The sequence below is a fragment of the Oncorhynchus kisutch genome, linkage group LG27 (genome assembly GCF_002021735.2).
Source record: "Oncorhynchus kisutch isolate 150728-3 linkage group LG27, Okis_V2, whole genome shotgun sequence".
NCBI classification, from domain to species: Eukaryota; Metazoa; Chordata; class Actinopteri; order Salmoniformes; family Salmonidae; genus Oncorhynchus; species Oncorhynchus kisutch.
Window position 1 is genome coordinate 33,455,543 of NC_034200.2, and position 60,948 is coordinate 33,516,490.

At 44.4% G+C, this 60,948-nt stretch overlaps 2 protein-coding genes across 3 annotated transcripts; one reads left to right on the forward strand and one right to left on the reverse strand.

Annotated features, from left to right (window-relative positions):
* Positions 1–26,563: 26,563 nt before the first annotated feature.
* Positions 26,564–34,411, reverse strand: LOC109872367 (sorting nexin-16). 2 transcript variants are annotated; one of them, XM_020463574.2, is made up of 8 exons: positions 33,868–34,411; positions 33,436–33,775; positions 32,135–32,221; positions 28,604–28,752; positions 28,331–28,400; positions 27,801–27,937; positions 27,367–27,555; positions 26,564–27,097 (listed from the first exon to the last, which is right to left on the reverse strand). In XM_020463574.2, exons 2-8 carry the CDS (start codon positions 33,760–33,762, stop codon positions 26,998–27,000), a joined length of 1,059 nt encoding a protein of 352 aa, XP_020319163.1. In that variant the 5' UTR covers positions 33,763–33,775; positions 33,868–34,411; the 3' UTR covers positions 26,564–26,997. The 2 variants fall into 2 exon arrangements, with proteins under 2 accessions (XP_020319163.1, XP_020319162.1); XM_020463573.2 differs by having other exon boundaries at positions 33,436–33,778; positions 33,868–34,408.
* Positions 34,412–36,359: 1,948 nt separating this feature from the next.
* Positions 36,360–60,488, forward strand: LOC109872027 (receptor-interacting serine/threonine-protein kinase 2). The gene is made up of 11 exons (XM_020463107.2): positions 36,360–37,120; positions 37,943–38,096; positions 40,697–40,852; positions 41,424–41,581; positions 46,789–46,838; positions 47,156–47,317; positions 47,762–47,847; positions 48,525–48,632; positions 50,451–50,547; positions 50,809–51,024; positions 56,046–60,488. Exons 1-11 carry the CDS (start codon positions 36,924–36,926, stop codon positions 56,429–56,431), a joined length of 1,770 nt encoding a protein of 589 aa, XP_020318696.1. The 5' UTR covers positions 36,360–36,923; the 3' UTR covers positions 56,432–60,488.
* Positions 60,489–60,948: the final 460 nt, after the last annotated feature.

Sequence of the window (60,948 nt, forward strand, 5' to 3'; positions counted from 1 at the left end):
ACCATACTAAAACAAAGACATAATGAAAGAACTAAGGTCAGAACGTCTGCTAAATTACTGCTAAATTACTAAAATGTAAAGGTTCTTATCATATAAATTCTTATTTATTTTTTTCTACCCAATTTCATGGTATCCAATTGTTTTAGTAGCTACTGTCTTGTCTCATCGCTACAACTCCCATACGGGCTCGGGAGAGACGAAGGTTGAAAGTCACGCGTCCTCCGATTCACAACCCAACCAAGCCGCACTGCTTCTGCTGCTATCCAACCCAGAAGCCAGCCACACCAATGTGTCGGAGGAAACACTGTGCACCTGGCAACCTTGGTTAGCACGCACTGCGCCCGGCCCGACACAGGAGTCGTTGGTGCGCGATGAGACAAGGATTTCCCTACCGGCCAAACCCTCCCTAACACGGATGACACTAGGCCAATTGTGCGTCGCCCCACAGACCTCCCGGTCGGTTACGACAGAGCCTGGGCGCGAACCCAGTCTCTGGTGGCACAGATGGCGCTGCAGTGCAGCACCCTTAACCACTGCGCCACCCAGGAGGCACAATAATTTATAATTATTATATATATTTATACCTACAAATTGTTTATAAAATGTCCATCTCTAATAATATGCCTTTAATCCGTTACATTCACTGATAAAAATTGACTCAGAATTTGACCACCAAGATATTTTATCTAAAAACATTCTGAGATGTTTTTAGATAAACAACATTGTTGTTCCTTAAGGGCTTTTAACAGGGATTTGGCAGTCCCTGATAGAAAAGGTTAAAGACAACTGCTTTCAAGCTCAGAAACAGCAGTAGGATCGTCAAGCGTTTGCCTGCCATCAGTACTTCGCACCTCTGAACAGTGTCAGCAGCCAATCTCTTTTGTGTTCACACAGCAAACACCTTGGAAGTCGTCAGACACTCAGCCTTGTTGAAATACTCCAAACCAGAAGGTGGCAGTAGCGTTGTTTGATAATGCATATCCGTGTGTTTTGCTTATGATCTAGACTCTGTACCGGTACCCCCTGTATATAACCTCCACATTGACTCTGTACCGGTACCCCCTGTATATAGCCTCCACATTGACTCTGTACTGGTACCCCCTGTATATAGCCTCCACATTGACTCTGTACCGGTACCCCCTGTATACAGCCTCCACATTGACTCTGTACCGGTACCCCCTGTATATAGCCTCCACATTGACTCTGTACCGGTACCCCCTGTATATAGCCTCCACATTGACTCTGTACCGGTACCCCCTGTATATAGCCCCACTATTGTTATTTACTGCATCTCTTTAATTATTTGTTATTCTTATCTTTAACTTTTTGTTGGCATTTTCTTAAAACTGCATTGATGGTTAAGGGCTTGTAAGTAAGCATTTCACTGTAAAGTCTACTACACCTGTTGTATTCAGCATTTCACTGTAAGGTCTACTACACCAGTTGTATTCAGCATTTCACTGTAAGGTCTACTACACCTGTTGTATTCAGCGCATGTGACAAATACAATTTGATTTGATTTGATTCCGAGCTATCTATGCTAATGTTGCTATTTTGTAGAAAACCCTTGTAAATACTAGCCAGATGGGCACAGCTAGATATTTACATCTTAGAAAAAAGGGTTCCATCACAGTTGTTTTTGCGGAGGGATAGGGTTATACCCCCCCAAAAATTTGATCAGAATAACCCTTTTTGGAAGACAGGGGTTCTTTGTAAGGCAAAGGGTTCAACCTTAAACCTTTAATATCCTAAGAACCGTTTTTTTGAAGAAAGGGTTCTTTGATGATTCTTTGGAAGGCAAAAAGGATTCTTTGGAAGAGAACAAGGGTTCTACTGTAAGGGTTTTCCTGTGGTGAAGGAGAAGCGGACCAAAATGCAGCGTGGTGGTTATTCATGTTCTTTAATAAAGGAACTAGACATGAAATAACTAACAAAACAATAAATGTGCGAAAACCTAAACAGTCCTATCTGGTGCAAACACAGAGACAGGAACAATCACCCACAAACACACAGTGAAACCCAGGCTACCTAAGTCTGGTTCTCAATCAGAGACAACTAATGGCATCTGCCTCTGATTGAGAAACATACTAGGCCGAAACATAGAAATACCCAAAACCTAGAAAAACATAGACTGCCCACTCAACTCACACCCTGACCATACTAAATAAATACAAAACAAAGGAAATAAAGGTCAGAACGTGACAGTACCCCCCCCCCCCAAAGGTGCGGACTCCGGCCGCAAAACCTTGACCTATAGGGGAGGGTCTGGGTGGGCGTCTGTCCGCGGTGGCGGCTCTGGCGCGGGACGCGGACCCCACTTCACCATTGTCTTAGTCCGCCTCATTGTCCGCCTCCGTGGCTCTCTAACCATGGCGACCCCTCTCAATGACCCCACTGGACAGAGGGGCAGCTGCTCGGGACAGAGGGGCAGCTGCTCGGGACAGAGGGGCAGCTGCTCGGGACAGAGGGGCAGCTGCTCGGGACAGAGGGGCAGCTGCTCGGGACAGAGGGGCAGCTGCTCGGGACAGAGGTGCAGCTCAGGACAGAGGTGCAGCTCAGGACAGAGGTGCAGCTCAGGACAGAGGTGCAGCTCAGGACAGAGGGGCTCTGGCGCCGCTGGGCTGAGGGGCTCTGGCGCCTCTGGGCTGAGGGGCACTGGCGGCCCCTGGCTGACTGGCGGCACTGGCGGCCCCTGGCTGACTGGCGGCACTGGCGGCCCCTGACTGGCGGCACTGGCGGCCCCTGACTGGCGGCACTGGCGGCCCCTTGCTGACTGGCGGCACTGGCGGCCCCTGGCTGACTGGCGGCACTGGCGGCCCCTGGCAGACTGGCGGCTCCTGGCAGACTGGCGGCACTGGCGGCGCTGGGCAGACTGGCGGCACTGGCGGCGCTGGGCAGACGGGCGGCACTGGCGGCGCTCGGCAGACGGGCGGCACTGGCGGCGCTCGGCAGACGGGCGGCACTGGCGGCGCTCGGCAGACGGGCGGCTCAGGCGGCGCTGGGCAGACGGGTGGCTCAGGCGGCGCTGGGCAGACGGAAGCTCCGGCAACGCTGGAGAGACGGGTAGCTCAGATGGCGCTGGGCAGACGGGAAGCTCAGGCAACGCTGGAGAGGAAGGCTCTGGCAGTGCTGGACTGAGGAGCTCTGGCGCCTCTGGAATGAGGGGCGGGAGCTCTGGCAGCGCCGGACAGGCAGGAACACCTGTGTTGATGGGACGGAGAGACAGCCTGGTGCGGGGTGCCGGCACTGGTGGTACCAGGCTGGGGACACAAACCTCAGGGCGAATGCCTTGCATACTACGCCAAATCAACTGCTCTCTCTCTTCACACTCCCCCAATTCTATTAACACCTCCTCGAGTGTCTCCTCATCTCCCATCCGTTCACTCTCCTCCATTCTGTCCAATAACTCCTCAACCCTCTCAGACTCAGCCCTCAGCTTCGCCGATAGCTCCGATAACATCCATGGCTCCTTACGGTAAACAGGGGGAGTTGGCTCAGGTCTGGCTCCTGACTCTGCCACACTCTCCCTGTGCCCCCCCCCCCCCCAAGACATTTTTGGGGGTGCCTCTGTTTACCACGCCGCTTGGTCCTTGGTTGGTGGGTGATTCTATAAGGGTTTTCCTGTGGTGAAGGAGAAGCGGACCAAAATGCAGCGTGGTGGTTATTCATGTTCTTTAATAAAGGAACTAGACATGAAATAACTAACAAAACAATAAATGTGCGAAAACCTAAACAGTCCTATCTGGTGCAAACACAGAGACAGGAACAATCACCCACAAACACACAGTGAAACCCAGGCTACCTAAGTATGATTCTCAATCAGAGACAACTAATGACACCTGCCTCTGATTGAGAACCATACTAGGCCGAAACATAGAAATACCCAAAACCTAGAAAAACAAACATAGACTGCCCACCCAACTCACACCCTGACCATACTAAATAAATACAAAACAGGAAGGAAATAAAAGGTCAGAACGTGACTTCTACATAGAACCATATACAGCTGAAGTCGGAAGTTTACATAAACCTTGGCCCAATACATTTAAACTCAGTTTTTCACAATTCCTGACATTTAATCCTAGTAAAAATGCCCTGTCTTTGGTCAGTTAGGATCACCAGTTTATTTTAAGAATGTGAAATGTAAAAGTAGAGAGAATTCTTTTTTTCAGGTTTTATTTCTTTCATCACATTCTCAGTGGGTCAGAAGTTTACATACACTCAATTAGCTTCTGGTAGCATTGCCTTTAAATTATTTAACTTGGGTCAAACATTTCGGGTAGCCTTCCGTAAGCTTCCCACAATAAGTTGGGTGAATTGTGGCCAATTCCTCCTGGCAGAGCTGGTGTAACTGAATCAGGTTTGTAGGCCTCCTTGCTCACACGCGCTTTTTCAGTTCTGCCCACAAATTTTCTATGGGATTGAGATCAGGGCATTGTGATGGCCACTCCAATACCTTGACTTTGTTGTCCTGAAGTCATTTTGCCACAACTTTGGAAGTATGCTTGGGGTCATTGTCCATTTGGAAGACCCATTTCAAATCAAATCAAAGTTTATTTGTCATGTGCGCCGAATACAACAGGTGTAGACCTTACAGTGAAATGTTTACTTACAGGCTCTAACCAATGGTGCGAGAATAAAAAGGTGTGTGTGTGTGTGTGTGTAGGTAAGTAAAGAAATAAAACAACCGTAAAAAGACATTTGAAAAAAGAGTAGCAAGGCTTTATACAGATACCTGTTAGTCAGGCTTATTGAGGTAGTATGTACATGTAGGTATCATTAAAGTGACTATGCATATATGATGAACAGAGAGTAGTAGAAGCGTAAAAAGAGGGGTTAGCGGGTGGTGGGACACAATGCACATAGCCCGGTAAGCCAATGTGCGGGAGCACTGTTTGGTCAGGCCATTTAGGTAGTATGTACATGAATGTATAGTTAAAGTGACTATGCATATAAGATAAACAGAGAGTAGCAGCAGCGTAAAAAGAGGGGTTGGGGGGGCACACAATGCAAATAGTCCGGGTAGCCATTTGGTTACCTGTTCAGGAGTCTTATGGCTTGGGGGTAAAAACTGCTGAGAAGCCTTTTTGTCCTAGACTTGGCACTCCGGTACAGCTTGCCATGTGGTAGTAGAAAGAACAGTCTATGACTGGAGGTGGCTGGGGTCTTTGACAATTTTTAGGGCCTTTCTCTGACATCGCCTGGTGTAGAGGTCCTGGGTGGCAGGCAGCTTTGCCTACCTACCCTCACCACCTGGGGGCAGCCTGTCAGGATGTCCAGGATCCAGTTGCAGAGGGAGGTGTATAGTCCCAGGATCCTTTGCTTGGTGATGAGCTTTGAGGGTACTATGGGGTTGAACGCTGAGCTGTAGTCAATGAACAGTATTCTCACATAGGTGTTCCTTTTGTCCAGGTGGGAAAGGGCAGTGTGGAGTGCAATAGAGATTGCATCATCTGTGGATCTGTTTGGGCGGTATGCAAATTGGAGTGGGTCTAGGGTTTCTGGGATAATGGTGTTAATGTGAGCCATTACCAGCCTTTCAACGCATTTCATGGCTACGGACGTGAGTGCTACGTGTCTGTAGTCATTTAGGCAGGTTGCCTTTGTGTTCTTGGGCACTCAATCAGGGACATGTTGAAAATGTCAGTGAAGACACCTGCCAGTTGGTCAGCACATGCCCGGTGCACATGTCCTGGTAATCCGTCTGGCCCCGCAGCCTTGTTTATGTTGACCTGTTTAAAGGTCTTACTCACGTCGGCTACGGAGAGCGTGATCACACAGTCGTCCGGAACAGCTGATGCTCTCATGCATGCCTCAGTGTTGCTTGCCTCGAAACGAGCATAGAAGTGATTTAGCTTGTCTGGTAGGCTCGTGTCACTGGGCAGCTTTGCTTTGCTTCCCTTTGTAGTCTGTAATAGTCTGTAATAGTTTGCAAGCCCTGCCACATCCGACGAGTGCCGGAGCCAGTGTAGTATGATTAAATCTTAGCCCTGTATTGATGCTTTGCCTGTTTGATGGTTTGTCGCAGGGCATAGCGGGATTTCGTGTAAGCTTCCAGGTTAGAGTCCCGCACCTTGAAATCGGAAGCCCTTCCATGGCTTCTGGTTGGGGTATGTACGTACAGTCACTGTGGGGACGACGTCCTCAATGCACTTATTGATAAAGCCAGTGACTGATGTGGTGTATACCTCAATGTCATCGGAAGAGTCCCAGAACATGTTCAAGTCTGTGATAGTAAAGCAGTCCTGTAGTTTAGCATCTTCGTCATCTGACCATTGTTTTTATATACCGAGTCACAGGTGCTTCCTGCTTTAATTTTTGCTTGTAAGCAGGAATCAGGAGGATAGGGTTGTGGTTGGATTTACCAAATGGAGGGCGAGGGAGAGCTTTGTACACGTCTCTGTGTGTGGAGTACAGGTGATCTAGAATGTTTTCCCCTCTGGTTGCACATTTAACATGTTGATAGAGATTTGGTAGAACTGATTTAAGTTTCAAATCATTAAAGTCTCCGGCCACTAGGAGCGCCGCCTCTGGTTTCCTTATACAGCTTACTGAGTGTGGTCTTAGTGCCAGCATCTGTCTGTGGTGGTAAATAAATAGCCACGAAAAGTATAGCTGAGAACTCTCCAGGCAAGTAGTGTGGCCTGCAGTTTATCACAATATACTCTACTTCAGGTCGAGAAAAATCTAGAGACTTCCTTAGATTACGTGCAACAGTTTACAAATATGCACAGACCGCCCCCCCTCGTCTTACCGGAGTGTGCTGTTCTATCCTGCCGGAGTAGCTGAATATCCATGTCGTCATTCAACCACGATTCCGTGAAGGATAGGATATTACAGTTTTTGATGTCCCCGTTGGTAGGATATTCGTGATCGTACCTCGTCCAGTTTATTGTCCAATGATTGCACGTTGGCGAGTAATATTGACGGTAACGGGCAGCTTTCCTAGTTGTCTTCTTCTTTTTGTTTCATCAGACCAGAGGACATTTCTCCAAAAAGTACAATCTTTGTCCCCATGTGCAGTTGCAAACCGTAGTCTGGCTTTTTTATGGCGGTTTTGGAGCATTGGCTTCTTCCTTGCTGAGCGGCCTTTCAGGTTATGTCAATACTTGACTCGTTTTACTGTGGATATAGATACTTTTGTGCCTGTTTCCTCCAGCATCTTCACAAGGTCCTTTGCTGTTGTTCTGGGATTGGTTTGCACTTTTCGCACCAAAGCACATTAATCTCTGGGAGACAGAACGCGTCTCCTTCCTGAGCGGTATGACGGCTGCGTGGTCCCATGGTGTTTATACTTGCGTACTATTGTTTGTACAGATGAACGTGGTACCTTCAGGCGTTTGGAAATTGCTCCCAAGGATGAACCAGACTTGTGGAGGTCTACAATTGTTTTTCTGAGGTCTTGGCTGATTTCTTTTGATTTTCCCATGATGTCAAGCAAAGAGGCACTGAGTTTGAAGGTAGGCCTTGAAATACATCCACAGGTACACCTCCAGTTGAATCAAATGATGTCAATTAGCCTATCAGAAGCTTCTAAAGCCATGACATCATTTTCTGGAATTTTCCAAGCTGTTTAAAGGCACAGTCAACTTAGTGTATGTAAACTTCTGACCTACTGGAATTGTGATACAGTGAGTTATAAGTTAAATAATCTGTCTGTAAACAATTGTTGAAAAAACGGCTTGTGTCATGCACAAAGTAGATGTCCTAACCGACTTGCCAAAACAATAGTTTTTCATCAAGAAATGTGTGGAGTGGTTGAAAACCTAGTTTTAATGTGTCACGTTCTGACCATCGTTCGTGTGTGTTTTCCTTGTTTTAGTGTTGGTCAGGACGTGAGCTGGGTGGGCATTCTATGTTGTGTGTCTGGTTTCTCTATTTCTATGTTTGGCCTGATATGGTTCTCAATCAGAGGCAGGTGTTAGTCATTGTCTCTGATTGGGAACCATATTTAGGTAGCCTGTTTTGTGTTGGGTTTTGTGGGTGATTGCTCCTGTCTTTGTGTTTGTGGCACCAGATAGGACTGTTTTGGTTTTTTCACGTTTCTTGTTTTGTAGATTGTTGTACTCATCTTTATTAAAGATGTACAAAACTAACCACGTGTAACGGTCTGAGTGTAGTGGGTGAGGAGTCAGGCGCAGGAAGCAGAGAGTTCAGGGGAGTGCTATTTTAATGCACTGAGAAACGGCGAACATAAGCCAACCCTCACAGGGCGTAATGAACAAACAAATGCCCCAAACAGGGGGACTTAAACTGTCAAAAAAAAAACACAACATGGGAAAACACAAAACCCATAGACGTGCACACAAGTACACCAAACAGACGGTCACAATAATTAATCCCGCACAAGGAACCCTGCGGGCCGGCTGACTAATAAAGCCTTACTACCTAACTCAAAACAGGTGCACTCAATGAACACATAAGGAGGGGGAGGAAATAATCAGTGGCAGCTAGTAGGCCGGTGACGACGACCGCCGAGCGCCACCCGAACGGGAAGGGGAGTGTCCTTCGGTCGGAGTCGTGACAGTACGCCCCCCCCCCCCCCGACACCGGCCTCGAGGTCGACCCGGAGGGCAGGGCGATCCGGATAGAGGCGATGGAAATCCCTCAACATACACAGATCCAAAATGTCCCTGGTGGGTACCCAGCACCTCTCCTCCGGATCATACCTCTCCCAGTCCACGAGGTACTGCAGGCCCCTCACCCGGCGTCTCGAGTCCAGAATGGCCCGTATCGTATACGCCGGGGACCCCTCGATGTCCAGAGGGGGAGGAGGGACCTCCAACACCTCACCGTCCTGTAGGGGACCAGCTACCACCGGCCTGAGGAGAGACACATGAAACGAGGGGTTAATACGATAATAGGAAGGGAGTTGTAATCGATAACACACCTCGTTTATTCTCCTCAGGACTTTGAACGGCCCTACACACTGCGGCCCAGGCTTCCGGCAGGGCACGCGGAAGGGCAGGTTTCGGGTCGAGAGCCAGACCCTGTCCCCTGGTACAAACACGGGGGCCTCACTGCGGTGGCGGTCAGCACTCCTTTTCTGCCGTCCACTAGCCTGTTGAAGGGATTCCTGGACGGCCCTCCAGGTTTCTTTGGAGCGCTGCACCCATTCCTCCACCGCAGGAGCCTCGGTCTGGCTCGGATGCCACGGTGCCAGGACCGGCTGGTACCCCAACACACACTGAAAGGGGGACATATTAGTAGAGGAATGGCGTAATGAGTTCTGGGCCATTTCAGCCCAGGGGATGTATCTCGCCCACTCCCCTGGCCGGTCCTGGCAGTACGACCGCAGAAACCTACCCACCTCCTGGTTTACTCTCTCCACCTGCCCATTACTTTCGGGGTGATAACCGGAGGTCAGGCTGACCGAGACCCCCAGACGCTCCATGAACGCCCTCCATACTCGGGACGTGAACTGGGGGCCCCGATCAGAAACGATGTCCTTCGGCACCCCGTAGTGCCGGAAGATGTGGGTGAATAATGCCTCCACAGTCTGTAGGGCTGTTGGGATACCGGGCAACGGGAGGAAATGGCAGGACTTAGAGAACCGATCCACAATCACCAGAACCGTGGTGTTGCCCTGAGACGGGGGAAGGTCGGTCAGGAAATCTACGGATAGATGTGACCATGGCCGTTGTGGAACGGGGAGGGGTTGTAACTTCCCTCTAGGAAGGTGCCTAGGAGCCTTACTCCTTACCGAACAGGAGGAGACATAAACCTTAACGTCCCTAGCCAAGGTAGGCCACCGAAGGCTCCCCACTGTCCTCCTCACCCCAGGGTGACCCGAGGAGGGTAGGACGTGAGCCCACCGAATCAGTTGGTCCCGAACACCAAGCGGCACGTACCTCCGCCCCGCCGGACACTGAGGCGCGGGTTCAGCCCGTAACGCCCGCTCAATGTCCGAGTCTACCTCCCATACCACCGGTGCCATCAGCTTTGAGGCCGGAAGGATGGGAGTAGGTTCGGTGGACCTATCCTCCGTGTTGTAAAGGCGGGACAGTGCGTCCGCCTTCACGTTCTGGGAGCCCGGTCTATATGATAAAGTGAACCGGAATCGGGTGAAAAACATGGCCCACCTTGCCTGACGTGGGTTCAGTCTCCTAGCTGCCCGAATATACTCCAGATTTTGGTGGTCGGTCCAGATGAGAAAGGGGTGCTTAGCCCCCTCAAGCCAGTGTCTCCACACCTTCAGAGCCCTGACCACCGCTAACAACTCCCGGTCCCCCACATCATAGTTACGCTCCGCTGGGCTGAGCTTACTCGAGAAGAAAGCGCAGGGGCGGAGTTTTGGTGGCGTACCCGAGTGCTGTGATAGCACGGCACCCACCCCAGCCTCGGACGCGTCCACCTCCATTATGAATGCTAGAGAGGGGTCCGGATGCGCCAACACGGGTGTATCCGTGAACAGCGCCTTCAACCTGTTGAAAGCTCTGTCCGCCTCTGCTGACCACCGCAACCGCACGGGGCCCCCCTTTAGCAGTGAGGTAATTGGAGCCGCTACCTGGCCAAAACCCCGGATAAACCTCCGGTAGTAGTTGGCAAAACCCCGAAAACCGCTGCACCTCTTTTACCGTGGTTGGAGTCGGCCAATTACGCACGGCCTTACTGCGGTCACCCTCCATCTCCACCCCCGAGGTGGAAATGCGATAACCCAGAAAGGAGACGGCTCGTTTGGAAAACACACACTTCTCAGCCTTGACGTATAGGTCATGCTCCAGCAGTCTACCAAGCACCTTGCATACCAGAGACACATGCGCGGCGTGAGTGGCTGAGTAGATCAGAATGTCATCGATATAAACAACCACTCCCTGCCCGTGCAGGTCCCTGAGAATATCATCTACAAAGGATTGAAAAATGGCTGGAGCATTTTTTAACCCATACGGCATATAACCCATACTCATTACGCCACTATAATCAATACACGGACGCAATCCTCCCTCCTTTTTCTTCACAAAAAAGAAACTCGAGGAGACGGGTGAAATGGAGGACCGAATGTACCCCTGTCCCAGAGACTCTGTGATATATGTCTCCATAGCCAACGTCTCCTCTTGGGACAATGGGTACACGTGACTCTTGGGAAGCGCAGCGTTTACCTGGAGATCTATCGCACAATCCCTTCCCGGTCGATGTGGTGGTAATTTAGTCGCCTTCTTTTTACTAAAAGCGATTGCCAAATCGGCATACTCGGAGGGAATGCATACTGTGGGACCCTGGTCTGGACTTTCCACCGAGGTGGCACCGACAGAAACTCCCAGACACCTTCCAGAACACTCCTCTGACCACCCCTGGAGAACCCCCTGTCTCCACAAAATTTTAGGATTGTGCCGGGCCAGCCAGGGAATCCCTAACACGACTGGAAACGCAGGCGAATCAATAATATAGAGACTGATACGCTCCCTATGATTCCCCTGCGTTACCATGTCCAGTGGGATCGTGGTCTCCCTGACCACCCCTGACCCTAATGGCCGGCTATCTAGGGAGTGCACGGGAAAGGGAGAATCTATCGGCACAAGCGGAACACCTAATTTAATAGCGAGTCCGCGATCCATAAAGTTCCCAGCTGCGCCTGAATCGACTAGCGCCCTATGCTGGGAAGAGGGGGAAAAATTAAGAAAAAAAATCAAGACAAACATGTGACCAACAGGGGGTTCTGGGTGAGTTTGGTGCTGACTCACCTGGGGTGATCGAGAAATGTTCCGCCTGCCATCTCAACTCCCAGACGGACCCCCCAGCACCGATCGGCCGTGTGTCCTCTCCGACCACAGTTGGTGCAGAGGGAGCCTCCTCCTCCGGTACCCCTCGGCAAAGCCCCTCCCAACTCCATCATAACAGGAGTGGAGGTGCTGGGTGGTGGAACACACAGGACCCTCTCCGAACGCCGCGGGCAGCCAGCAGATTGTCCAGTTGGATGGACATGTCAATTAGCTCATCCAAGGAAAGAGCGGTGTCCCGACACGCTAGCTCCCTGCGGACGTCCTCCCGGAGACTACACCTGTAGTGGTCGATAAGGGCCCTGTCGTTCCACCCGGATCCTGCTGCCAAGGTACGGAACTCCAACGCGTAATCCTGGGCGCTCCTTTTGTCCTGCCGGAGATGGAATAGTCGTTCTCCCGCCGCTCGGCCATCTGGAGGATGGTCAAACACAGCGCGGAAGCGGCGAGAAAACTCGGGGTAGTGCTCCTTAGCTGAGTCTGGGCCATTCCAAACTGCGTTTGCCCACTCCAGAGCACGACCCGGGAGGCAGGAGATGAGGACATTCACCCTCTCCGCTCCCGAGGGAGTAGGTCTGACGGTGGTCAGGTACAGTTCTAGCTGGAGTAAGAACCCCTGGCACCCTGATGCCGCTCCATCATAGACCCTCGGGAGCGTAAGACGGAGGGTGCTGGAGTCGGGAGATGGGGAGTCCTGAGGAGGGGGGGCCGAAGGTGGAGAGAGGAGACCGCTTCTCTCCCATCGGTCCATTCTCTCCATCACCAGATCCATCGCCGTTCCGATGGAGAACGGTGGTGTGATGTAGAACCCTCTCTTCCATCGAAGGGAGGGGAGTGGCTGTTGCTCCTGCTGACTCCATTCTATGATGGTGCGGGATTCTGTAACGGTCTGAGTGTAGTGGGTGAGGAGTCAGGCGCAGGAAGCAGAGAGTTCAGGGGAGTGCTATTTTAATGCACTGAGAAACAGCGAACATAAGCCAACCCTCACGAAAACACAGGGCGTAATGAACAAACAAATGCCCCAAACAGGGGGACTTAAACTGTCCAAAAAAAAACACAACATGGGAAAACACAAAACCCATAGACGTGCACACAAGTACACCAAACAGACGGTCACAATAATTAATCCCACACAAGGATCCCTGCGGGCCAGCTGACTAATAAAACCTTACGACCTAACTCAAAACAGGTGCACTCAATGAACACATAAGGAGGGGGAGGAAATAATCAGTGGCAGCTAGTAGGCTGGTGACGACGACCGCCGAGCGCCACCCGAATGGGAAGGGGAGTGTCCTTCGGTCGGAGTCGTGACACCACGCTGCATTTTGGTCCGCCTCTCTTTCCCCAGAAGAAAACCATTACATAATGACTCCAACCTAAGTGTATGTAACCTTCCGACATCAACTGTATAATATTTCCCAGCATGCTCTGTCAGGGAACTTTTCAGCATAATTTGTTTTACTCTAACATCAGTGCTTATGAATGTACATTGATTTGTTGTATCATTTTATGCTATACAAAGATAAATAACATGCAGTTTTATAAACGAATCTATTCTGTTAGTAATTGGATTTATTGCAAGCTATACTGAGATGGTTGTTCCAGTTTAGATGATTGAGGTAGTCTCAGTATTTAATCTTCCCTGCCCTGGAAGTCATTCTGAATGCAGGTTGTGGGTGATAACAATTCCACTTGTTAGATATCCTAACTCTGGTTGGATTCAATTAGGAATTACTAGGAATGCACAATATATCAGTAAGGTTCACGACTGACATTTGGACCAGCGATGTCAGCCCCATGAGCATGCTGAATCTGACAGCACAGTGGGTCAACAAGGTTTTTGTACTGAGGAAAGCCTGGTAATGGGGACATATGTAAATGCCAACAAAATATATTTTTGGTCAGTGTGTGTGTGTGTGTGTGTGTGTGTGTGTGTGTGTGTGTGTGTGTGTGTGTGTGTGTGTGTGTGTGTGTGTGTGTAACCTTTATTTAACTAGGCAAGTCAGTTAAGAACAAATTCTTATTTACATTGACGGCCTACCCCGGCCAAACCCAGACGACGCTGGGCCAATTGTGCACCGCCCTATGGGACTCCCAATCACGGCCGCATGTGATACAGCCTGAATTCGAACCAGGGACTGTAGTGACGCCTCTTGCACTGAGATGCAGTGTCTTAGACCGCTGCGTCCATGTGTGTGTGTTAACTATTTAACTGTACTAGAATGCTTAAAAGGCCGCAAAAAAAATGTAATATCAGTTATCGGTATTGGTTGGTTTTTTTTGGCAAGGAAAATATCAGATAGCGGTATCAGCCAAAAATGTCATATCGGTGTGAAGCGTAGAGAGGATCTCATATCAAATATTGTTGAAGTGTTGTGGTTGCATGTTCACATGCCTCATCTAAAGCCTCTTCTTTTGGGGTGCTGCTATAGGCCACCAAGTGCGAACAGTCAGTATTTGGATAATATGTGTGAAATGCTTGATAGTATATGTGTTGTTAATAGAGAGGTATATTTTCTGGCTGACCTGAACATTGACTGGTTAGCAGCTAGCTGTCCTCTCAATAAGAAGCTTCTAACTGTGACTGATGTAATATGTCTGTAATATGACACAGGGAATCACTCAACCAACTGAACTGTATACCAATCATGTTGGATCTATGACATCCACTTGTATTAATCATATCTTCACTAATGCTGCAGAGCTTTGCTCCAAATCAATACCAGTTCCCATTGGCAGAAGTGCCCATAACATTGTGGAAATAACACGGAAAGCAAAAGTGCCAAAGGATGGGCCTAAAGTAATTTCCAAGTGATCATACAAAACATCTTATTGGTTGAAGGTGTAAAACGTGTGATGTGAATGAGGAAGTGAATCCAAATGCTGCACTGGAAGTATTTGTTAAAGAATTCATGGCAATTGTTGACAAGCTCCTGTTAATTCTGTTAAGAATGAACTGTAAGAACTGTTAGAGCCCTCTGGATTGATGATGAATGTGATAATGGCTATGGAGGAAATGCCTCCCGTTGTACGGTCCCCTAACCAATTGTGCTATTGTTTGTGTTTCTTTGCGTTATTTGAAACTTATTTTGAACATAATGTGTCTGCCTCTGTTTCTTATGATTGAAAAGAGCTTCTAGATATCAGGACAGCGATTACTCACCTTGTACTGGAAGAAGATTTTTTCTTTAACGAGTTGGACGCAAAGGATTTACTTCAGACACCCGACAAGGCATTCGCATGAAAAAGACATGGTGATATGGGGGACGTAGGTCTGGGTGCTTTGTAAGGATCCGACAGCGAGTGGGTAATCTGCCTTTACCATCGGTCCTATTAGCCAACGTACAATCATTGGATAACAAAATAGACAAACTACGAGCACGTATATCCTACCAACGGGACATTAAAAACTGTAATATCTTGTTTCACAGAGTCGTGGCTGAACGACGACATGAAAAACATACAGCTGGCGGGTTTTACCCTTTTTCGGCAGTATAGAACAGCCGCCTCTGGTAAGACAAAGGGAGAAAAGGGTGGCGGCTGATTTCGTGCAGAGCTGGTGCACAACATCTAAGGATGTCTCAAGATTTTGCTCGCCTGAGGTAGAGTATCTCATGATAAGCTGTAGACCACACTATTTACCAAGAGAGTTTTCATCTATATTCTTCGTAGCTGTCTTATTTGAGTGCTAACGACCACGTCTGTAGCCATGAAGTGCTTTGAAAGGCTGGTCATGGCTCACATCAGCACCATTATCCCAGAAACCATCGACCCACTACAATTTGCATACCGCACCAACAGATCCACAGATAATGCAATCTCTATTGCATTCCACACTGCCCTTTCCCACCTGGACAAAAGGAACACCTATGTGAGAATGCAATTCATTGACTACAGCTCAGAGTTCAACACCATAGTGCCCTCAAAGCTCATCACTAAGCTAAGGACCCTGGGACTATACACCTCCCTCAAAAGGTTCTACAGCTGCACCATCGAGATCAACCTGACTAGCTGCATTACTGCCTGGTATGGCAACTACTCAGCTTCTGACCGCAAGGCACTACAGAGGGTAGTGCGTACGACCCAGTACATAACTGGGGCCAAGCTTCCTGCCATCCAGGACCCCTAAACCAGGCAGTGTCAGAGGAAGGCCATAAAAATGATCAAAGACTCCAGCTACCCCAGTCATAGACTGTTCTCTCTGCTACCGCACGGCAAGAGGTACCGGAGCACCAAGTCTAGGTCCAAAAGACTTCTTAACAGCTTCTAGCCCCAAGCCATAAGAATCCTGAACAGATAATCAAATGGCTACCCAGACGATTTGCATTGCCCCCCCCCCCCCCCCCCCCTTTACACTGCTGCTACTCTCTGTTTATTATCTATGCATAGTCACTTATAGGTCTACCTACATGTACATATTACCTCAAATACCTCAACTAACCGGTGCCCCCGCACATTGACTCTGTACCAGTACCCCCTGTATATAGCCTCCACATTGACTCTGTACCAGTACCCCCTGTATATAGCCTCCACATTGACTCTGTACCGGTACCCCCTGTATATAGCCTCCACATTGACTCTGTACCAGTACCCCCTGTATATAGCCTCCACATTGACTCTGTACCGGTACCCCCTGTATATAGCCTCCACATTGACTCTATACCAGTACCCCCTGTATATAGCCTCCACATTGACTCTGTACCGGTACCCCCTGTATATAGCCTCCACATTGACTCTGTACCAGTACCCCCTGTATATAGCCTCCACATTGACTCTGTACCAGTACCCCCTGTATATAGCCTCCACATTGACTCTGTACCGGTACCCCCTGTATATAGCCTCCACATTGACTCTGTACCAGTACCCCCTGTATATAGCCTCCACATTGACTCTGTACCAGTACCCCCTGTGTATAGCCTCCACATTGACTCTGTACCGGTACCCCCTGTATATAGCCTCCACATTGACTCTGTACCGGTACCCCCTGTATATAGCCTCCACATTGACTCTGTACCGGTACCCCCTGTATATAGCCTCCACATTGACTCTGTACCGGTACCCCCTGTATATAGCCTCCACATTGACTCTGTACCGGTACCCCCTGTATATAGCCTCCACATTGACTCTGTACCAGTACCCCCTGTATATAGCCTCCACATTGACTCTGTACCAGTACTCCCTGTATATAGCCTCCACATTGACTCTGTACCGGTACCCCCTGTATATAGCCTCCACATTGACTCTGTACCGGTACCCCCTGTATATAGCCTCCACATTGACTCTGTACCGGTACCCCCTGTATTTAGTCTCCACATTGACTCTGTACCGGTACCCCCTGTATATAGTCTCCACATTGACTCTGTACCGGTACCCCCTGTATACAGTCTCCACATTGACTCTGTACCGGTACCCCCTGTATATAGCCTCCACATTAACTCTGTACCGGTACCTCCTGTATATAGCCTCCACATTGACTCTGTACCGGTACCCCCTGTATATAGCCTCCACATGAACTCTGTACCGGTACCTCCTGTATATAGCCTCCACATTGACTCTGTACCGGTACCCCCTGTATATAGTCTCCACATTGACTCTGTACCGGTACCCCCTGTATATAGCCTCCACATTGACTCTGTACCGGTACCCCCTGTATTTAGTCTCCACATTGACTCTGTACCGGTACCCCCTGTATATAGTCTCCACATTGACTCTGTACCGGTACCCCCTGTATACAGTCTCCACATTGACTCTGTACCGGTACCCCCTGTATATAGCCTCCACATTAACTCTGTACCGGTACCTCCTGTATATAGCCTCCACATTGACTCGGTACCGGTACCCCCTGTATATAGCCTCCACATTAACTCTGTACCGGTACCTCCTGTATATAGCCTCCACATTGACTCTGTACTGGTACCCCCTGTATATAGCCTCCACATTAACTCTGTACCGGTACCTCCTGTATATAGCCTCCACATTGACTCTGTACCGGTACCCCCTGTATATAGCCTCCACATTGACTCTGTACCGGTACCCCCTGTATATAGTCTCCACATTGACTCTGTACCGGTACCCCCTGTATACAGTCTCCACATTGACTCTGTACTGGTACCCCCTGTATATAGCCTCCACATTAACTCTGTACCGGTACCTCCTGTATATAGCCTCCACATTGACTCTGTACTGGTACCCCCTGTATATAGCCTCCACATTAACTCTGTACCGGTACCTCCTGTATATAGCCTCCACATTGACTCTGTACCGGTACCCCCTGTATATAGCCTCCACATTGACTCTGTACCGGTACCCCCTGTATATAGCCTCCACATTGACTCTGTACCGGTACCCCCTGTATATAGCCTCCACATTGACTCTGTACCGGTACCCCCTGTATATAGCCTCCACATTGACTCTGTACCGGTACCCCCTGTATATAGCCTCCACATTGACTCTGTACCGGTACCCCCTGTATATAGCCTCCACATTGACTCTGTACCGGTACCCCCCGTATATAGCCTCCACATTGACTCTGTACCGGTACCCCCTGTATATAGCCTCCACATTGACTCTGTACCGGTACCACCTGTATATAGCCTCCACATTGACTCTGTACCGGTACCCCCTGTATATAGCCTCCACATTGACTCTGTACCGGTACCCCCTGTATATAGCCTCCACATTGACTATGTACCGGTACCCCCTGTATATAGCCTCCACATTGACTCTGTACCGGTACCCCCTGTATATAGCCTCCACATTGACTCTGTACCGGTACCCCCTGTATATAGCCTCCACATTGACTCTGTACCGGTACCCCCTGTATATAGCCTCCACATTGACTCTGTACCGGTACCCCCTGTATATAGCCTCCACATTGACTCTGTACCGGTACCCCCTGTATATAGCCTCCACATTGACTATGTACCGGTACCCCCTGTATATAGCCTCCACATTGACTCTGTACCGGTACCCCCTGTATATAGCCTCACTATTGTTATTTACTGCATCTCTTTAATTATTTCTTATTCTTATCTCTTACTTTTTTTCTGGTATTTTCTAAAAACTGCATTGATGGTTAAGTTCTTGTAAGTAAGCATTTCACTGTAAGGCGAACTGTTGTATTTGGCGCATGTGACATAAACAATTGGACTTGATAGAAATAGAATGGCCAGTTCATCCAGTGGAGAAGGTGAAGTGGGAAGGGACCGTATATAACCTCGCTATCGTAATTTTTTATTTATCTATTTATTACTTAACACTTATTTTTCTTAAAACTGCATTGTTGGTTAAGGGCTTGTAAGTAAACATTTCACTGTAAGGTCTACAACTGTTGTATTCAGCGCATGTGACAAAAACAATTGGATTTGATTTGAATTCATAAATGGTATGGTTCAAAGAAATTATGCAAAAGAGGTGGCAAACAAGTCAGGCTGCTCAGCTGATTGGTTGACATACTGTAAATTGAGTAATTATGTGACTAAACTTAACAAAAAAGTAAATACATTATTTTGCCAAACCAAGACAATTTACATTAAACAATGGAAAAAGACCTTGGTGTACCTTAAATGATATCATGGGCAGAAAACCCAATTCATCTCCATTGTTCATTGAAGTTGATGGGTCATTTATAACATAACCATTAGATATTGCCAATAATTTCAATGACTATTTCACTAGTAAAGTAGAACAATTCACAAATGAAATGACAACATTGAACAGTGAAACATCAGATTTTTGTATAAAAGATCTAATAATGAAAGAGAAAGATTGCTGTTTTGAATTTGATCAAGTTAGTGTGGGAGTTGTGGGAGAACTATTGTTATCCATCAATAATGATAAGCCACCAGGTATAGACAACCTGGATGGGAAACTATTGTTATCCATCAATAATGATAAGCCACCAGGTATAGACAACCTGGATGGGAAACTATTGTTATCCATCAATAATGATAAGCCACCAGGTATAGACAACCTGGATGGGAAACTATTGTTATCCATCAATAATGATAAGCCACCAGGTATAGACAACCTGGATGGGAAACTATTGTTATCCATCAATAATGATAAGCCACCAGGTATAGACAACCTGGATGGGAAACTATTGTTATCCATCAATAATGATAAGCCACCAGGTATAGACAACCTGGATGGGAAACTATTGTTATCCATCAATAATGATAAGCCACCAGGTATAGACAACCTTGATGGGAAACTATTGTTATTCATCAATAATGATAAGCCACCAGGTATAGACAACCTGGATGGGAAACTATTGTTATCCATCAATAATGATAAGCCACCAGGTATAGACAACCTTGATGGGAAACTATTCAGAATGGACTCTATTGGCACTCTTATATGCTATATATTTAACCAAAGCCTAAAGGAGTGTGTGCCCACAGACGTGGAAGGAAGCTAAAGTAATTCTACTGATTAAAAATAGTGAAGCACCTCGACTGTAACAGCCGCCCAATCAGTTTGCTGCCTTTTCTTATTAAACTGACAGAGAGAATTGTGTTCGACCAAATACAATGCTATTTCTCAGAGAGCAAGTTAACTACTGTATTTCAGCATGCATGTAGAGAAGGGCACTCACACTTGGACTGCACTGACTCAGATGACAGATGATTGGTTCAAATAAATGGATAATAAGATCATAGTCGGAGTTGTATTGTTAGATTTCAATGCAGCCTTTAATGTTATGTCATGTCACATTCCATGACATGGTTGGAGAGTTATTTATCCAATAGAGCCCAGAGAGTGTTCTTCAATGTACAGTGTGGTGTACCTAAGGCCTTGGGCTGTTGTTACTCTTCTCTACAAATGATTTGCCACTGGTCTTACACAAAGCTAGAATGACAATGTATGCCGATGATTCCACACTCTACATGGCAACACCCAAAGCCAGAGAGCTCAGTGAAATTATAGATAAGGAGTTACAGTCAGTATCAGAATGGGTGATTAATAATAAACTGGTCTTAAATACAACTAAAACTAAAAACCATTGTGTTTTGTTCAAAACATTCTCTAAGATCTAAACCTCAACTGGAGATAAAGGGTGTGACCATTTAGCAAGTTGAGGAAGCTGAACAAGGACATTGGATGGTCAATTAGGGCGGCACACAATTGACCCAGGGTCGTCCGGGTTTGACCGGTGTCGGCCGTCATCGTAAATAAGAATTTGTTCTTAACTGACTTGCCTAGTTAAATAAAGGTTAAATTAAAAAAATATTTTAAAAATCATGGTTAAGTCATATTGACAAAGTTGTTGTAAAGATGGGGAGGGTTGACACAAAAATCAACTGTGCTAGTTCTTCAGGCTCTGGTCTTGTCCCGTCTTGATTACTGTCCAGTAATATGGTCAAGTGCAGTAAAGAAAGACCTAGCAAAGCTGCAACTGGCTCAAAACAGAGCAGCACACCTTGCCCTTAACTGCACATACAGAACTAACATCAACAACATGCATGCCAGTCTTTCCTGGCTGAAGGTTGAGGAGAGATTAATTTAAGATGATCTGCATAAACAAATAACATTAAGCTCAGACATCCATACATACCTCACAAGACATGCCACCAGGGGTCTCTTCACAGTCCTCAAGTCAAAAAACGAATTCACAGCAATGCACAGTATTATACAGAGCCATGATCACATGGAACTCCCATCTCCAATTACTCAAGCAAACAGCAAAATGACCTTTATAAAAATACATCTCATGAAACGGCGGGGACTGTGAGGGGATACAAACACGCACACACAGACACACTTTAACACACACACACACACACACACACACACACACACACTTTAACACACACATTTTTGTTGTTGTTGTTGTATTGTTAGTATTCATTTTTGGTTGTAATGTTTGTATATTGTTGTATTGTAAATGTGTGTGACTGTCCTTGCCTATCAGTGTATCAGTGTTTTGTTACTTGTCATGTTTAGTGTTTTTGTGGACCCCAGGAAGAGTAGCTGCTACCTCTGCAAAAGCTAACGGGGATCCAAATAAACAAATAAATAAATTACCATTCAGAAGATCGATAGGAGCAGAGCTTTTTATCATGACCTAAATCTGAAGAGGCTGTGGACCCGATCAGCATGTTACTCTGTCAAGCCAAACAAACTATCATAGGACTTACCTGTACATCAATCATTGTGGATATACGTTATGTGAACTGTTATGTATTGAGTTACATGCCCAGCTACAAGGAGTTCATGGGGGTGTGGTTTCAGGGTCACAGTTGACACTGTTGTGAAGTGATCTTACCTGACATGTGAATGTTATATTGATCCAAATTTCTTAGGAAAAACCATTAAAAGTTTGTCTTCAGCTGTCCTTTCTACTACTTGAGAGATGTTACTGCTCCAGCAGTTGGTGAGTCTGGTGGGGTAGAAGAAGGAGTCATTTCAGTGGAGCTTCCGAGGGGAAGCTGTGAGTCAGCTGGGATGGCTTTATCTGGTTATAATAGAGAGCAGCTGGTTGTAATCAGGTTACATGACGTCTTCGCAGCCAGAAAACCAGTTTACAACCAGAAAATGACATCAATAAAACATCATGTGCAATATTTTGCTTGCTGGGTTACTTGTGCAGGTTATAAAAGACCCACATCTTAGTTCATAGTACAAGAATCAGACTGTAATTCAATCATTGCACATAACTGTATTTCTGAACTGGGCTTTCAGAAGTGAGTTTTTCAAAGGCTTTAAAAATAAGGTTCAAAAGCTCCACAAAAGGACTCATGAGGCCAATGTATATAAAAAAACAAACTGAAAACTGTAGGAATTACATTTTTATCTGAATTTCCCCCTCAGTCCAGATGTTCTTGAGCTCAGAGTCGACAGCCAACCATAACTGCCCTGCAGGGCCGGCGCCAGAACAAATCAGTTGGACAGGAATTTGATTTCTATAGGCGGGCCCATGTTTTTCACGGGACCTCCTGTTGTTAATGGGTGTTAGAATAAAAACCATAGACCAGGGTACCCCAACTGGCGGCCCACGCGGGATGAATTTGGCCCGCGGGTGGTTTTATTTATTTGTTTGTTTTTTCATGGTTGGACAAATAATACACGTGATCACAGGTACACAAATGGAAGCAATGTTTGAAATTATTATATTTTAGTCAAACATGTCTGTTTGGGCTTCTTACGGTCAATTTTCAGTCTACAAATTATTTGTAATTATGTTCCTGCACCCCGACCATCCGCTCAAGAAAAAATTGTCCGTGGCTGAATCTAGTTGATGATCCCTGCTATAGAAGTTTGGAGAATCTTACAATTTAACCTACCATGCCAGTTATGATTAAACTGCATGAACAAAAAGTACATCTCATTCCAAAATCATGGGCATTAATATGGAGTTGATCCCCCCTTTGCTGCTGTAACAGCCTCCACTCTTCTGGGAAGGCTTTCCACTCGATGTTGGAACATTGCTGCGGGGTCTTGCTTCCATTCAGCCACAAGAGCATTAGCGAGGTCGGGCACTGATGTTGGGTGATTAGGCCTGGTTCATAGTTTGCATTCCAGTTCATCCCAGGTGTTCGATGGGGTTGAGGTCAGGGCTCTGTGCAGACCAGTCAAGTTTTTCCACACCGATCTCGACAAACCATTTCTGTATGGACCTCGCTTTGTGCACAGGGCCATTGTCATGCTAAAACAGGAAAGGGCCTTCGCCAAACTGTTTCCACAGTTGGAAGCACAGAATTGTCTAAAATGTCATTGTATGCTGTAGCATTAAGATTTTCCTTCACTGGAAATAAGGGGCCCGAACCATGAAAAACATCCCCAGATCATTATTCCTCCTCCACCAAACTATCCAGTTGGCACTGGGGCAGGTAGTGTTTTCCTGGCATCTGCCAAACCCAGATTCATCCATCGGACTGCCAGATGGGGAAGCATGATTCATCACTCCGGAGAACGCGTTTCCACTACTCCAATGGAGTCCAATGGAGGCGAGCTTTACACCACTCCAGCCGACGCTTCTGTTGTGCTGTTTGCCATCGGCCATGGAAACCCATTTCAAACCGTTCTTGTGCTGACGTTGCTTCCAGAGATGCTTTTTATACGCTACTCACTTCAGCACTCGGCTGTCCCGTTCTATGAGCTTGTGTGGCCTACCACTTCACGGTTGAGCCGTTGTTGCTCCTAGACGTTTCCACTTCACAATAACATAGCTTACAGTTGACCAGGGCAGCTTTAGCTTGGCAGAAATTTGACGATCTGACTTGTTGGAAAGGCGGCATCCTATGATGGTGCCACGTTGAAAGTCACTGAGCTCGTTAGTAAGTCCATTCTACTGCCAATGTTTGTGTATAGAGATTGCATGGCTATGTGCTCCGTTTTATACAACTGTCAGCAAAGGGTGTGGTCGGAAATAGCCAAATCCACTAAAGGAGTGTCCGTATACTTTTGTATATACAGTGCATTCGGAAAGTATTCAGACCTCTTGACTTTTTCCACATTTTGTTACATTACAACCTTTTCTAAAAATTGATTAAATTTATGTTTTTTCCTGATCCATTTACACACAATACCCCATAATGACAAAGCAGAAACAACCTTTATTTGACTAGGCAAGTCAGTTCAGAAAAAAATCTTAAATGGAAGAACTAGAGCTGGCCGCCTGGCCAAATTGAAAGGTCTTACCAAAGACTGAAGGTTCCTGAGTGGCCGAGTTACAGTTTTTACTTAAATTTTTTTGAAAATGAATGGCAAGAGTGGAAAATGGTTGTTTAGCAATGATCAACAACCAATTTAACAGAGCTTGAATTTTGACAAGAATAATGGGCCAATGTTGCACAATCCAGGTGTGAAAAGCTCTTAGAGACTTACCCAGAAAGACTAACAGCTGTAATCACTGCCAAAGGTGCTTCTACAAAGTATTGACTGAGGGGTGGATGGAAATGAGATATTTCTGTATTTAATTTTCAATAAATGTGCAAACATTTCTAAAAACATGTTTTTACTTCGTCATGATGGAGTATTGTGTGTAGCTGGGTGAGAGAAAAACATTTATTTAATCCGTTTTAAATTCAGGCTGTAACACAACAAAATGTGGAATAAGTCTAAGGGTATGAATGCTTTCTGAGGGCACGATAGCTATTGCCCAACATCTATCCTCCATGGCCTCCTCTCAGTCATCACATACAAAACCGAACACAAATCTGACAATCAGGAATCTGATCTCCAGCAATGTGTAGTGTAAAGTATAAGGGCCGGAAAGCATGGGGAAGGGGAAGAACATAATTTACAGATGTAGGATCTTAATTTAATAACCCTGTTGTGGGGTAAAACATGTAAAACATGTAATGTATTTGAGGTTTAAAAAAGCTGAGGAGATTTGTAATTTCCACTTTAACATTTCAGATTGTATCAACCAATAGAAAAGTCCATTAATTACAATCCACATAATAATTCACACTTCCTGTTGCTGCAGGATTATTTTCCTGCTGTGGCGAACTGGCTCAAATTAAGATCCTACATCTGTATATCCAGGACATTGTGTATCTTTTTTAGTTGAAACAGCAGGAAAGGAGTTCAACTGCATTCTGCTTAAAAATGTCTAACCGTGTCAAATCTTTGCACTTTTTATCACAAGTGTACATCTTGGGAGTGATTCCTCTTGGCACCTGGTGGTGAAATATATATATATATCCCCATTGCATTTGTACTCTCAAAGTAGTGTTTCCTGTTCTTAAGCCCATGCTGTGACTGCATGGGAAGCACATGGAGCTGGAAGCTTTAGGAATCTGTAAGATGGAATGATATTTGGAAAATAATATGAAAATGGAAATACTAACAGGCGGTTTGTCCATTATAATGTACTTCACCTCATTTAAGTGAGTGATTTAAATTGACCCTTTTTATTACCTAAAATAAGCCCTGTGGATTTGGCCGTGAATATGTTCTTCATACTGTTTGTGGCGTATTCGGCATACAAGTGTGTGTGGGGGGGGGGCGATAAATGAGGGGCCCAATATTCCTGAGGGCTATTATGTCAGTATCCGCTATTAGGCCAAGGGTAACATGTACCCTAACGGTTAGCCCAGTAACCAAAGGTTCACTGGTTTGAATACCTGGGCTGACAAGGTGAAAATCTGTCTATGTGCCCTTGAGCAAGGCACTTAATCTAGATTTGCTCCAGGGGTGCTGTAAAACAACACATTTCACTGCACCTATCTGTATGTGACAATAAAACATCCATTAGCGTTTGTGACAGAGCGGTTTCTGTTTTCTTCCCTCAAAATGTCATACATCTAAGGCCCAGTGCTCTCAAAGTTGTTCCTGTGTTAGATATTTCTGTGTCAAATTGTTCCTGTCCTCTTCCAAGAGTTTTACTCAGAGCTCGAATGATTTCACTTATGGGTGGTGGGAAGTGAATGTTATGTTCCCGACACTTCAGCCTAGGGTTGACTGGACAGGTAACAGCACCACCTTGTGGTGAAACAGGGGTCTTTATATTATTTCTACTTGCCTACCAGCACCTTCTCAAAATCAAATCTAAATCTTAGGTAGAAGAGGATGATCCATTGGCTGGTGAAGTCGGGAGAAAAAAAACTGTGGAACTACATTTGTTCCTTGATTTTTGGGTTAATGTCTCTTGAAGTGTGGCGGCAGGGTAGCCTAGTGGTTAGAGTGTTGGACTAGTAACCGAAAGGTTGCAAGTTCAAATCTGCCGAGCTGACAAGGTACAAATCTGTCGTTCTGCCCCTGAACAGGCAGTTAACCCACTGTTCCTAGGCCGTCATTGAAAATAAGAGTTTGTTCTTAACTGACTTGCCTAGTAAAATAAAGGTAAAAAAAAAAGTAAGGAGTTTGTGTTGTGTGTGACTCAATGACAGAACATAAAGTGTTTTAAGATCAATCAAGTTTATAAGTATTGCTTTTCGCAGGGGGGAGAACCTGAGTACAGTACTACAGTACTTAGCTTTGTAGAAAAGAGATTGATTTAAGGCAGTTAGACACATATTGCAGTATATCTTCACTTGATTATTATACAACCAAGGCATTAGATGAGAGCAGAACAAGTGTTGGAAATCAATACTCATTATACAGTATATTTCTAGAATCCTTAGACACAGAGAACCCCCCCCCCCACACACACACACACACACACACACACACACACACCTTATATGAAAACGTCAATCACCCATTAACGCAGTCACTACAAGCAAGAATCTGTACATGAAGTCTATACACTCGTAGCTCATCATCAGTCCATCTTGGAATCATATACTTTCCAGGTCCCAGGTCAGAATCAAATGCAGAATTCCACGTCATTCTATGGAGTTGTTGAATTTATAAAAGCGTCTGGTGAACAATCAATGGCCGCAGATGACCAGTACGCCCCATGACCCTTGAGTGGCCCTTGGATTTCTGAGCTGGATTGACAGAGAGTAGGTAAAAGGTCAGAGGTCAAATTAAACATCTGTTACATCACAAAGCACAGAGACATAGATGAAATATCCTATTATGTCTCCATGAGAGGAGGTAAACAGTAATCTGTACATCATATGGGTCTGTTAATTGGAGTTTAAGATTATTTACAGGTCAGATAACCTGTATAACATCTAGCTCAGGTTGGCACAAGTAGCTCTGTGGACAGGAGAGATGGTTGTGTGTCTAAAGACACGAGATGTCAACGAGGTACCTTCTTCTTTCAGGACATGTCTCCTGGTCAGCCTCCAATGCAGTGGATGATCCCCTGTCTGTGTCCGCCTCTCCGTCTGTGTCTCTGTGTCTGTCTGCGGCAGTGTCTGTGTCAGAGCTGTTCTCACTGCCTAGGGCTGATAGTCTGCTGCTCTCTGGAGTAAGGCCCTCTGGGCTGGAGGACTTACCACTGAGACAGAGGGACACCATGTTAACACACATACTGTACAAACACATACACAATACATACATATAAAAGCCCACAGACAGGACACACACACACACACACACAACTGGATCGTGTGGTCAGATCATGTGGGAGATGGGGAGTACCTCTTGCAATTTCCACGAGAACTCAGGACCCTTTTCAGACACACAAACACACAATCGCCTGATTTCTAGGTCTTCAGACACTGAGAAAGAACAAATCCTCACTTCACTCTCTTCTCCAGGAGCCCAATGTGGGTCTGTCTCTCATCCAGGACTGTTTTCAAAGAGTCAATCTCTCGCTGTTTCTCCGACAGGTCCCTCTGTAGACGGTGGTTGGTCTCCTCCAGCGTCTCACAGAAAGCCTGTCAGCAAGATTGCCACAATAAACCGAACCTGGATTATGTTCATGAGGCACCAAATGGAAGAAAACTGAATAAAACAGAGAGGAACTACCTAGACTTGTCCAATAAGAAAAGCTCATTTTTGTTTAATGTTAATAACATTTCCTGTCATATGCCCTACTGAACACAACCCTAGTTCTATTTGGCTCAGTTGGTTGAAGTATGGTGCTTGCCACACAATTGTTAAATTATTCACAATTGACATTCCGAGACCATAGCATGGAGCCAGCTAAGTATTTGGTAGGTCTACTATCTTGATAAGATCTCTCTAGCAAAATACATGTGTTCTCAATGAGACTAACCTGGATTATTAAAAGGTTAATGATAATAAAAAGTACTGTAGAGATAGCTCACCCTGCTCTCCTCCAGGCTGTCAAAGGGGCCTGGCGGGTCATCCAGACAAAGGAACTGTCTGACCGCTTCACTGTGGGGGAAAGGTCAAAGGTCAGAAAGACGACATGGACATCCTCCAATATAATTACGATATGTGCACTCACTGCAGATACACTCGAGAGTAGTACCAAACACACACGCACACACAAAAGACACACTCTTGATTTCTCTTGAAAACGACATGTGAGACAACCCTAGATAAAATAAAGGTGAAGGGGAAATGCTGAAGTCCACCTGTTGGTGAGATCTCTGTGTGCTATGAGGTTCTGTAGGAAGGCTTGTAGGCCTAACTGTCTCTCCTCCAGAAACTCCATGTCGTAGTTATCCTTGAACCAGCGCTTGGGTGGAAGGGCTAGTCTGAACCTGGGAAATAACTCCTTTAGCTGAGAGAAAAACACAGAGAGAGAGCAGTTCAATATTTTATTCACATAAATTGCTCCCTCAAGTTGGAGGGTGTCAAGTTGATTTTATTGATCTCCTCGTATGATCTCACCAATTTGGCCCATGATTTGGCACAATTAAATGAGTCACAGGGAGACAAATACAAAGCACGCCATCTCCATCCATTTGGCAAATTTGACCATAATTCTATCCTCCTGATTCCTGCTTACAAGCATTAAATCAGAAAGCAGCAGTGACTCGGTCTAAAAAAAGTGGTCAGATGAAGCAGATGCTAAACTACTGGACTGTTTTCCGAGCACAGACTGGAATATCTTCCTGGATTCTTCTGATGGCATTGAGGAGTACACCACATCAGTCACTGGCTTCATCAATAAGTGCATCGACGAAGTCGTCCCCACAGTGACTGTACGGACATACCCCAACCAGAAGACATGGATTACAGGCAACATTTGCACTGAGCTAAAAGGTAGAGCTGCCACTTTCAAGGAGCAAGACTCTAACCCGGAAGCTTATAAGAAATCCTGCTATGCCCTGAGACGAACCATCAAACAGGAAAAGCATCAATACAGGACTAAGATCGAATGTGGCAGGGCTTGCAAACTATTACAGACTACAAAGGGAAGCACAGCCGAGAACGGGCCAGTGACACAAGCCTACCAGACAAGCTAAAATACTTCCATGCTTGCTTCAAGGCAAGTAACACTGAAACATGCATGAGAGCACCAGCTGTTCCCGGACAACTGTATGATTACGCTCTCCGCTTCCGATGTGAGTAAGACCTTTAAACAGGTCAACATTCACAAGGTATGTATGCGCTGACCAACTGGCAAGTGTCTTCACTGACATTTTCAACCTCTTCCTGTCCGAGTCTGTAATACCAACATGTTTCAAGCAGACCACCATAGTCCCTGTGCCAAAGAACACTAAGTTAACCTGCCTAAATGACTACCGACCAGTAGCACTCACGTCTGTAGCCATAAAATGCTTTGAAAGGCTGGTCATGGCTCACATCAACACCATTATCCCAGAAACCCAAGACCCACTCCAATTTGCATACAGCCCCAACAGATCACAGATGATGACATCTTCCATTGAAAAAATGCCGTTTCCAGCTGCAATAGTAATTTACCAGAATTCTGGTCACATTAGATGTCGAGAGTCTATATACCAGCATTCCCCATGTGGGGGGGCTGTCAGCACTAGCACACTATTTGGGAGACAGAGATACTAGTGAATATCCAACAAACTTCATTCTAGAGCTGGCAGAATATGTTTTGAAGTATAACTATTTTAGGTTTAATGATGAATACTACCTCCAAACGAATGGAACATCGATGGGCTCCACATTCGCTCCGAGTTATGCTAACCTTTATGTGGGTCTTTTTGCTGATCCCATTACGGGGTCCCCTCAGGGGTGCATGCTCAGTCCCCTCCTGTACTCCCTGTTCACGCATGACTGCACGGCCAGGCACGACTCCAACACCATCATTAAGTTTGCCGGTGACACAACAGTGGTAGGCCTGATCACCGACAACAATGAAACAGCCGGAGGTCAGTGACCAGACCGTGTGGTGCCAGTACAGCAACCTCTCCCTCAACGTGATCAAGAAAAAGGAGATGATTGTGGACAACAGGAAAAGGAGAACTGAGCACGCACCCATTCTCATCAACGAGGCTGCAGTGGAGCAGGTTGAGAGTTTCGAGTTCCTTGGCGTCCACATCACCAACAAACTGTCATGGTCCAAGCACACCAAGACAGTCGTGAAGAGGGCTCGACAAAACCTATTCCCCCTTAGGAGACTAAAAAGATTTGGCATGGGTCCTCAGATCCTCAAAAGGTTTTACATCTACAGGGAGTAGTGCGTACAGCCCAGTGCATCACCGAAGCCAAGCTTCCTGCCATCCAGGAACTCTATCCCAGGTGGTGTCAGAGGAAGGCCCTAAAAAAATAGTCAAAGACTCCAGCCACCCTAGTCATAGACTGTTCTCTCTGCTACCACACGGAAAGCGGTACCGGAGCACCAAGTCTAGGTCCAAAAGACTTCTTAACAGCTTCTAGCCCCAAGTCATAAGAATCCTGAACAGCTAATCAAATGGCTACCCAGACGAGTTGCATTGCCCCCCCCTCTATGCTGCTGCTACTCTCTGTTATTATCTTATCAATGCATAGTCACTTTAATAACTCTACCTACATGTACATATTACCTCAAATACCTCGACACCGATGTCCCCGCACATTGACTCTGTACCGGTACCCCCTGTATATAGCCTCCACATTGACTCTGTACCGGTACCCCCTGTATATAGCCTCCACATTGACTCTGTACCGGTACACCCTGTATATAGCCTCCACATTGACTCTGTACCGGTACCCCCTGTATATAGCCTCCACATTGACTCTGTACCGGTACCCCCTGTATATAGCCTCCACATTGACTCTGTACCGGTACCCCCTGTATATAGCCTCCACATTGACTCTGTACCGGTACCCCCTGTATATAGCCTCCACATTGACTCTGTACCGGTACCCCCTGTATATAGCCTCCACATTGACTCTGTACCGGTACACCCTGTATATAGCCTCCACATTGACTCTGTACCGGTACCCCCTGTATATAGCCTCCACATTGACTCTGTACCGGTACCCCCTGTATATAGCCTCCACATTGACTCTGTACCGGTACCCCCTGTATATAGCCTCCACATTGACTCTGTACCGGTACCCCCTGTATATAGCCTCCACATTGACTCTGTACCGGTACCCCCTGTATATAGCCTCCACATTGACTCTGTACCGGTACCCCCTGTATATAGCCTCCACATTGACTCTGTACCGGTACCCCCTGTATATAGCCTCCACATTGACTCTGTACCGGTACCCCCTGTATATAGCCTCCACATTGACTCTGTACCGGTACCCCCTGTATATAGCCTCCACATTGACTCTGTACCGGTACCCCCTGTATATAGCCTCCACATTGACTCTGTACCGGTACCCCCTGTATATAGCCTCCACATTGACTCTGTACCGGTACCCCCTGTATATAGCCTCCACATTGACTCTGTACCGGTACCCCCTGTATATAGCCTCCACATTGACTCTGTACCGGTACCCCCCTGTATATAGCCCCTCCATTGTTATTTACTGCTGCTCTTTAATTATTTCTTATCTCTTACTTTTTTTCCCTTAAAACTGCATTGTTGGTTAAGGGTTACAAGTAAGCATTTCACTGTAAGGTCTACAATGGTTGTATTTGGCGCATGTGACAAATACAATTTGACTTGATAGAAATAGAATGGCCAGTTCATCCAGTGGAAGGGACTATTCAGAATTGAGCCCTGGTGTCTGCTGCAGAAGCTCACCTTATCGTTGAGTCTGGCGAAGTCTGTGTACCTTCTGAAGATCACCCAGTTCTCTTCCTCATTCCTTCTCACCAAGATTTTATACACCTGCAGTGAAAATTAGACCATGTTATTTTTGTATCATATACTTTATGCCAGGGATCATCAAGAGCGACGGAACTATTTTTTCTTGAGCGGATGGTCGGGGGGGGCGGAACATATTTACAAATAATTTGGAGACTGAAAACTGAGCGCAAGAAGCCCAAACAGATGTAATGTTTGACTAAAACATCATCATTTGAAACCTTGCTTACATTTGTATATGATGGCGTGTCTCCCTATTATGTGTGGGAATACTTGGGAACAGATATCTGAAATGACTTAGAGATGATTTCCTGGTGTTTTTACAGTCTTTTATGTCCAACAATAAAAAATGTACAGAAGGACAAACAAAAACCATTTAATAGAAAACGTGGGGGGCCGAAAACCACTTTGGCCCGTGGGCTGCCAGTTGGGCAACTCTGCTGTATACACACAAAGACATGGATTTAAGTAACCACAGCCATAACACAATGTTTGTTCAGTTCTGTTAAAGGTATACTCTTATCAGACACTTACTGTATCTCTCAGCACCACTAATCTTTAGATACTACTTTAGTGAGTGTGTTATAAAACCAAGCCAACTACACACAAAAACACAGTATCTGATGCCATTTAAAATATATATATATATATATATGAAAAGGAAGATAGAAATTACAAAGCAGCATCAATCTTTCTAAAAGGAGATTATGGTTGTAAATATAAAATACAGCTACCCTACCTAACTGAATCACACTCCACAGAGTCACTTCCTTGTGACTGGTGGTCTATCTCTGGTCATTTAACAACAGATGCTCATCTCACACACACAGACACAGACACAGACACACACACACACACACACACACACACACACACACACACACACACACACACACACACTATTAGTTCAGCCTTTTCCATGAATGAGAGCACACATGATAGAGGCAGTCACAAAATCATATGGAATTCAACCAGATGGGATGTTGATTATTAAATGTGCCTCCAACAGTGACAGAGCTATAACTCTTTAAAACAAAATGCTGCATACTACAGTAACTACCATTTAATAACTGATGGAAACTTGAAACATGGATGGAACTTTTAAACCAAGTTTCCTGACATCATGTGCGCAGGATTTTTTGTCCCAGCTAAGTACCACCTGCTTCAACTAATTTGTTTAATCAAATAAGGTGTGATCATAGAATTACAATCAATTAATCATATGGGTGACTCCTTACCGTGAACTTTGCCCTCTCCTCCATGACCTCATAGCCCAGCAGGGTAGGGGTGAGGGGCCTCTCCCAACTGTCCCCTGGAGTACCATCCTCCTCGACTGACCCCTGCACCCCTCCTCTGGATGTCCTGTACCCCTCGGGGCTGGAACACGCCTGGGGGAGGCTCGGACAGGCTACCGTGGCCCCCCAGGACCCAGTGGCCTTCACCCAGGGGGACTTTCCAGGAGGTGAAAAGCCAGAGCTAGAGATAATTCCCAGGGGGGGGGTCCTCTTGGGCCAGGTCGGGGTCCGTTCCATGGGGACAGGCACTGGGACAAAGGGGGTGGCCATCTTACCTCTTTACCTTCTTGAATAATGAAGCAGAGAAACAGGAGCTTGAGTTGTTACATTGTGATCCATTATCTGTTCGAGAGAGAGAGATATTTGGATACTCACATACTGTAGCCTATCCCTGGCTTTTAGAAACGAATTGCTCTGATTTGGAGAAGGAGATGTGGATACTGGACAGACCGGAGAAGATAGTCCGCATGCCTGACAGCTGTAGATGATAAAGAAACTAAGAAATTCCGGTCAGATTCTCTGGAATCACCGACGTATGCATACCAGATGAAGTTCACGGACAGAACATCTGCATTGTCAATCACTCACTTCCCGCATTATCCTAGCGAAACAAGACGGAAAAATGACCCCTTCCGGGCATGGGCAGACGGATACGCTAACGTAAACACGATCATTCCTGCCGAGCATATTATAAAGTTCAAAGTGTGAATATCCGACTCAAATAGGTTTATTTATCACTCGATGCTTTTATTGTAGCCTACTTTGAGTGTTCACAAAATAATTATTAGATCAAAATCATTACACTTTGGCTAACTTTTATTTTTTTTTCTCTCCATTTAGCTAGTTTATGCAAAGACCCACCCCACTGGGCATACTGTTTGAATTGACGTTGTTTCCACAACAACCAACGTGGAATAGACGTTGAATTACAGTCTGTATCCAGTGGGACAGCTCTGACAATTCACGCCTCTACAGTATGATGCCGCGTTCACATAGAACTAGGAAACTCGCAATTCTCGACATGCCAACTGTTTGTAGCTATACACGTGCCGCGTTCAACGAAACAGCAAGTTTGACAATTCCGAGTTTCCTAGTTCCGACTAGCATAAGAACGCGGCATTAGTTTGGAAACTGTGGATGTGTACCAATTTTATTTGGTTCCCTCTCACGTCAGCTAGACATAAACGCGCACTTCTCTTTCACAATCGGTCACAAACAACATTGGAGCAAAATTCCCTTGTAGAGACCCATGTCCTTCAAAGTTATTTGAAAACAATCACGTCATGATACCCAGATATCTGGGAAATTCCCTAATAGATTGGAAAATCTACAATCCGCTTGCTTGAGTTTTCTATCTTGCTCCAGTGTCCTCTCTCAAAAAGCGAAAACATCAACTCTTACAAATGCACCACCAAAATGTATTTGTATACTAGTTTTTGGGGGGGATAAACTATCAATGACAAACCAGACATGGATGTGTTTGGGTTAAATGCGGAAGACGCATTTCAGTTGAATGCATTCAGTTGTAGAACTGACCCTTCCCTTTTCTTACTGTCCAGTAGACAAGACAATGGACCTGATCGGACAGCTCAGAGCTTCTGCTCTTTTCTGTCCATAAGAAACAATTGGATTGTGGGAAGAGGCAGGGCAGGCCAGGAGCAAGGAAGAGGGTGTGGTCAAGCAAGGCATCCCCGGAGGCTAGATGCCCTAAGGTTTATATCAGAACGGGCGTAGATTTAGTGTCGCCTTTTTCTTTTCCCGACATGAGTTTGTGGTGTTTACTTTAAATAAAAGATAAAAAACTTCATTAAAATTATAGCTCACAACTGTGCAGGGGGAGAGGGGTGGGGGCGCTAAAGGAGTGCATTCACATATATCTACACACTTTCATACACACACAATTGATTGTATTTTTTATATATATATATTTTTACTGTCCACAATATATTACATATATTTATTGTCTCTCTGTGGTCAGAAAAAACGATTGTCGCATGTGGGCGTGTCTAAATCCCTCCATGCCAATTTCCCAGCAAAGGCGTTCAAAGATACCGTAAAGTAAACATACGGGCAGCAAAACCTATATATTTCAACTTGTCTTTTTCGTGTTTTACTTTCATTTTTTGCCGCGTTATTAAATATGATGGTATATATTTGCTACTTGACACGTCAAACCAATTATAGCAAAGTACTTCAGATGGTGCCAGAATGTTGCAGTCCTTTTTGAAGAGTCAATGAGCTTGTTTTAGTGGTAAGGCTGAAGCAACCGAGTGCAGAAGAAAGTCCAGAAGGAAAGCTGGGGAAAGTACATCTGCGCCTGCATTTACTTGCTGTTTGGGGTTTTAGGCTGGGTTTCTGTACAGCACTTTGTGACATAGGCTGATGTAAGGGCTTTATAAATAAATGTGATTGATTGATTGAGTCGGACAATGATGGCTCAGTGCAACATGGCAGTGTTGCCATTGTTTTATAAAGTGTTTCTTTGTCATTTCGAAATAAACAAACCTCCATATTACACACTCACAAGCTGTAAATATGTGTGTACATTGTACTTTTAATTGTTTAGCGAGAGAGCCTCATATCACATTAAATTGTACATATCCACATGAATGCGGGTCACATCTTCGGTCAAATTCGCGTGGGTCATACAAACAACAACATTGCAGTCGAAACTTCATGACCTTTGATCACATGGTTTTTGTGAAGTTCATGAAGTCGATGTAAAGGAGCAAATCGGACCGTTTTTATCCCCATAATATATCGCACTTTGAAATGAGACTTGACAAAATTGGTCCGCTCGAACGAGCCCAATCACAACGCCATAACGTTCGGATCCTGAATGTAACTCAAAAGAAACCCGGAAGGGTCTTGTCATCCTATCCCTTCACAAAATTACAACAACGGACACAGAAACCACCGCTTTCGTAGCTATCTAAACGTAAAATGTAAACATTGCTGTCCTTATTTTAATCAGTCAGTTATTTTGTAGCACGCTACTAGCTAACTAATGACGGACTTCTACAGGGTCAAGAATATGCCCCAATGCCGTGTCTTTAGCTTACAAGTATAAATCAGTCACCGGTGGTTTTTAGTCCCTAACGTTACTCGCTAGAGAGTTGGATACATTGACAGAAAAGGACAGTCTAACATTTTTTTGTTAGCAACAATTCAAGTCACTGTTTTTTTTTCTTCCGACGTCCAGTTGCAATCATTAACACTGGCAGCGCGAGCACATTATATCAAACCTGCAAGTCAAACGTCATCACGTAGCTAGCTTTTTAATGGAACATTTATGAATCTGTACTCGGCTCTGTCAGCCACCAGGGTCTTTTCGTTGCATCGGGAACAGGAACTCTCAATTCCGCTTTCTCTTTTAGGCAGAGGAGGACAAGCTTTTTTCAAGAGCTCCTTATTGTAGGTTCACAATAATTATGGAGCAGCAGCACACGGGCTGTGTGAACCTTTGTAGTCTCACGAGCACTCTACCGGTGATCCCCTATCAAAAGCTGACGGACTTGCATTACCTGAGTAAAGGTGGGTTCGGAACCGTGTTCAAGGCACAGCATTGCGATTGGCGGACCACCGTTGCCATCAAGTGTCTGAAATTGGATTCGCCTGTTGGCGAAAGGTATGTTTGTTCAAATCAAGATCTAATCTATCATTGCCTTGTCAGATTTGATTAATGTATCGACTAGATAGGCCATGATCATGACTCAAAAGTTCCACTACATTACACATAAGTCATTAGACGAATACGTGTTCTGTACAGGGGAGTTTCATTAATATCCCCGACACTATATCTGAGCATTGACATGGATAATTAACATGCGTTGCTTGCGGTACGGTTTTGCAACCATAAGAACCATATCTTTCATGTCAGCGATAAAGGATTTTCAAAAGACAAAAGGTTTAAATTGATACACCTTTTTTATAGGGTTCCCACACGGCCACATTTCCATGTTACAGCGTTTGTTTACAGGAGACCGTGACTAACTGACCTGTGCTAATTAGCTCTCTGCGTCTCCGAACATCTGTGTGTAAACGGAGGACAGGCGCCACAAACGTGTTGTCAGGGGAAAATACTGTCGGCTGCAACTGTGTTAAAAACAGTGTGTATTTTGCATTTGTGAAATTATTTTGACATGATATGAAAGTAGAGGGATTTGGCTTCGAGGCATTTCGCCCTTTTTAAATAGAACACGTAAGGTCCTTGGACTAAGAAGTAAAGTTAGGCTCTCTAGTCCAATATTGGGCTAAAGGAGAAGTAGATATTACGAACCTCATGGCTATGTGCCAATTTGAATAGAAAATACATTCATTTCACTGTTTTCTATCACTCAGAAATGTACCTTGTTTTTTTCAATACACACAAAGATTCAATATGAATCTCAATTCCTGTGTCATTTGAATGACTAATGTCAAAATATTCTCATCATGACTGTGTTTACAGGGAGAGGAATTGCCTACTGAAGGAGGCGGAGGTGCTTCACAAGGCCAGGTTCAACTACATCATCCAAATCTTTGGCGTGTGCAACGAGCCTGAGTTCTTCTGCATCGTCACTGAGTACATGAGCAATGGCTCTCTGGATCAGCTGCTTCACGAGGTACACACCGTTAGTAAGAACAGTGTACCTGTTCAAACAAGGGAGTTGGGACTGAGGCACAAGAATCTTGCCATACCAGTCTAGGGGCTTTTCATTTCCTTCTCCCACAACTGTTTCAAAGCAGAGTATAGGCATAGTGTTTACCACTATCATTTTGAATGAAGAAGAATGTCATTCAGGCGTTGGTATCAGATTGCTATACTCTCGCTATGACTGAAAAATGTGAGCGCTGCGATGTCGGCACAATACTTAGCACTGGCATTTCTTCTCATTCCCCCCAGTCCAGGGGTCTCCTACATTTTCTAGCATTTAGAGCTTCTTTTAATACAATGAAACATCCCGAGCTACAACTTTTTTTCCTAGTTTAAATAGGCACATTCTCTTCTCCACTACCCTGCAACTCTTCCCCAGGTCCTTAGTGTACAAGATAAAGTAGTGCACTATTTTTTTCTGTCGATATACCAAGTAAGAGAATGGTTAATAAACAACTCAGTAAAAATGTTCCTGGTTTTAGATTGTTAATTTTATTTCACTCTCAAAATTACAATTGATCATAGAGAAACAATGGAAGTGGATGTTCTGAGTCCATGTCAATGGTTAAATCACATCTGAAGACTATTTTTCATTGAGCATCTAGCGAGTGAGGAATGTGATGTCTAATGTCAGTCTAGCAATGGTTCTGTACTGCTCATTTCATGCCAAAGTTTGCAAATAATAGGAACAAATTCTATACAGTGCATTTGGAAACTATTCAGACCCTTTTCCCAAATTTTCTTACGTTACAGCCATATTCTAAAATTTATTTAAAAAAAAATAATTAATGTAAAAGTCCATCTACACACAATACCCCATAATGACAAAGGGAAAACTGTTTTTTAAAGATTTTTTTAAACAAATTAGCAAGCATAAAAAAAACATACCTTATTTACATAAATATTCAGACCCTTTGCTATGAGACTTGAAATTGAGCTCCGGTGCATCCTGTTTCCATTGATCATTCTTGAGATGTTTCTACAACTTGATTGGAGTCCACCTGTGGTCGAAGAAATTGTCCCTAGAGCTCCGAGACAGGATTGTCGAGGCACAGATCTGGGGATGGATAAGAAAACATGTCTGTAGCATTGAAGGTCCCCAAGAACACAGTGGCCTCCCTCATTCTTAAATGGAAGAAGTGTGGAATCACACTACCAGACTGGGCAATCGGAGAAAGGCCTTTGTCAGGGACAGAGCTCCAGAGTTCCTCTGTGGAGACGGGATAACCTTCTAGAAGGACAATCATCTCTGCAGCACTCCACCTTTCAGGCCTATATGGTAGAGTGGCCAGACAAAAGCCACTCCTCAGTAAAAGGCACATGACGGCCTGCTTGAAGTTTGCCAAAAGTCAGCTAAAGGACTCTCAGACCATGAGAAACCTAGATTCTCTGGTCTGATGAAACCAAGATTGAACTATTTGGTCTGAATGCCAAGTGTCCCTTCTAGAGGAAACCTGGAACCATCCCTAGGGAGAAGCATGGTGGTGGCAGCATCATGCTGTGGGGATGTTTTTCAGTGGCAGAGACTGGAAGACTAGTCAGGATCGAGGGAAAGATGAACGGAGCAAAGTACAGAGATCTTTGATAAAATTCTGCTCCAGAGCACTCAGACCGGGGCTAAGGTTCACTTTCCAACAGCACAACGACTGTAAGCACACAGCCAAGACCCCACAGGAGTGGCTTTGGGACAAGTCTCTGAATGTCCTCGAGTGGCTCAGCCCGAGCCCCGAATTGAATCCGATCAAACATCTCTGAAGAGACCTGAAAAAGCTGTGCAGCGACGCTCCCCGTCCAACCTGACAGAGCTTGAGGGGATCTGCAGAGAAGAATGGGAGAAACTCCCCAAATACAGGTGTGCCAAGCTTGTAGCATCATACCCAAGAAGACTCAAGGCTGTAATCGCTGCCAAAGGTGCTTCAACAAAGTACTGAGTAAAGGGTCTGAATACTTATGTAAATGTGCTATTTCATTAACATTCTTTAAAATAAATGTGAAAAAATTTCTGCAAACCTGTTTTTGCTTTGTCATGGGGTATTTCGTGTAGATTGAGGGGGAAAAAAACACATTTAATCAATTTTAGAATAATGCTGTAACGTAACAAAATGTGAAAAAGGGGTCTGAATACTTTCCGTATGCACTACTTACTCATGATATACTTGTGCCAGATAAGCCTACTTTGCAGTTAACATTTTAATTGAGAACATTTTGGGGAAAGTATTTCTGTCATACCACAAGACGGTTATCGCATCAACTGGCTACACAAAGTGGTACGCATGCGCATCACACAGACGGACGGGCAATATTGCTGGAAATTAATTGGCAGATATTGTGTTAGGTTTGGCAATTTAAGCAAATAGTGGCCAACCAGGGTTGGGATGATGTCAATGTTGCATTTTTTTTAGATAGTAGCTGGCAGCTTGCAGTGTCTGATACTTGTGAGATTTGTTTATGACCCTTTGCGGTAGAACATTTGAAAATGTCATGTACTTTCAGAATTGTTTGGCGAGTTACTCTTAGGTGGGCTGCGAGCTACTGGTAGTACTTTCCCTTCTCTCCCACACTCTGTAGAAGACAGTGTACCCCCTGCTGGCCTGGTCGTTGAGGCTGCGTGTCCTGTACGAGATAGCTCTAGGGGTTAACTTCCTACACAACATGACCCCACCCCTCCTGCACCACGACCTCAAAACGCAGAACATTCTGCTCGACGGAGAGTTTCATGTCAAGGTGTGTGTGTCAACCTGTCTTACTTAGCAGTTTTCATATTATATAGTCCCCTGAATCACTGTTCGTCTACGCCTGTTGTTTTATAAAGCATGTTGACAAATAACATTTGATTTTGTTTGCTAAGGCAATTTGTCTTCCATTTAATATGACCGAAGTATTCATGGTTCCAATTAAACTGTTTGGTCATACTGAAAACGGGGGCAGGAGAGGATTAAAATATGAATCAGCTCTCCATCATCCAGCTCCACCCTCCTGCATGAACCAATCTAATCTTCATCTGCCCCTATTAAGCTTCATGTATTAATGAGGCTTTTAACTGACTAAAGTCGTAATGGCCCAGATTCATTTTGGTTGTGTATAAATAAACAGATTTTTTGAATTTCCCTGAGAAATAGCCTAGGCCTACATATTTGAATGTCTCTGATGATCAATGTCTCCTTGGAAGTTCAGGGTTGTGTTCTTGTAGGGAGAAAATGTTTGAAAACAGGGAGGTACTACCTGTCCAATAAGAATTTTCACTTTTCGTTGCAAAATCCTGCTCTCAAAACCCAGTTGTCCTTGTTGTGTCCAGATAGCAGATTTTGGCCTGTCTAAGTGGCGTCAGCTGTCTATCAGTAAAGGCTCAGGATCCAAGCCACCTGAGATGGGGGGCACCGTCATCTACATGCCACCCGAAGCTTACGAACCCTCCAAGAGCCGCAGGGCAGACGCCAAACACGATATGTACAGGTGAGCCAACAAGAACCAGGTTTTGAGTTAAAGGACCTGGCCAGATCTGTTTGTGCTTTAGCCAGCCCCTCTGCTATATGAATGGCATGGCATGACAATGAACAACCGAGCACTATGCTGAAGCCCAAAGTGATATGGCATCCAGGCAACCTGTAAGTCATGAATAATATTAAATCAAATCAAATCAAATTTTATTTGTCACATACACATGGTTAGCAGATGTTAATGCGAGTGTAGCGAAATGCTTGTGCTTCTAGTTCCGACAATGCAGTAATAACCAACAAGTAATCTAACTAACAATTCCAAAACTACTGTCTTATACACAGTGTAAGGGGATAAAGAATATGTACATAAGGATATATGAATGAGTGATGGTACAGAGCAGCATAGGCAAGATACAGTAGATGGTATCGAGTACAGTATATACATATGAGATGAGTATGTAAACAAAGTGGCATAGTTAAAGTGGCTAGTGATACATGTATTACATAAGGATACAGTCGATGATATAGAGTACAGTATATACGTATGCATATGAGATTAATAATGTAGGGTAAGTAACATTATATAAGGTAGCATTGTTTAAAGTGGCTAGTGATATATTTACATCAATTCCCATTATTAAAGTGGCTGGAGTTGAGTCAGTGTCAGTGTGTTGGCAGCAGCCACTCAATGTTAGTGGTGGCTGTTTAACAGTCTGATGGCCTTGAGATAGAAGCTGTTTTTCAGTCTCTCGGTCCCAGCTTTGATGCACCTGTACTGACCTCGCCTTCTGGATGATAGCGGGGTGAACAGGCAGTGGCTCGGGTGGTTGATGTCCTTGATGATCTTTATGGCCTTCCTGTAACATCGGGTGGTGTAGGTGTCCTGGAGGGCAGGTAATTTGCCCCCGGTGATGCGTTGTGCAGACCTCACTACCCTCTGGAGAGCCTTACGGTTGAGGGCGGAGCAGTTGCCTACCAGGCGGTGATACAGCCCGCCAGGATGCGGGCTGAACCATACTGTAGCTAGGTTCAGACCACTATCTTAAAGGGCCTCTAAAAAGTCTAAAGCCAACTTATCATCTGACCATATCCTGTGATTTCTTTATTCTGTATCAGCTAAAAATGTTTGACCACAATAGAGCGTTTAGGCTTTTAGCATAGCCCCTTTTCCACCCCTGGCTTCTCCCTACTAGCTAACCACTAGCAGCCTTGAAACACATCACTTATTAGCAGTTCAGCATTTCAGCATGTATGAGGATTTCTACTTCAATGAGTTGGCGGCGAAGTACATATGGCTCATCCCGGACCAGGCCTGGTGTTATAGAGGCGTGCAGGATACCCAACGACACTATGTCGGCATGTGGATAAACCGCCTCTACCCTCCGTTCGTTCTATTGGCAAACGTGCAATCACTGGAAAATAAATTGGGACGAGCTCCATTCGAGACTATCCTATCAAGGTGATCTGAAGAACTGTAATATCCTATGTTTTTCATTCGTGGCTGAACAAAATAATTTAAAATATAAATTTATTAGGTTTTTCTATACATCAGCAAGACAGAATGGCATCGTCGGGTAAACTCAAGGGGGGTGGTGTGTGTCTCTGTTAACAACAGCTGGTGCACAATCTCTAATATTACAGAAGTCTCATGGTTCTGTTCACCTGAGTTAGAATACCTCATGATAAGCTGTAGGCCATACTATTTAACAAGAGTTTTTACAACAACAAATATTTTTAAGTGGATGCTAAGCTACAGGCCTGTTTTGCTAGCGCAGACTGGAATATGTTCCAGGATTCATCCAATGGCATTGAGGAGTTTACCCCATCAGTCACCTTCTTCATTAATAAGTGCATTGACGACGACATCACCCACAGTGACCGCACATACATATCCCAACCAGAAGCCATGGATTACAGGCAACATCCACACTGAGCTAAAGGCTGACGTTTTCAAGGAGCGGGACACCAATCTGGATGCTTATAAGACATCCCAGTACACCCTCCGACGAACCATCAAACAGACAAAGCGTCAATACAGGACTAAGACTGAATCCTATTACACCGGCTCTGACACTCGTCGAATGTGGCAGGGCTTGCAAACTATCACGATTTACAAAGGGAAACCCAGCAGCGAGCTGCCCAGTGACGCAACCTATCAGACGAGCTAAATGCCTTCTATGCTTGGTTTGAGGCAAGCAATACTGAACCATGCATGAGAGCACCAGCTGCTTTGGACGACTGTGTGATCAAGATCTCTGTAGCCGACGTAATAACTTTTTAAGCAGGCTAACATTCACAAGTCCACAGGGCCAGAACGATTACCAGGATGCGTACTCCGAGCATGCACTGACCAGCTGGCAAGTGTTTTCACTGACATTTTCAATCTCTCCCTGACCCAGTCTGTATTACCTACATGTTTCAAGCAGACCACCATAGTCCATCTGCCCAAGATTGCCAAGGTAACCTGTTTAAATGACTGTCGCCCTATAGTACTCAACATCTGTAGCCATGAAATGCTTTGAAAGGCTAGTTGTGGCTCACATCAATCGTCCCAGGCACCCTGGACCCATTCCAATTCTCCTACCACCACAGATGGAGGTACTCTCCATTAAACTCCACACTTCCCTTTCCCACCTGGACAACAAGAACACCTCCATGAGAATGCTTTTCATTGACTACAGCTCAGCGTTCAACACCATAGTGCCCTTCAAGCTCATCACTAAGCTAAGGACCTTGGGACTAAACACCTCCCTCTGCAAATGGATTCTGGACTTGCTCATGGGCTGCCCCCAGGTGGTGTGGGTAGGACACATCTGCCATGCTGACCCTCAAAACGAGGGTCTCGGGTGTGTGCCTACTCCCCTCCTGTACTCCCTTTCACCAATGACTGCATCTGCGCACGACTCCAACACCATCAAGTTTGCTGACGACACCGGTGGTAGGCCTGATCACTGAAAACAGTGAGACAGCCTATACGGAGGTGGTCAGAGACCTGGCAGTATGGTGCCAGGAGAAAAACCTCCCTCAATGTCAGCAAGACAAAAGAGCTGATCGTGCTCTTCAGGAAACGGAAGGGCCGAGCATGCCTCCATTCACATCGACCGGGCTGTAGTGGAGTGGGTCGAGATCTTCAAGTTCCTCAATGTCCACATCACCTATCATGGTCCAAATACACCAACCAACATTAATAGGGCACGACAAAGCCTATTTCCCCCCTCAGGAGACTGAAAAGATTTGGCATGGGCCCTCAGATCCTCAAAGTTCTACAGTTACACCATTGAAAGCGTCTTGATTGGCTGCATCACCACTTGGTATGGCAACTGCTTGGCATCCGACAATAAGACGCTACAGAAGGTAGTGTGCACGGCCCAGTACATCACTGGGGCCGAGCTCCCTATCTTCCAGGACCTCTAATACCAGGCGGTGTCAGAGGAATTCCCCAAAAGTTGTCAAACATTCCAGCCACCCTAGTCATAGACTGTTCTCTCTGATACAGCACGGCAAGCGGTACCAGAGCGTCAAGTTTGGCACCAAAAGGTTCCTGAACAGCTTGTACACACAAGCCATAAGATCGCTGAACACTTAATCAAATGGCTACCCGGACTATTTGCATTGACCGTTTTTTTTAATGCACATACCCTCTTGCACTGGCTCTATGCACACTTACTGGACCCACACATACTAAACTGACACTCCCAACACACCCACACAAACATATTTCTGTGGGGATCTACCTCAAATACACAATTAGTTTCTACCACATTCCTTGCGTATCATTTTTCAAAGGGAGTAGCAGAAGTGTCATTTTTCACAACTTTAAAGGGGGCTGAACTTCCTGATTTTAGCCTCGGTTTCAATTATCTTCATTAAGAAATGAAACTGCGAATGGGGTTTTGTTTGTTTTTTGTGTGTGTGTGCGAATGTCAGAAGCATTTGTACTTCACTCTGCCAAAATGTTACACAGTTAGTACATCACCCTTTTAAGATAACTTGAAACAGTTTAACCAGGTCTTGTGTCTGGAAGTAGCCTAAACTAGCTACTGTAGCAAGCTAGCCAACTTCTTTCGCCAATTAGCTTCAGCCGGCCGGTGTGCGTCCGTGGCAAAATTGGTTTGACTTTGGATTTGCCTGTCTGTGGGGCTAGTTAAGGACCGTCAATAAATTGCACAATGTAAATGGAACAATATTTTCATGTTGCACAACTTTTTAGTTCTCATTAAATGTGTTCGATATTTGTATATGGATTTCTACAGTTTAGTTGGTTTGAGGTTTTTAAGTAATTGAAATTTGGAGCTATTGACATTTAAAAAATATTGTCCCATGTACATTATGTAATTTACTGATGGTCCCTAACTAACCCCATAGATGTCAAATAAAATGTACCATGGGCATTATGTAATTTACTGATGGTCCCTAACTAACCCCATAGATGTCAAATAAAATGTACCATGGGCATTATAATTGGGTTGCATGCAGCTGCTTTCCAAATGGATGATTACTTGGGTGCTGTGGGCAGGATTGAAATAAACTGTTACGGTACCCTTAATTCCGTGACATACCATTATTTCTTATCTCGTAAATATCAGTTTTGGATGAGACTGACTATGACAAATTATCCTATTTTAGACTTTGTAGTCAATTTTGACACCTAGAATAAATGTCTGACTCCTATCGATGCCACAGGCCGTTTTCAAAAGGAGAAGTTGCTTATCATGTTTAGTTGCTATTTAATAGAAGATTGTATTTCAAGGCAAGTGTAGTATTTAGCCTTAAGTAAATCAATCCACATTCCTTCCGGAGCAAACGGCGAAGTACTTTGTTAAGTTTCAATTTCATTGATCTCAGTGAGCGTCTCTAAGGTGCTTGCCCTTTCTAGATGAACACCCCCTTAAAGGAACCCCTTGTTTCAGTGAAGATGTCACAAAAGGAAATGCTGAAAAGAGATATGAGACTAGTCCTTCAAGTTCCCCTAACCTCTGACTGATTCACTGGGGCTTTTGGGCAGTAGACTGTCATGATGACTGAGTCATGCCTCCACTGGGAAGTGTATTGGCCTTTTGTGTACGACTGAGGAAATGAGATTCATGACTGACTCTTAGTATTAGACATCCATTTGAGGGGAATGCTCATCTGACATCAATATTTATTTTTCTCCCCAGAGGCTGCTATTCTAACTGTGGGTCAAATAAAGCTTTTTTTTTTTTTTTTATGTTCCCATTTTAGTTACGCAATCATTATGTGGGAGGTGCTGGCCAGGAGGATACCATTTGAAGGTAATTTAAGGTTTAGATGTTGGTTTTACTGTTGGAATGTTTGTAAAAGCAATGTGTTTTTTATGGATGTTAATAACCTCACTTTTATGGAATCATATAACCTCATTCAAAATAAATGTTGTCAGCTATACATACACGTTAGATTAGCCTCATGACCTTACTGTTTCTTGTCAGTGACATATACCAAACTCATGAGTTAACATTTATGCTCCTCTGCATGCTCGAAAATAGTGGTGGGATTTCCAGACGCAAGTGATATTAAATCTTCATTCAGAAGTTTTAAAAAAAACTGAGTGAGCATTTGTATTTCTGTACAGAGGCGACCAACCCCATGCAGATCATGTTCAGCGTGCTGCGGGGGGCACGTCCGGAAACAGGCCTGGACTGTCTGCCAGGGGACATCCCCAGCAGGGAGACACTCATCAACCTCATGACTTTCGGCTGGACCGCTAACCCCGACGAACGGCAATCCTTCCTCCGTAAGAGACATGACCTCTAACCTTTGACCTCAACTCGTTACCTTCACATAGGCTGAAGTTGCCCCTAGACGCAGATCTCAGAACAGTTTGGCGCTTTCCTGACACAAATGTTTATGGTTAGGATTTGGGAAAAATAAGCTGATTCTGGATCTGTGCCTAAGGGGGACTTTTACTCACAGCCAACAAATACCTCTTTCTTCTCAGTAAGAGATCACCCCTCACCTTTCATCTTAACTCACAGTAACCTTTACTGACTCAGACAGATGCCATTCTAACCTTATCTTGTTACTTGGCACAGAAACCTCCCTTAAGATCAATATACCTAACTCAATGTTTTGTACAATTAATACATTGATGTCAATGTATTATCTATGTAGGTGTTGCAAATATACATTTGTCCCTAAAAACTATAGAGCCATAACCGTCTCTACTTGTCTTGTGCAGAGTGTGTGATGGAGCTGGAGCCAATGCTGAGGAGGTTCGATGAAATCAACGTCCTGGAGGCCGTGCTGGAGGTCAAGAAGTCAAAGGTCAGTCAGTGCGAGATTGTCCAGTACACAGGTCAAAAGGAAAAGGTTTGGCAGGAAACATACAGTCCCAAGTCATTCACTATGACTCAAGTAACCTCATCCCCAGGCTCATATGACCTCACTGTGTATTGTTAAATGTTTTAGTTCTGTTTGTGATAGCCCCAAATTTGATGACTTCAGACTTGACCAGGGTGTGGCGCATCGTGACTCATTGATATGTCTTGAGATGGATGACTTGACAAATGACGAACAGAGAGACAAATGTATGACTTCACATTTTGGTAGAAATAATCCAACCCCTACTTTCACTTCCTTATTCACCGTTTAACGTGGAAAGAAATGCACACAATGATTTGCATCAGTTTATTTTTAAGCAATAAGGTATGAGGAGGTGTGGTATATGGCCAATATACCATGGCTAAGGGCTGTTCTAATGCACGACGTATCACGGAGTGCCTGGATATAGCCCATAGCCATGGTATATTGGTCATAATACCACAAATCTCTGAGGTGTCTTATTGCTATTATAAACTGGTTACCAATGTAATTAGAGCAGTAAAAAGAAATGTTTTGTCATACCTGTGGTATACGGTCTGATATACCATGGCTGTCAGCTAATCAGCATTCAGGGTTCGAACCACCCAGTTTATAAAGCAGCATACATTCTCTTTCTCTAGCTGATGAGGCGGGCAAGCTGTTACTCTGCCACACCCATGGTGTGTGAGAGGGGGAGGGAAGAGGAGAAGTCTCTGAACATTCTGAAGAACAACCCCAGTCCCTGGCCAGTGAGTATAATGACCGGCTGTCCCCGGCAAAACGTTTTTTGGGTCAACCGAGAGTCCTCTTTTTTAAAAATGTTTACCAATTGATAGGTCAACATTTTCGAACGTGTATTTTTCATTATGTAGACACACCCTATGTGTTTATTAATAAAATAAACTATAGGCACAGAGCTTGTCTGATGCTTTAAGGGCACTGATTGATGAAATAATTAAGATGCACAAATGTGGCAGTTTGTTCATGTTCTTCAATCACATTCATCTATCTACTCCGCCTGTCTGCAACGAACATGAAAGTGAATCGTATCAACTATCAACAGTCAGGCCTGATGCTAGCCCTAGCATAATTGTATCAACTATTCTGAGTTTCCCACGCCAGTGAGATCCGGACAGACATCTGTATTTGCGCAAAGTTGAGAAGTAATCAGGTTTCCACTGGATCAGAGCATGCCATTTTTTCCATTCGCGCAGACTCTCGGTGGTTCTCAAAAGGGAGAGAGCTGGAAAGATTTGACAAATACATTGAGGAGCTATTGTCATTCTCAATGGATGTAAAAACAGACTTTGTTTACTTGATTTAAATAATTATTTTGCGTAGTTCCACTGCTCATTAGTTATGGTAAGTTAATACTATCAGACATCCCTAAATGGGCAAGTTTTTACATTTGCGCCTAGGCCTACTTCTATGCGTAATCGGGTCCTTACTCAACATTGACAGGAGCGCTCTAAACAAAAGACAATTAATTAATTGGCAGAACTTGTTTCTCATAAGTGTAGCATAGGTTTTATTTTACCTTTTATTTAACTAGGCAAGTCGGTTAAGAACAAATTCTTATTTTCAATGACGGCCTGTTCAGGGGCAGAACGACAGAACGACGACATTGTCAGCTCGAGGGTTTGAACTTGCAACCTTCCGGTTACTAGTCCAACTCTCTAACAACTAGGCTACCCTGCCACCCCAGGTTGTGAGCTCTGCAAACAACGTGTCCACTCTAATACTAATATATTGAATGCATTATCAGAAATTACCATAACAAACATTGTAGATTGGAAATGATTGGGATTAATGGTAAATGTACAACTGGTGATATATTGTATGTAATGGGGAATTGATAGTTAGCGTCTATCAGAGGGCAAGTTTTCTTGACACAACATTTAAAATTATACCCAAGACAAATTATCTTCACATACTATAGGCCCAAGAATAAATGAATACTCTCATGAACTGTGGCAGGTCCAAAGCAGTAGCCATCTATGAAAAAACTTCTTTTTTAAATCAAATTGCTTGGCGTGCCAAGGCAAATACCCTCATGGCACGCATGCCTTGTGTTGCCGATGCCTGTCTGAGAGTGATGGCCTGTGCCTCCTCCGCAATGGATTAGTCCAGGCACGAATCAGACGGGTGTCTTACGTGCCATGAAAAATATATATTTGCGACCACTTGACAAGAAAATCTGTCAACCAACAGCCTAAATACTTCCTGAAGGCACTGTATTTTTGTTTTATTCTATAAACTACTGACAACATTGACCAGTTGTAATTTTCTGTAAATAAATGCTCTAAATTACAATATTTTTATGTGGCATTTGGGAGAAATGTTAGTAGTTAATTTTATCCAAACACATACTTATAAATAGTACAGCCAGAGAAACTGATCATTTTGCAATGGTCTTTGAATTTTTTCCAGAGCTGTATATCTGTTCTTTTAGGGCCAGTTTACTCTTATGTAGAGCACTTGTGTGTGTGTGTGTGTGTGTGTGTGTGTGTGTGTGTGTGTGTGTGTGTGTGTGTGCATGTTTTTAACATGCTCTGTCACTGCCATAGGGAAGCTCTACCTCTGGCTCTGGGTCTTGCTCCTCCCAGGACACAGACATCTCCCAACCAAGCTCCCTCACTAGCACCAATGCTCCGCCTTCTAAAGGTAAATCCGCCCACTTTCCTAGACTGTGATTGACAGCTGTGATTAACAGTTAACTTTTTGCCCTGAAGGGAAATAGCGAGTTTCCTGAGTACTAGTCTGTTTCTGCGTTGAATACGAGTTGCATTGATACCCAGTTCTTTCTCTTCTCCCTCATTCTCCCTCAAATAATTTCTTTAATTAATGAGGAGGAACTTCCTCCCTGGAGAAAAGCCTCCTCTGATTGACACCCACCTCTCCTTGTCCCCCCCCAACCCCTCCTAGAAGTGTCCCCCTCGTTGTTCATGCCCCACACACTGGAGCCTCCGCAGCCCCTCAGAGATCAGAGCCAGCGGGACAACAACCTCAACAACTACCCCCAGAGCGCCAGGCCCCTGGATGAGCTCAACATTCCCCTCAAACCAGATCTGCCTGAAACAGAGTGTGTGACGTACCTGGACAACCTCAGCCTGAAGCCACAGCCATACCAACCCCAGCCAGGTAACATAGTTAAAGTTCCAAATGAAATCACATGACACGACTAACATTAAACTCCTAGTCTCACCACCTACCTAGCTACTGTAAAACATATTCAGACCCCTTGCCTTTTTCCACATTTGGTTATGTTACAGCCTTATTCTAAAATGGATTAAATAGTGTTTTACCCTCATCAATCTACACACAATACCCCATAATGACAAAGCAAAAACAGGTTTTTAGAAATGCTTGCAAATGTATCTGATCATTGTTTTAAAATGCTTTTATTTTTATATATATATATATAAGCATTTTAAAACGATCACATTTACATAAGTATTCAAACCCTTTACTCAATACTTTGCTGAAGCACCTTTGGCAGCTATTATAGCCTCTTCTTCAAATCAAATGTTATTTGTCACTTGCGCCGAATACAACCGGTGTAGACCTTACAGTGAAGTGCTTACTCACAAGCCATTAACCAACAATACAGTTTTAAGAAAATACAACAACAAAAAAGAAATGAAGTAAGAAATAATTAAAGAGCAGCAGTAAGAACAATAGCGAGGCTATATACAGGGGGTACCGGTACAGGAAGCTCTCAACCTGCTCCACTACAGCCCCGTCGATGAGAATGGGGGCGTGCTCGGTCCTCCTTTTCCTGTAGTCCACAATCATCTCCTTAGCCTTGATCACGTTGAGAAAGAGGTTGTTGTCATGGCACCACACGTCCAGGTCTCTGACCTCCCTATATGCTGTCTTGTTGTTGGTGATCAAGCCTACCGCAGATGTGTTCTTGCGTATGACGCTACAAGCTTGGCACACTTGTATTTGGGGATTCCAATCAAGTTGTAGAAACATCTCAAGGATGATCAATGGAAACCGGATGCACCTGAGCTCAATTTCGAGTCTCATAGCAAAGGGTCTGAATACTTACAGTTGAAGTCGGAAGTTTACATACACTTAGGTTGGAGTCATTAAAACCCGTTTTTCAACCACTCCACAAATTTCTTGTTAACAAACTATAGTTGTGGCAAGTCGGTTAGGACATCTACTTTGTGCATGACACAAGTAATTTTTCCAGCAATTGTTTACAAACACATTATTTCCCTTATAATTTAATGTAATCACAATTCCAGTGGGTCAGAAGTTTACATACACTAAGTTGACTGTGCCTTTAAACAGCTTGGAAAATTCCAGAAAATTTTATATGGCTTTTGAAGCTTCTGATAGGGTAAGTGACATAATTTGAGTCAATTGGTGTACCTGTGGATGTATTTCAAGACCTACCTTCAAACTCATTGCCTCTTTGCTTGACATCATGGGAAAATCAAAAGAAATCAGCCAAGGCCTCAGAAAAAATATTGTAGACCTCCAAGTCTGGGTCATTCTTGGAAGCAATTTCCAAACGCCTGAAGGTACCACGTTCATCTGTACAAACAATCGTACGCAAGTATAAACACCATGGGACCACGCAGCCGTCATACCGCTCAGGAAGGAGACGCGTTCTGTCTCCTAGAGATGAACTTACTTTGGTGCAAAAAGTGCAAATCAATCCCAGAACAGCAGCAAAGGACCTTGTGAAGATGCTGGAGGAAACCGGTACAAAAGTATCTATATCCACAGTAAAATGAGTCCTATATTGACATCACCTGAAAGGTCGCTCCGCAAGGAAGAAGCCACTGCTCCAAAACCGCCATAAAAAAAGCCAGACTACGGTTTGCAACTGCACATGGGGACAAAGATTGTACTTTTTGGAGAAATGTCCTCTCGTCTGATGAAACAAAAATAGAACTGTTTGCCCATAATGACCATCGTTATGTTTGGAGGAAAAAGGGGGAGGCTTGCAAGCCGAAGAACACCATCCCAAACGTGAACGGGGGTGGCAGCATCATGTTGTGGGGGTGCATTTCTGCAGGAGGGACTGGTGGAGGGACTGGTGCACTTCACTAAATAAATGGCAAGACGAGGAAGGAAAATTACGTGGATATATTGAAGCAACGTGTCAAGACATCAGTCAGCAGTTAAAGCTTGGTCACAAATGTTTCTTCCAAATGGACAGTGACCCCAAGCATACTTCCAAAGTTGTAGAAAAATGGCCTAAGGACAACACAGTCAAGGTATTGGAGTGGCCATCACAAAGCCCTGACCTCAATCCTATAAAACATTTGTGGGCACAACTGAAAAAGTGTTTGCGAGCAAGGAGACCTACAAACCTGACTCAGTTACACCAGCTCTGTCAGGAGGAATGGGGGGAAAATTCACCCAACTTATTGTGGAAAGCTTGAGGAAGGCTACCCAAAAAATGTGACCCAAGTTAAAGGCAATGCTACCAAATACTAATTGAGTGTATGTAAACTTCTAACCCAATGGGAATGTGATGAAAGAAATAAAAGCTGAAATCAATCATTCTCTGTACTATTATTTTGACATTTCACGTTCTTAAAATAAAGTGCTGATCCTAACTGACCTAAGACAGGGAATGTTTACTAGGAGTAAATGACAGGAATTGTGGAAAAACTCGGTTTAAATGTATTTGGCTAAGGTGTATGTAAACTTCTGTCTTCAACTGTATGTAAATATATTTCTGTAAAAAAATTGGTTTATGTGCAAAAATGTCAATTGTTTTCACTTTGTCATTATGGGGTATTGTGTGTAGATTGCTGAGGATTTTTGTTTGTTTATATAATACATTTTAGAATAAGGCTGGTAACAATGTGGAAAAAGTCAAGGATTCTGAATACTTTCCGAAGGCACTGTGTATGCGTTTAATGTTTGTCTATGGAGATTGCATGGCTGTGTGCTCGATTTTATACGCTTGTCAGCAATGGGTGTGGTGGAAATAGTCCAATCCACTAATTTGAAGGGTGTCGACATACTTTTGTACATACATACAGTAAAAGTTTGGACACAGCTACTCATTCAAGAGTTTCTTTATTTGTACTATTTTCTACATTGTAGAATAGTGAAGACATCAAAACTATAGAATCATGTAGGAACCAAAAAAGTGTTAAACAAATCAAAATATATTTTATATTTGAGATTCTTCAAAGTAACCACCTTTTGCTTTGCACAGTCTTGGCATTCTCTCAACTAGCTTCACCTGGAATGCTTTTCCAACAGTTATGAAGGATTTCCCCCATATGCTGAGCACTTGTTGGCTGCTTTTCCTTCACTCTGCGGTCTAACTCATCCCAAACCATCTCAATTGGGTTGAGGTCGGGTGATTGTGGAGGCCAGGTGATCTGATGCAGCACTCAATCACTCTCCTTCTTGGTCAAATAGCCCTCCTTGGTCAAACATCCTGGAGGTGTGTTGAGTCGTGTTGAGTCATAGTCCCACTATCATTTGTTTTTCAACAGGACAAAGCACAAACCAGATGGGCTGGTGTATTGCTGCAGAATGCTGTGGTAGCCTTGCTGGTTAAGTGTGCCTTGAATTCTAAATAAATCACTGACAGTGTCACCAGCAAAGCACCACCACACCTCTGCCTCCATGCTTCACGGTGGGAACCACACATGCGGAGATCATCCGTTCACCTACTCTGGGTCTCACAATGACACTGCGATTGGAACCAAACATCTCAAAGTTGGGCTCATCAGACCATGGACAGATTTCCACCGGTCTAATGTCCATTGCTCGTATTTCTTTGCCCAAGCAAGTCTCTTCTTCTTGGTGTCCTTTAGTAGTGGTTTCTTTGCAGGCCTGATTCACACAGTCTCCTCTGAACAGTTGATGTTGAGAAGTGTCTGTTACTTGAACTCTGAAGCATTTTTTGGGGGCTGCAATTTCTGAGGCTGGTAACTCTAATGATCTTATCCTCTGCAGTAGAGGTAACTCCGGGTCTTCCTTTCCTGTGGCGGTCCTCATTTGAGCCAGTTTCATCATAGCGCTTGTTGGTTTTTACGACTTTATTTTGAAGAAACTTCTTGAAATGTTCAGTATTGACTGACCTGTCTTTTAAGTAATGATGGACTGTCGTTTCTCTGGTTATTTCAGCTGTTCTTGCCATAATATGGACTTGGTCTTTTACCAAATAGGGCCATCTTCTGTATACCACCCCTACCTTGTCACAAGGTAAATGCAAGTGACTACCTCATGAAACTGGTTGAGAGAATGCCTATAGTGTTCAAAGCTGTCAAGGCAAAGGGTGGCTACTTTGTAGAATCTCAAATATAAAATATATTTTGATTTAACTATTGTTTTTGGTTACTACATGATTCCATGTGTAATTTCATAGTGTTGATGTCTTCACTATTATTCTACAATGTAGTAGAATAATAGTGTAGTGTAATAATGTAATAATGTAGTCAAATACAGAAAAACCCTTGAATGAGTAGGTGTGTCCCCACTTTTGACTGGTACTGTATATTTGGAACACTGCTCTTTCCATAAGAGACTGGCCAGGTGAATCCAGGAGAAACCTATGATCCTTGTTGATGTCACTTGTTAAATCTACTTCAATCAGTGTAGATGAAGGGGAGTAGATGTGTAAAAAAAATTTTTTACCTTGACATAGATTGTGTGTGTGCCAGCCAGCTAGCCATTCGGAGGGTAAATGGACAAGACAAAATATTTCAGTGCCTTTTGAACGGGGTATGGTAGTAGATGCCAGGCGCACCGGTTTGAGTGCGTCAAGAACTGCAATGCTGCTGGGTTTTTCACACTCAACAGTTTGAGTGTGTGTCAAGAATGGTCCACCACCCAAAGGACATCAAGCCAACTTGACATAACTGTGGGAAGCATCGCAGTCAACATGGGCCCTGTGAAACGCTTTCAACAGTTTGTAGAGAATTGAGGCTGTTCTGAAGGCAAAGGGGGTGGCAACTAAATATTAGGAAGGTGTTCCTAATGTTTTGTACACTGTGAGAGAACAGCAGTGGTCCAAGAACAGAGCCTTGAGGAACACTGAAAAGTTTGTCCTATCTAAGGTGTTTTCATGTTCCTCAGTGCTGTTCTCAGTGCTGTTCTCAGGCCACTACTGTTCCAATTATTTATATCACTGCTAATCTAATACCTACTTTGGCTTTACCCAAACCCTCCAGACTTCAACCCATCTTCGGATCCCCCCGACCCAACGCTGGGCCCTGTGGCGCGCTGGATCGCAGTGCGGCGCGAGGATATCGTTTCCCAGATGACGGAGGCCTGTCTGAACCAGAGCCTGGATGCCCTGCTGGCTCGCTCTCTCCTGATGCTCGAGGACTACGAGCTGGTGGTGAACCGGGCCACGCGTACCGCCAAGGTCCGCCAGCTCCTTGACACCTGCCACCGCCACAGCGAGGACTTCTGCCGCGTGGTGGTCCGCAAGCTCCAGGACAACAAGCAAATGGGCCTACAGCCGTACCCCCCAGAGCTCAGCTCCCCTGTGGCCGTGCCAAGCCCCAGCGCACCCCCACTCTCTGTGTCCTACAACAACCCTAGGAAATACTAGAACAGAACTAGACCAGAGACTAAACTGTTCCAAGACTTTTAGCTCTTTGAGCTAGGTAGTGGAAGAAGCCTCTACGGTCTGTTAGTCCTGGGTTATATTCATTAGGCACCAAATGGAAGAAAACTGAAACAGGGAGGGACTACCTAAACTTGTCCAATAAGACACTTGTTTCCCTTTGCACATTGTTTTGCTACGGTGTGCACTAGTGAATACGACCCTGGGTTTTGACTGTGAACTTTGAATTTAGTGTGGTAGGGTCAAGCCCAGCTGTCATTTCATATTGCTCATCGTGATACCTACTTTCCTGCCCACTCACACAGGACATTCTCTGTTGCTACTGTTCATTGAACTGAAGGTGCCTAGAAGTTGAGCTTAAGAACTTGAAGGTAAAGATGCCTTTTGGAAAAACAACCAGTATTCACTAAATTTCACCTGTTCTCTGAAAGTGGAGAACTGGTTGGGATTAGCAATCATAATCAAAAACCTGTTAGAATTTAATCCAGGCTTTGAAGAATTATATTATGGATTTTATGTAATTTGACAGGTAAATCATCTCGTTCTCTTGAAGCATTCCCTATATTCTGAGTGATCGGGGTATGGGCCTGAGTTCTGCTTCTATGCATCTTTCTGTTATTGTTGTTCCCCCTTTGCACTGAATGGTTATATCCAGAGACATACTGTATATCCAGAGAGAGACTGTATAACATCATACTGATCTAAGCCTCTGATTTCACTCTTTTGAGTGGACATTCTAGAACAGGGGTATTGAGCTCTTACACTACGAGGTCCGGAGCCTGCTGGTTTTCTGTTATACCTGATAATTAATTTCACCCACCTGGTATTCCAGGTCTAAATCAGTCCCTGATTTAAGGGGGAACAATGAAAAAAGATAGTGGGACTGGCTCCGAGGTCCAAAATTGAGTTTGAAGGGTCTAGACTCTATGGGTCTGGGTGGGTCCCAATTACTGTGACTGAAATTCAGTAGTTGACCCTCTGATCCGGGTCTATGTAACTACAGCTGATAGACCAGCGTGGACATGAATGGATCTGACCGCGTCTCTGCATTACCTAAACATGTTTTATTTTACGCTAATAAGGTGAATCTATTGACTTATGGAGAGACAACATATAAAGACCTATTTATTAGCTGAAAGATAAACTTGTCTGAATAACATACATTTGTCACTCTGGTACAATCGGATCTGGTCTAGACCCTGACCCCCTAAGGTATGGGTCCGGTCTACGTCTGGTTGTTCTCGGGTCTGTTCGGGTCCAGATGTCCCTTTTTATATTTATTTATATATATATATATAAATAAATATAAATATATATATATATGTCTGATAAGATACTCGACTGGACAGCTGCCATTTTGAAGTTACTGTAGCTTTGTATCTTACATTATATTTTATTTTTACAACTGCCTTTTCAAGACTGATTTTATTTATCTTATAAAGGAGCGTTGACATTGACAGGATGGGCCAAGTCAGTGGATTTAGGTTTGGTGTGTAGATTTAATCCTTAGTCTTCATCTTGACAAGTTTACATATGGTGACAGACACAATAACACTGTAGCCAGAAAGCAGAAAATAAGGTCATGTAGCTAATGTAGATCAGAGTGTACCAGGATCTGTCTGTAGCTATTTTGGTACTCTCCTTGGACTCAATGGTCTCTGTTATGGGTGGTTTTTGTAGACATGTTTTTTAGCGATAGAGGTCATGGCCCATACTTATACAAATCTCTGTTTGCTCTACATGTTTTGGTACAAGACCAGTGAATGGATAAAGCAGGGTTTAGTCATTGAGCCAAGTGCTAAATATAGTAACATGTCCCTCAGCAGCTTAGAGCTGTGGTTGGTTATCCTGCACTTTGACAAAAAACATTCAGCCTCAGATTGTGGCACTCTGGGTATGATGCTAAAGTAGAGTCAGTCAGTCAGAGCTTTAGGCCAGGGGAGGGGGATCCCTACAGTAGAAACCGGTCACAGAAGAAGATGCCAGTGACACACACTGAAGAGACTGGTGTACGTTTGTCTAAAGTGGGCCAAAGCAAACTGTTTTTACGTAGAACACTTAAGCATTTCATGAATTGCATGGACTTCATATTTCATTCAGTGATCTATCCTCAGTTTTGTCAGCACATGACAGGTCTCGAGTAGCAAAGGGCACTTCCTGGGACACATGACTGGAAATTGAATCATACTATAGCTTTTATACAAATTAAATCTATATACCATAAAGTAATTACACTTTTTAAAGTCACAGTGAAATGTAACTATCTGCTCTAGGTAGGTGGTCATTCTCAGCCTTGAGGTTGTAGTTGGAGCAAGCATAATGGCCAACTAAATCTGAGCGCTATAACTAGCTAGCTACAATGTACCCTCAATCTTGGCGCTATAGCTAGCTGTCAACAATGCACACTATCGCCTGTAGAAGCCTCAGCAGGGACCCTGTGTTACGACTGTTTCTCACCTTGGATATCTCCTCTTCTAATACATATCCAGAAATGACTAAGTGCCAAAATACACTGTAGTTAAGCAATTTCCTGATAAAACAACTTTTCCCGTAGTTACCTCACCATCGTTTTCTGTTTCTCTCTGTCAGTGATGTGTGCATGCAATGTCTCCACATAGGGAACCAAGAGCGCCACTAAATCAGAGACGTGTAGTTTCTAGAAGCCTTACCGTCAATGCACTTCCTTAAATGAGTTCTGGAGGCACCGTGGCTAAGTATCATTACCTAGGGTCTGTGCCCCCACAATTGTGACCCTTCAAAATTGAAGAGCACTGGCTGAGGGGTTTTAGTGTGTTTTTTAAATTTATTAATCGAGGTGTTCTTACCTATTTTTATTTTATTTGTGCTGCAGAATAAACTACGTTCATTGTTTGCCCCCATCATGAGGGTGCTCTTTTGTAAGTTTATCAGCTTTTGTTGAATTAGAACATGTGCTGTGTCAGTGGTATAGAGTGGCAACTGGCAAGCCAAAGCCAGCCAGGAGAGAAACTCTTCCAAAATCCTTTGGACTTTTACTGCCTTGTTTTCAATACTGTGCCTCATATATTCAAAAATGTTTGCTTATTTACCACAATTATTTTCTCACGTGATATTTGCACAAAACTCCAGATGTTATCAAATTACATTTTTCTTGCATTCCTAGTCATCTTGATATACTTTTGGACAAAATGTTGTATATGTACAACAGTCGTCTTATTGCTCTATTCTATTTATCTTTAGCTGAACTCTTGCCTAGTTCTAAACCATGAGGTGTTAGTTAGAAAAGTGTCTGAAGAAATCATTGTTTACATGGAATTCCTTCAAGCAGCCATCAACATTGCCATATTCATGGCCAGTGTTCTGTTTTATCCATATACTTATGTACTTTTTCTTCATATCATTAGCAACAATATTAAATATCCTGTATACATAATGTGTACACTGAGTATACCAAACATTTAGGAACACCTTCCTAAAATTTAGTTGCCCTTTTGCCCTCAGAACAGCCTCAATTCATCAGGGCATGGGCTACAATGTGCCAAGCGTTCCACAGGGATGCTGGCCCATATTAATTCCAGTTCTTCCAGTTGTTTCAAGTTGGCTGGATGTCCTTTGGGTGGTGGACCCTTATCAATACATACAGGAAACGGTTGAGTGTGAAAAGCCCAGCAGCATTGCAGTTCTTGACACAAACCGGTGCACCTGGCACCTACTACCATACCCCGTTCAAAGGCACTTAAATACCCTCTGAATGGCACACACTCACAATCCAGGTCTCAATTGTCTCCAGGTTTTAAAATCCTTCTTTAACCTGTCTCCTCCCCTTCATCCACACTGATTTTTGAAGGGTATTTAACAAGTGACATCAGTAAGGGATCATAGCTTTCACCTGGTCAGTCTGTCATAGCAGGTATTCTTAATGTTTTGTATACTCCGTGTAATATGTAGTACTGAAGCACCTTTTGGCATAAGTATAATTCAATATTTACTGTATATGTATTGCATGATGTTTTTGATACCGTTACGCTTTATTGCTGTGTCATTAAAGTGTGTGATCCTTCCACCTGTTTTTTTTCTGATTTCTGTTTGCTTACATATTGCAGGTTTAATAAGTATAATATATTTGAGTAGGAAACCAGAAGCTCCAGACAGTTCGCAATAGAACATACCAGAGGGGGGGCATCGTTTACTAGGCTACAGAAATGATTGGGATCATCTGGTTACCACCAGTGTTTGGAGTACATTGAGTTCATTGATTAAAAACAGACCATGGGACACCTTTTCACACTGACATTTATGCTGAATATAAATGCAACAATGCAACAATTTCAAAGATTTTACCGAGTTGCAGTTCAAAAACTTGAGACATCTGTGGCATTGTGTTGTGACAAAACTGCACATTTTAGAGTGGCCTTTTATTGTCCCCAACACAAGGTGCACCTGTGTAATGATCATGCTGTTTATAATCAGCTTCTTGATATGCCACACCTGTCCGGTGGATGGATTATCTTGGCAGAGGGGAA

Bases quoted from the DNA above. Each gene is read 5' to 3' on its own strand.
- LOC109872367 (XM_020463574.2), bottom strand. From the start codon at position 33,762: ATGGCCACCCCCTTTGTCCCAGTGCCTGTCCCCATGGAACGGACCCCG. The intron at 32,222-33,435 runs GTAAGGAGTCAC...TTTTCACTGCAG, and splicing joins AGGAGAGGGCAAAGTTCACG to GTGTATAAAATCTTGGTGAG. The intron at 27,098-27,366 runs GTACCTCGTTGA...CTGTCAATCCAG, and splicing joins ACATGTCCTGAAAGAAGAAG to CTCAGAAATCCAAGGGCCAC.
- LOC109872027 (XM_020463107.2), top strand. From the start codon at position 36,924: ATGGAGCAGCAGCACACGGGCTGTGTGAACCTTTGTAGTCTCACGAGC. The intron at 46,839-47,155 runs GTAATTTAAGGT...ATTTCTGTACAG, and splicing joins CAGGAGGATACCATTTGAAG to AGGCGACCAACCCCATGCAG. The intron at 48,633-50,450 runs GTGAGTATAATG...TCACTGCCATAG, and splicing joins ACAACCCCAGTCCCTGGCCA to GGAAGCTCTACCTCTGGCTC.